We start from the raw sequence: 65,811 nt of genomic DNA on the forward strand, positions 1-65,811 counted from the left end.
GTTGACTTACCTGATCCCAGAAGTCTTTATCTGGCCTCTCCTGCCTGATCACCCTTTCACACAATGCAAATCATGAAACATGGCAAGATACAAGGGGTTCCACATGTAGTCTGTGTTAGCAGAGTGGAAAGAAGAAACCCTAACCCCCTAACCACTAACCCTGACTCACATATAAACGCACAACTGAGGGAGCATCTATCCACAGTATCAGCTGATTTGCAATTCATTTCTGGCATGTTCTCTACCTTTACCACCTTCAGATCCCACTGCACCTGCATTCCTGACCCTGCCCTTCAACAAATATACCCACTCAGTGCAGAAGACGGCAGTAGCAAGACAGGTGAGTGACTGGAAAACCAATTGATCACTAAGCTATCGGGGATCACAGGTATGTTCGGACTGCACTCTTTGTTTTCCCTCCAATGGTGACCAACATTTTTCAACATTTATTTGTCAGGAGTTGTTGATATACAATCCAGAGAAGCTGTTGGGATTGTACGGTTTTGCAAACCACGGATATGTTACATTTGCAGATTATTATGTAGTGGATACATTAAAACTTTATGTTTCAACAATGCTGACAATTGCTTTTCATTCCACTATCCCAGCGTTTGGTAGCTAAAAAGCCACTGGAAACACAGCAATGACTAAAAAACAACCAGGTTTGTTGTTTGTTGGTCTTGGACAGTGGTCTGCAGTGGGCTGCAGCTTGCCAGGTGTCTCATCTAAGTGTCATGCCATCGACCATCCCCCCTATCTCCTGATAGCAAATGTTAGCTCATATACTGCATCGCTTTAGAAACACTCATATGATATGTATGAAATGTGCAAAAGGAATGTACTCTTGGTTTGCAGAAATGTACAATGCCAACATTTTATTTCAGTGACTAGTCTGTCTCTGCAATATACCTTTTATCACAGCGACATGTTTACTGGTAAAAGCAGGAGAAGCACAGGTGGAACAAATTTTGTAATTAATGGCTCATTATCATCAAGTGTTGCAGTAAGGCAGTGAGCCAGCATGAACAGTACCAGGACCCAGGAATAGACACACCCAAACAGAATGCAGTTGTTGTTAATATTATCAGTTACACCTGTGGTTCTCCTGCTGCGACATGCCAAATGTCTGCTGTGAAAAGGTCTACAGGGCACACAGAACATTATTTATTAACCGGTGATTTGCAAAAGGAAAATTAATGATCACACCATGAAAAAAACAAAACAAACAAAAAATCCACACTGGTGCAAATGTGTGGAGCCTTAAACACTGAGGTGTCTGTCAGTACGTTTACATGCACAGCTTAATCGAGCTATGTTTAAAATTCGATTTTGGCGTCTAATCGGACTTCTGTCCTTGTCCCAGTTCACATGCAACTGAGAAAATCGAATTACTGACGGGAACGTGTCCTCCTCCTCAACACAAGGTGGCGATATGCGTCGTTTCAGTGGGTTAATACGGCCCCCTTTCCAGTTGACCTATTACGTCACTTAATAATAAACAACTGGAGTCAGGCGGCAGACCGGCATTTTCGAACAACAGCAAGATGGATAATCGTACAGCTTTGTCCATCTCGTACATAATGTATGCGTTACTGATTGTGCAGATAAGGTGCACGCTATCCCTCGTGGTCATGGTGATTTCGAGAGGCAGACAAGAACGCCGTATGCTGTTGGAGGGCTACAACAATAGCATGTCTTGTCTCTTCCAGGGTCATACGCCAGTGCGGGGGGTGTGGAGCATGCGCACATGCATTGTCTAGTTTAACTCCGATTAAGGCATATACATGCCAGAGAAAACGGAATTCCAATCGCATTATCTGGGTGTCTTAATCGGAGTTGGAGAACTCCGATATTAGTCGGAGTAACGTGTTTACATGCACTTCAGTTGTCCAGTTATAGTCGGATTAAGGCAATAATTCGTTTTTTTCAAGTGTCATGTAAACGTACTGAATGAGCCAGTAAAGTAACTGCTTATACTGCCTGCAGAGGCAGAGTGTCTGCAGAGAGCAGTCGAGGGGAGAGCTGCCTCTGATGAAGAGGAGGAGGACAGAGGAATCAGGGAGGAAGGACAGTGCTGCCTGTTGGAGGTGAAGAAGCACCGACTGCACGGCTGTGGCAAAGGGTGAGCAAACATCTATCACAGCACCACTGTGGACACGTTTTTCCATTCCAAATGTAAGACATCACTTCTCTTTTTCTTGCAGATGTCAGAACCATGTGGTCCATCACCTTGTCCCTCAGAGTCACCTGCACGATAAAAACCTCATCAACACTTTTAAGGACAGCAGGGGGAGCTGCAGCTGGCAGGGACAAAACCAAGAGCAGCCAGACAGAAGCAGAGAAAAGGTGGGAGAGAGAAACTTGGTTAAGATGACTAACAGCTCAAAGTGCAGACTATGTTGCAAACAGCTTTAAAGATCTGGAGCCTTAATGTTGGATTAGCTAATGAAAAAACCTCTGTCTGGGTAGTGGCCAAACAACCAAACAAGTAAGCTTAATACAGTATTGTAGGATAAACTGAACAGGGCTTGTCAGATTATGTATTGCCAGTAATTTGGCTGGTTCATTTAGCAGGATAACTTTGATTTAGGCTTTTAAAATGTCTTGAGAGTTCAAAGAGAAGGAAGCTACAGTCACATGTTCTTGTTTAAATAACTTGAGTCTCTTTGGCTTCAACCTTTGAGGTGTAATTCACCCATCATCATGTTTCTTCATCCAGAGCATAGACTGTATAAACAATGGATGTAGCCACATAACATCACCCATTGGTTTGTGGACTCCCATTTTAAAGCCTCAATTTTGTCATTTCTTTGTCCGTCACCATCTTGTATTTTTGGAAGACGTGACCATATTTGGATGAGAGGCTGAAGCTGACCCTAAGAGTGTGTCTGAAATCGCATACTTCAATTAGTACACTTCAATGTAGTACACTATGTACACTACGTACTTCTTGCGTGGTGCATTCATTTCAACAGTGTAGTAAACCAAACTTACGCCACAATGTCAGTGCTGTTTAAAATGTGCTGCCGTAGCTAGGAGCAAGTTAGCTAGCTAGTGAATGCTAACAATAGCCAGCAAGCTAATGTCAGCACTCACATTATTGTTTGTGGTGCTAAATAATTACAGACCCAACAAACATAACAGGCAGCTTCTATTTGACCACATTATTGGAAGTAAGTGCAACAAAACATGTATAACTTACATCTGTATGATGCGGTGGTGTTCACTGCAATTAGCTTTCATGAACTGAAAACACATTGATATAGCTTTAACTATGGCAATGCAATGCAAAAATTCACCCCCGCACAGTTTCATGATCGGGGAAATCAGCTATAGAGACCAGAACCAGATTTTGTACCAGGCTGTGAACATGTTTATTTCTGCTGTAAAGTTGGGCATTTTAACACTTTAGTTAGCACTTTGGGGATTTATTTACTCTTGCAGTCAGCCTCAAGTGGCCATTTAAGGAACTGCAGTTTCTGGCTGGCCTGAGTGTCAGACTGAAGCTCCCAGAACCTTCAGTCAGACATCGCCTCCATTGAAGGCGATTTACAAGGGGGAGGGAATTTGATTTTTCCCTAACCAATCAGTAGAGATCAACGACTCACCCAGAATCTGACGTCATTAGTATCCATGCCTCGGGGGTGCTGAAAACAAGCGAGCATTGCCCGTTTAAAATGTCTCCGTCGTCGTGCATGCCCAGCTGCATCGCCGTTAAATCCAGTTTAGCAGCTTCCTTAATTTGGTCCTCCATTAACGCGAGTAGTGGTGAAATACCTCGATAGCATCGTCAATGTGGTCTGTAGGATCTGTAGCGGTCGCCATTGTTGCTATCCTCACCAGTTACCCACCGACGCACAGCTTGACATCACTGTGGCGCTGATTGGCTAATCGCTAGACCCGCCCCCACCCCCAGCGTTCATTGGTCCTTCTGTTGTTTGGATGAGATAAATTGCAAATTCATTGCAGTATGCCAGACCAGAAATGGAGAAATGTTTGTTGAACTGCAAATTGTTACTGATTCTATCACGGATATTTTTCTTCTTTTTTCAACAGAGGACATATTGAAGTCGTACTTCCATTCCTTTGTGTTTGTTAAGTAGCTCCTTCTGTCTGAATGAAAACACTTAATCCTCAGAGCAAACATAACCAGGTCTCTCTCTCTGTGTATATGTGCTCAATGCCCCAGAATCTCCCCAAATTAAAGTCCCGAAACTTCTAAAGGACATTTTAGGAACTGGTTAATATTGACTCACCTGACGACTAATACTGTAGACATAGTTTAGGGGAATGTTTGCATTTATTTCTTTCTCCTTATGTTTGCTAGAGGCCTGAGGAAGAGGAGGACAAGACAAGGCTGGAGGAGAAAGAGAAGACTCGTCTGTCTTTGTTGGAGGAGAAACTCACAGATGGCCTTACACTGCTGCTGCAGCTACGCAACAAGGTTCACACAACACGCACCATTCAGCTCAGGCATACAACCCACACATGCCTCTTCACTGCCATCTAGTGTTTATTCCACCCTAGTACATGGAGATGATGAGCTGCTATGATAGATTCCTTCAGTATCTATATTTATATTTTATGTTTCTTTAATACTGCTTTATTTTGCAAGGGCACATTGTACAAAGAAATAACATTTTAAACTTTTTCAAAAGACTGTTTTTTATTTCAAAATGGCTTTTTTGCCCCAATGACACTTTATTTCATGTCAAGTTATATTTCATAATGTCACTTTTCATGTCACTGCCCTTTATGAAATAAAAGTGAAATAAAAGTGTTATTGGGTTTGAAATTAAAAGACTTTTAAAAAGGTAATTTTGTAGTAAAAATTTCTATTGTGAAATAAAAATGAGCTCTTATAAAACTCTAGGAAACAATTCAACCGTACCTTATATTACTTTTTGTATATATTTTACACACTTTATTCATGTTGTTATTTGGTTTTTAAATACTAAACTCTTTGGGCTCTTTAATGATATAAATACGGCATTAGACTTGACAATTTAAGGTGCTACTGTATGTGTCTATGTTGATATGAAGCTGAATATGCCTGATATGGAGTTTTGACAGGTTTTGCTGTTTGGTATGTTTTTCATATTGTTGTATGTTTGATTCTATGAATAAAATTAAAAACACAAATATAAAGTAAAGTAAGTAAGACACCTCTCACTGTGTTTGTAGAACGTGTCCCGCAGGGAGCTGGGGAAGATTGTGATGGATACTCTGGATGTGTGCAGTAGAAGTGGAAATGGTAGGTGTGTTCTACATCTCCCAGTTGAGGTATCCACAGTTAGTTGATTCATGGTGTTGCTTGTGACTTGTCGCTGAAATTGTCTTTTGTCCTTCCCTATCCAGGTCCATCTCAGGTCTTGCAGGTAGCTGACGCCCTCTGTGTCCAGCTGTCCTCCAGGGATCTCCATGGAAACGGAGAGGATGATGAAGGCGGAAAGAGCAGAGAGAAACCTCTGGTTTCATCTTCAGGGTGTCAAACCAGCAGCGTCAACCCTCTGCTCATCTCCTGTTAAATAAGCTACTGCTGTGGTACTTACCTTTCCCTCTCTTTATCTTTGGCTTGTTTGCACCCGTGTAACTTTCATATTTTGTACCCCATATTTTCTGTGTATTTAAAATTTGATTTTATTTACTCTTTGTATTGTCTTTTTTATCTATTTAATACAAATAATTAAATATTTTTATCCAAACCCTTTGTTCTCAGTGTGAGAGTTAATGTGGAGAGCTTTGGCATTGTGAAACATAATCTTGTGTTCAGCATCACTGTTGGAGGTCAAAGTTTTTCACTGCAGGTCCCAAATAGATCAAACAGTTTGGTCACTTACTGTTGGATCTGGAAGCAATCACATAGCAATTCATATAGGCTACTTCTAAGTGGATCAGGTTTTACATGATAAATAAGTCCATCCATCCATTTTCATCCGCTTATCCGGGGCCAGGTTGCGGGGGCAGCAGGACGAGAAAAGCACCCACCCTGATATCCTTGTCCCCAGCAACACTTTCTAGCTCTTCTTGAGGGACCCCAAGGTGCTTCCAGGCCAGATGAGATAGATAATCCCTCCAGTGTGTTCTGGGTCTGCCCCGGGGCCTCCTAGGGGAGGTGCCTGAAACACCTCTAACGGGAGGCGCCCAGGAGGCATCCTGATCAATTGCCCTGAACCACCTCAACTGAACCCTTTCGACGTGAAGGAGCAGCAGCGCTATGTGCTCCCTCTGGATGTCTGAGCTCCTCACCCTATCTCTAAAGCTGAGCCCAGCCACCCCACGGAGGAAACTCATTTCGGCCGCTTGTATCCGCAATCTCAATCTTTCGGTCACTACACAGAGTTCATGAGAGCTGGGACGTAGATGGACCGGTAAATCAAAAGCTGCGCCTTCCAGCTCAGCTCCCTCTTCACTGAAAAATAAGTGCCAACGTGATCTAATAATGTCTAAACTGTATTGCAACACTTAAGCACATTGTTAAACACCCAAAATTGCAAAAAATATTACCTAAATAAATAAAAATCAGTTTTTGCAGATAAACAATCCTATGTAACCTATAGAAGCCCTGGGAAACAGGGTGATTTTTTTTTTTTTTTTTTTTTTGCAGCGAGTGTTGGCCAAAAAGTTTATCTCCTATGTACGAGATATTCTCTCCTACGAATGGGGTTGTGTCTTCAAAGGAGATAACATCCTGTATCTATCTTTGTAGGAGATGAAATCTGGTACATAGTGATAAGACTTGTACTTAGGAGATAAACTTTTGGACAACATTGCCTGTAATTTTTTTTTCTTCAACTTTCCTTCAGGGTGTCTGAACCACCAAGATAGCAATGCGAATGCAGTTTATCTCTCAAGGGAAATATGTGACATGATTTGTATTTTGTGGCGGAGCTACTAAGAGATAGTAAATCAAACCAATGACCACAGAAGATCATATGGGTATAAGAACTTTCCATTCAAGGATCACTCAAGTATTAAAAGCTTTAATGGGCAGATGTGTGTGTGGACGTGTCTCTGTGGAGTGGAGTTAGCTTCACTTTGAGAGCAGTTTAAGATTTAACTTATGATGTAGACAAATAGCTGTGTTCCCATAAAATGCTTGCTTATTGTTGCCACATGTTTGATATTCTTTACTATAAATTCACAGGTACACATCAGCCTGTGGAATGTTTTGTAGGACAGCCTATAATCATTGATATTTATCTTATGGCCTGCGGGCCACAATGTGGCCCATGATAGGGTGCTGGATGGCCGCCTACGATTTTTCTTAAGAGATTCACACTGAGAATTTTCTTTTGTACTTTGAATGTAAATAAGCCGCAAGCTTATCACACCCTCCAACGGAGGTCAGGGCTGATCCCCTAAATATCCTCAAATCTTTGCAGAGATGAATGGGGACTACAATTGTCAAAAAGGTTAAAAACGGGCAATTTGTTTATAATGTATACAGATAAATATTATTGTCTGTTTATTAGCTGGCCCCTGGCCTCATGTCATTTTGCAAAAGAGGCCCTTGGGAAAAGCAAGTTGAACATCCCTCATCTGAGTTTAGCTTGAGCTTCATCCCTGCCTCTGAACATTTGTTCAGTTCACACACACATTTACAGTAAAAGCCGAAAAAGACAATAAGATGGAGGAATGGTATGAAATAATATAGTCCTTTATTTCCAGCAATTTACAAAGTCCTGTAGGGAGAGAGCGTTCCTCCAGCCTCACAGAGGGAGGGCTTTACCAGAAGAACACAGAGACTGCAAAGACCCTGGCCCCAGTAAGACAGGTGGAAGTTTAGAGTCTGAATCAAAGGCTCCATCTTGATGGTGGCAGCCTGAGGATCAGCGTGGTTCCCTGTGAGTTCAGGGGCTTGAGGGTTTGAAGCAGCGAGTTTAACAAGGCAGTAAGAGGGTGAAGGGTTTTAAAGGCTGGGTATTTCAATTAAAGGAGGAAACGTCTGGAATCATAAGAAGTGACACTGTGCATTCTGTCATGTTGCACTCAGGTTTTATGGTGTGTTTGTGGGTTAAAATCCTACTTTTCAGATGCCCTGTAGACCTACTGAGGTTTCTCAGCCTTCATCCTCATTTTTTTGCCGAGTCATGTGAACAAAAGCTTGATGCGACAAGCCCTCCTCCCCCCTGCTGCATCATATAAAGTCATCATTACATTACATCAGAATCAACTTACTGTACATCTTTTATTAATCAAAGCTAATTAAAGAGACGCTACTCTGTGGCGAACCTAGCTCCTGATTGGTTACTCTGAGTTGAGCTTGGCTCTGATAGGTTAAGGCCATTCTATGTCTTATAAGTATGCTTACCCTGTGTGTGACAGGGTGTGTGTGCATATGTGTGAGGTGTGTAAAGACTGGTATTAGGCACCGTGCTATTCATTAGCCTTACCGCCGTTCTAGTGCGGGAAGTACCAAGAAGCTCTACTGGCCTTTTGCAAAGAAAAGAAAAAACAAAAACACAGAAGAGAAGAATGACAACAACATGGTGACAAGGAAACAGAGCCAAAATGAAATGACAAAATAAACAACCTTATATATAGAATAAATATAATATGTACAATTTGCTTTGTGTGCATCTAAAAATAAATAGACAAAGCATTACTTGCCCCCTTATAGAAGTATTCACAACTTTCCATTGACACAGAGGCAGAACGCTGGCACCTGGTCGGTAAGAGAGTGGAGGATACAGACTGAGAGTGAACAGATGGAAGGATGCAACTTTTACAACAAATCAAACGCTGTAGAAAAGAAGACAAAATAAAGTCACTCCGGGTGGACACGTTGGGGTTTGAATCCAGAGGACACAGAGATGCACTGAGAAGTTGCACAGTTAAGAGAATCCCTGCGGTGCCCTCTGGTGTCCGCTTTGCAGATTACAGTACTTTGTGCCTTTGACCAGCGTGGAGAAGTTGCTTCATCTTATTACAGTGGTTGTTTGCTTGATGAAATTTACGACACAAAACAAAAATCATGAAGAGTTAAAAAGATTAGGGAAAGGAGGAAAGGAATAGAAAAACCCCACAATTTTAACATAATTGACACATAAAAAAGAAAAAAAATCAGTCGAACCCAAAACAAAAGATTTTTAACAGAAAAAATAATCAAGTTTTTTTTTTTTTGCACAATCACATTATGTGCCCTGCACATGCATTCTGCTGGCCCCTTAGAAACAGCACAGAAGTCTGACAAGCGCCGGATTATTTAAGCATCACATGCAGGTTTCTCCTAAGACACTGGGCTTTGGCCCTGGGCCATCGTCTGTAATCGGTCTGTCAAAATGGCTCACGACTTCCTTTTTCATTCTCCTCTTCACCTGTAAGCCCTCAAAGAGAGTCAGCTCGGGGCAGCTGAGTCTGGTGGTAGATAGTTTGTGTGTGTTTGTGTGTTGGGGGGGACTAAGGTTTACCCTCAGTGGATGATACACCAAGGTTAAACCAATTTTGCCCTCTGATTAAACATTGTCCAGTCAGTCATTCGCTTACAGAAGGTCAAGTTCCTTCCGGACCAAAGAAAAAAAAAAAATCCTGGAATTTTACTCTAACCCAACTCTACAGTATCTGAAAACAAAACGACAACAACCTAGGATTAAATCATCCTCGGTGCCCGGTCACACCAGAAGCTAGCAAATTAAATCAAAGAACAGTAACAAGCTAGCGTAGTCAGTCACAAGTGCTCTGAGTTTCTCTGTACCCCCCCCTCGACATTTTGTTTCCGAAGATTGTACATAATTTCATTCAACATAGAGTAACTATAAGGGGGATAATAGTTCTCTGTGGGCGTGTGTCCACATGGCGTTTTCCTATGGCAGAAAAGCAGTGGCAGGGCCCTGGGGAGTGCTTCAGCCAGCTACTTCCGGATCAGCCCTTTACTAACCTGAATGGGGATAAAATGACTTAGTTGTGCAGCTCTTGCAGACTTTTGAAATGTTCTCAGATTGAATGGATCAAATCTCAGATCAGGATCAAATTCTGATGGCAAAACAAGTAATTTCAAAGGGGCTGTGATACTCAGAACTTTACATAAGTATCTGACCCTACGCACATCTATGGGAATGGCATCACATGATGGACCTGGAAGTTGTAGCTACACGGTTTGACCACTATGTCAAGCTGGTTTCAAAGTCCAGCACACTTTTTGAAGCTCTGCTCTGTTCCCTCAAAGGTCAGGACTATCAAGACATTTTGCTATTGGTCAGTTTCACTTGAGCTGAACTCAATGCAAAAACTTTGTGAACATATTCTCCACCCTGCGAGAGAATCCACTGATTGCTGTGATTCCATTGAAGTGAATTTATGTAAATGTTTCTGTTTAAAATGCTGGTGTGACCGGGCCCTCAGGCAGCTTTAAGAACAACACTAATCCTTTGGTGAAATCTAAGGGCTATAGAATGAAAACTATATGAACAGTAAAATTGCCACAGCTTCCTGCGGCTACTGTGACCTAACCATCAACCAACCTCAAAGAACTTAATTGGTCTGTCTTTCACTGGAAAAATTCAGCGCTCCAACTTAGACCATCTAAATGCTTTGTGGAAATGAAAATAGTCAAATTAAAGTTGTATCAAATATCCACACAAAATATCAGCGATCAGAACGTTTCATCTGGTATCAGACAGCTGAACCTGAGTGAGCACATCTGGGCTAAGGCAACTTAAACTTTCACCCTCTGTTACCACGTGTGGACACAACCGTGTTCACTTGGCTGAGCTCTGCAGGTTGTTTCCAGTGCGTTGCAGCATGTTGAGCCTCTTGTCACTTACTATAAGCCTGGCTTGGGCAACACAACAACAACTAGCCTGCTCCAGTAGAGAGTTGGCAGATGGTTTCAGACAGGGGGACTGGTGCTTTCCTCACCTGGAACAGCTCACGGCAAAATAAGGCCTCTCTAACCTCTTGGCATCCATAAAGAAAAAAAAACTGTGACCTGCAACCAACAGTGAGGTGTGTGTTTTTGTGTGTCAGGTGTACCGACACATTCCTAACTGACACTTGTCTGGCATTTTTCCACATACTATTTTCCACTGTTTCTGTGTGTTTGCTCAAACAAAGAAGAATCGTACTCTGGCCATTTCATTACGTCCGTTTTTAGTAGATTTAGCCAAAAAAGGAAACAGTGTGAGCTCTGTGGACTCCAGAGGAAGTGTGAGTGAGCACACAACCCCCATTAACTTTTAAATAGACATTAATTAATTCTAACTGCTGATAAAATCAGAGGTATACCTTCTTGGAGTGGCTGATGCAAACATTTGTTGAACATTGATCTGACCTTAGATCTAATATTCCTGATTCTCAAGCCCAGAATTGAGGGGAAGTAAACGTGGGAATTACAACCTTGATTTTCTGTTCCCGTCCAACTCAAATTAAGCCATCCGCCAATGGGAGCGATGCCAAAAGGGATTTAGCTTGTTACGTTTGTGGTCCAGTCCCCTGTAGTAAAACCCCCCAATCCTGTTTCCTACAGTCACAAGGCCAGGGTACAACAGAGAGAACAGCTAGCCCTATGCACTCTACTGAATCAGAAATGAGACACGTATAATATTCATTCTGTATGTAAGACAGAGCACTTGGTGATTAAGCATTCTAGGCTTGTTTGGATATATTTTGCTATCTTTTGTTGTCTTAGTTTCAAGTGTTAAAACTTGATCTTTAAAAACGGATGGGCTAACGTCCCCATTGAAAATAATGAGGACCGGCCCTGTACATAGAACAAATATCGATTCATATCAAATGCATTATTTACCAACAATAATAATCATTGTCAATAGTATAATAATAACAAAAGTAGTAGGACTCAGTTATTAAGTAAAATATAGTTTGTGGGGCTGGATCCATCTGGTGGAGTTTTGTTCACTGGTTGAGGTGGAGATATGTGTGTTTGCATTGTTTCTAAAGTGAAACACAGATACTGTTTCAAATCTGGTCTTCTGCTGCGGTGCATCAGTGTCCTGATATCCAGATGAGATGAAACACTACTGCCCTACAAGTGCTATACCATCAATCAGAGCCCTAAAGGAGATTAGCCCTTTTATAGTAGACAATGTCCACTTGCAGATAATGTTCAGGCATACGGGTGATGTTCGTCACCGTCCGTGCGTTCAAGCATACAGTATGTGAAGTTTTTTTTGTCTTTTTCTTCTGTGCGTGTGTCTGTGCATGCATTCAGTTGCCCGCGTTAGAGTCTCTGTCCCCGATGAACCAGCGCATGTGGAAGCAGAGGGCGAGGAAGCCGGTCCCCAGCAGGTCACCCAGAGCCGTCAAGTAGGGGATGGAGAAGTTGTCGGGGTCCATGCCTCGACCCCACATCCAGTGGACCATCCAGTCTGCCAGGTAGAGGAGGATTATCACCTGGAGGGAGACAGAAGGAGGAGCAAACTCTTTTTACAGGAGCCACAGAGACTTTGCCTCTCTCAGAAAACCTCAACTGGAAGACAGTGTTTGATTGATTGTACAGACAGGTCAGTTTTGGGATTCCCGGAAATCATGATCATGTAATTGAAATTCAACCAATCCCCATAAAACCTTGTGAGATCTCCCTACCATCTTTCCTTATAAACTCATCAAACTGGACAAATGCTTGCCAATTATAAAGCTCTATAGCTTGTCAGTAGTCCTACATGGCATGGTAGGTAGTGCTGAGGTCACCCTTTAATTCAGGGTAAAGAAAATGTTTCAGCAATGCATTCAGTGTGCTGCTTAGTACAAGCTATGGGCTCCTGGCAACAGAGCACACCGCCCTGAGATCCCATTTCAATCTCACTGATTTGCAGTCTTTTAATATAATAAATACACAATACAGAAATGCATTACAAAGAAAAAAATAATTAGAGGCCTGATCTGGCAACGATAACTTCTTTATCTCTTAATTATGGGAAAACTACCTCATAATTACAAGATCAGGATCACACATAATTACATGAACACTTGTAATTATAAGATCCTCATCTCAGGATAATAATTCAGGATAATTATGAGAGATGTTTAAGGTGGTTATCAATCATCGCTGCTTAAGAAGACAGAGGCAGGATGGAACTATCTGATTTAATTTGCTTTTATTTCCCTCATGGTTTGGAGGAGGAGATATTAATGTCACTAAATGATGTGGACATTATTATAATAACTGTTTTGTTGAATAACCAATTAGATGCCCTGAGGATGAAATATCATTATGTATGTGAGGTTGATGTGTTTTCAGATTTTTTTAGTAGTATTACTATTTATTGGCATTTTCACCTTTATTTGACATTTGACAGTGTAATGGCAGACTGGCAATGGAGGGAGAGAGAGGGGTTCTGACAGCATGATATGACCTACAGGTCATATCATGCTGTCAGAAAGTTTGTACTTGACACTAAATTGCACATCTGAAACGCATCTATCAAAATATGTAAGCCTAAATAAAAGATAAAAACGTCTGCATTGGCATTATAGCCCTGTACGATAAAAGTAATAAGCTCTAAGCTCCCTTGTGGCAGTACTCTGCAGAAATGTACATCAAAACACTGAAAGAAACTAGAATTACCGCCTTGTGGTTGCATGCCTCCGTAAACCATCAAGTTACATTTTACATCCATGTCTGTCCAGACTCATATGAAGCCATGACATGTGATAATGCTTCAAATGCTGCTGTGGGTAAGCTGCATATTCTAAAACATGGATGCCTCACACACATCTTCGATCCAGCCGAACAGAGGATCTATACAATCAGCACAGTTTCCAGCACAGGTGGACACCCAAGATTAGTGTCACCGATTCAGTATCTGACCAAATGTCTCCTCTTGTGTTCCTGTGTTATGATGTTGAGTAACGGCCAGAAAAGTGTTTTTGCAGAACATTATGATGTCACAGTGAAGCTGACCTTTGACCTTTTGGATATAAAATGTCATCACTTCATCATTTTATCCTATTAGACATTTGTGTGAAATCTTGAAATCATAAATAGCGTAAGTGTTCTCCACTTATGGCCAAAAAACATGAACTTTAACCACCAAAATGTAATCTGTTCAAGTGGACGTTTGTGCCAAATTTGAAGAAACTCCCTCAAGGTGTTCCTGAGATATCGCATTCATGAGAATGGGATGTACATTCATACAGAAGGACAACCTGAAAGCATAATGCCTCTGGCCATGGCTGTCGCCGGCACTGAGGAATAAAATTAGAAAACTACCTCACAGGGACAACAAGCAAGTCTACATCGTGTTGAGATTTGGAGGTGTACATGTTGGCTCCTCTTCTCTGTAAAGGTTCACTAAGATGTTTACTTTGCAGTGTGTCTCTGCAGAGGCTTATTTCCACCTCACCTACTGCTACAGTATTTGCTGCTGCCACACTGATATTAATAATAGTAATAATAAATGATTAGGTTTTCTGTTTGATGCATGTTATAAAACTCCCAGTAACTGATAACACTGTGTCAATCCTGCATACATAAATCACTCCCAGTTTTGGTTACCTGCACATTTCACTCCCCTCAGCTGCAGGTAGAGTAAATAAAGAGTGTGTTTGTGTGTACCTGTAGTAGTGCAGCAGCCAAGTAGAACGTAATGAAGACAGGTGTCAGAGTGGTGTGTCCCCCCCTCAGGGAGTTGATGGTGTAGAGGAAGACAAGGTGACCCGGGGCAACCAGGAGGAAGAGCACACGGGCTGAACGAGAGTTCACAGCTGGAAGAGAAAGAGGAGCTCCTTTTAAACCAGTCTTACTTTAATAGCAGAATATGATAAAGTGGAACTTATTCTATTCTGCTTTGGAGGAAAATGAAGGCTGGGCTCTTTTGGGATGGATGATGGATATTTTCCAACATGGAAAGATTTGTTTTCATTAGATAAAACTAGGAGAGAAACAGTGGAACATTCCAAAGCCACCCGTCAACTTACAGGAGCCGAAGAAGGAGGTGCAGGGTGTGGGGCACTTCCTGGGGGTGGGGTTGGGATCCCCCATGGGTAAGCCGTTCATGTGCAGATAGGTGGAGATTCGACTGGCCTGAACTGCTACCAGGTTACCTCCCACACCTGACACACACATGCACATGGAGAAAACATGGAAACAGAACAAAACAACCTCATTATTGCTGTGATGAGATAAAAAAACAGATGCTGATATGTGTATGCTCTGGTGTTTTTCATTTGAATATTTACATAAATATATGAAATAAAAATTTTCAACCACTTTGTATTTGTCATGTCTAAAAACTCAGCATCAGAGCAACATGCCAAGCTCCATTTTTAAGGGACAAACATTTCTGCACATTTGACACCTCCAGCTGTTATTAAAGCAGACTGAAGTGGAAACATGAACAGATTTAAAAACACATTTCAGTGACAGAACAGATTCTTCTATATTTGTTCTCCACCTCCAGGGATGAAGCATGTATGTCAACCTCTATCTCTGTCACTGTTTGTTTGTTTGATGTTTTACTTATGAGCATATTGGCTGTTGTTATCTACACCACACACTCATCTTTTTCTTTACTTCCCCCCACTTCCCCCAAATGAATCATTAAAGTTTCATCTGTTGGCTTTTGTGACTCACCGTTGATCACCGGAGTGAAGACAGCCATGCCAGCAAAGTTTGGGTTGGTGACGGTCTTGTCGAGAATCAAACCACCGACACTAAAAGACAGACGAGACTGATTAGCTGAAACTTAGCCATTGTATTTCACTGCTATCGTCATAAAAAAACAAAATCAAAAACAAAAAAAACCACATGACAATTCATCACACAATTAAGAATCTGGGACATGACTGCAAAAGTAAACAACTTGAAAATAATTGTATCAATAGATAATATAAAAATAGTCTTCAAATTAGTTTCTTATAATTTAATTGTAATATTTTTGAAATAGGGCCAAAAAAAAAGACTTATTTGCAATACTGATGTTAAATATGCTGATAAACAGTGGAACAGACCGAAGCACAATGTTTGTCTTCAGTAATATCGGTGTAGAAAACCCCCACGTCACATATGTAAAATGAAACGGCGCTGAGCAAACACTGCCTCGATTAGTTCGTTTACAGCCACCTAAAAAGTCAATATCAGTTTAAGTGTGTGCTATATTTAGAATATTTTTACTGCTTTACCCTTCTGTCAGACAGCTCTCTCTGACAGGGGACTTAAGTTATCTCAACGCCACCAGACTCCACTGACAAAAACTAAAATTTATTTTGCAAAACACAGAAGTTGCTAGTTTACCACTGCTTCCATTGGTAAGTGTGTAAGGTAAAGATATTAAAAATATTCAAAATATAGCATACACTTAAACAGCTTCCATGGTTTATCAAAGATGCTAGCAAAGTAACACAGCACATGGAATAAACACAGTAGAAATGTCAGATAGGTTGGACCACCATGTTCAACTATGTATCTTAAAATGTTAAAGTTACAGCTGAAATAAACAAGTTTGCCGATTTCACATATCTCTACAGTTTAAATCATGGTGTGTTCCATTTGAACTGGGAAGTTGGAATTTCCAAGTTCCCAGACAATTTCAACTGGAACATCCCCTGAAGTTGGGTTTCTAACTTGGAAAATAGGGAGCATCTCAGCAAGCCTCGACCCCAAAATCTAAGATGGCTGCTCTGCGCATCAACTGTAGCGAAAGCCGTAGAAATAGATTGTTGATTAGTACTTCCTTCTTATGTGTGTCACATTAAATTAGCATGTTAGCAAATTACCATGTAAAATGTTGTTATCCTAACCTGGCTAACCTACAGTATTTTTCCAACTTGTGTAACTGGAATGCTGTTAGTTTGAGTGTGACGTCATTCTCAGCTCCAGCTTCCGATCTCGAAGTATGCAGCTTCACTTGCCAGTGGTCTGCCCAGCACTGACTGATGTTGTGAGTGCAACGTCATGATGATTCAGTCTATAGTTTGTCAGAACCTTAAACCACACCCACAGTGTGTGTATTTGTGATTTGTGTTTTCATAAAGGTGAAACAGCTGTACCTGCTGATGGCCATGGCGATGATGACTGGCTCCCAGCCGGAGTACAGGAGTTCTCTGGTGGATGGGATCCTCCTGGCTATCAGCACCCATAGGGGGCACATCGCCACAAACACAGCGCACACCAGCGGGTTGGCATAGTTATTGTGCTCTGTATGAGAGGAAGACACACACCAAGAATGTGTTGATGCTTTCACTATGCACAGATTTTACTGAGGAGTCTGTGGATCATTTATTAATAATGACAGCACTGTATGTTGTCTGTGACTCAATGATGGTCTTTTTTCAATGATATATCATCTTCTATAACAATTTTAATTTTTTTGTTTGCTTTATTTTATTAAAAAAGTGCAGTGTGTAAGAATATTACAACCTACTGTACACAATTCTTAAATGAAAATGCTTAGCACTCCTTGTTGTTTAATATCAAAAACACCATAGACTTAATGAAAATGAAATCAAAGGCAGACCAAAGTAACAATTTTTGATGAGTGCTTCAACATATACACATTCTTAATAGTAATAAAGCAAAACTGAGGTTGACATTGAACTGATAATATAACTACAGAGAGCTCATGAGGGCTGAGTAGGACTATAGGTGGACTGACAGTAAGTCCCTGGTGTTGTCTCTAGGAGGCAGTGTTAACTACTGAACTAACACTACAGGACACTACAGCCACCACAAACACAACAGTCTGAATAACCCAAATAAGCTCAACATAGTATCAGACTGTGGCATTAAAAGTGAGTAAGACTATAAAATTTCCAGAATCTCAGACTAGGGGAGCAGATATGGGATTCCTCCACACTCTAGTCAGGATGGTTTCCTTGCTCCTGTGTGCGTCAGTGTTTGTTGGTCTGTTTGTCTGTCTGTGGCGTGGAGCAACCGCTGGTTTAGTACATCTGGGTTAGTCTGCGGTAAAGATCGCAGGGCTAACAATAGAGCCAGATAGCTGTGGATTTCTGGCCTTAAAGCGCAGTGAGGTTAGGTGTGGGCGGCTTTCATCCTTATTTACCGCACACAGCCAGACGCAGAGTCACATTTCACACATTTCTGCACATGCTGCTCCCTTTTAGGATAACATCTTCAAAGGTAATAGAGGCCAGCAACTGCGGTGACTCCACAACAGAAATACTGGCTGTAGAAATTATTACTGTGTATGTTATGTAACACCTATTTGTTTTTGTTTGTTTTCCTGCCATGATGGAACAAGCTATAGTATCTGACGTCTGAATACAGCTGTAGGAGCAACAATACTTGCAGTACAATGCAGTAAAATGCAATAATTTGCTTTAAATTAATGAATAATATTTTTTACACCCTATCTCCTCCTTACAGTTCTCGCACACACTCAGCTCAGTAAAGCCTGCACCGTATGCAAATGGGAAATGAGTGAAAAGCAACAACAACAAAACGACATGCAAGTCCTTCATTCAAGTAAACAGCTGAATGATCCTTTAAGGCCAAAAATATTAAATCACAAGCAAAAAAAAAAGATGTCTGACACTTAGGAGCATCATTAACTCCTTAAAATTCTGTTGAACACATTGTGCACTTAACAGTCCGACTGCCTACAGGCACAACTGCTATGTGACATATCTTTGGAAAGCTAAGACTCCTGTGATTTGATTGATGCAAACAGTCAGTTTTGTTGTTTAATTTTAATTTTGGCCTGACACCCATTAACAGGTAACTCACGAAAAAAACGACACAAAATGACAAAACGCAAGAGGTCTTTCCTTTTGGTCCACTGCTCCACTGATTCAGTGAGCTTTAGCACTGAGTTTCAAAGCACTATCCATTTAAATGTGGTGAAATTTTAATATTTTAAGGATGTAAATGTGTTGGATTTTATTAAATTCTCTGTTGGCTTTGCTGATAGACAGCCGGCTACTCCCATTAACATGTGGAAACATATAGTGCCTACTGCAAACCCTTCATTCTCTACTGTTCAGCCAGTCTGGGTTGGAGCAAGCTAGCAGTGCCGCTAATGCTACGGAAACATGTTGGCCACCCTCCGTTCTCCCCCAAGGCAGCCTCAGTGAGTAAGTTGCTTCATTTTGACCCACAGAACCCCTTTAGCATTGTTAACTATGTTAGCACCATTAGCTGTGCTGACACTACTAACTGTGCTAACAGAGCTAACACGTGTTAACAATGCTAAACGGTGTTTGCGGCTCAAAAATGAGCCACTTACTCACCAGGGGGGAAACTGGGCACAATGTAATTGCCCAGTAAACAGAGTCACAAGCTATCGCCACCAGACCTGGGTGGTGCACAGTGCGGTAAACTGAAGAGCAGCTTAATTAACCTGTAGACCATCATGCGTAATCAGTCACAAATATTCTCAGTGGTTAACGGAGTAATGGTTGACTGTTGACATCCCTAACTATTTCAAGATACAGCCACAACAACACCAACGCCTCTGTCAGACCACCACCAAACAAACAAAATCTTAAGACTGCCGTTGCATCAGCTCAAATTAGCTGTCAGACACCATGTACTCTAAATGGTTGAAGAACAGATTTGAGTTTACTCTGGGTGTGCCCTGGGTAGGCATTTTAGGCTCATTTTACAGGGCTGGCAAGAGCATTACATTAGATACTGTATCACATTTATTCTGTGACGCACCTGTGTGTTCGTTACCTAGTTCTTTGTAGAGTCCGGTTGATATGCCTGCCAGCAGGGACAGGGTGATCAGGTCTCCCAGGCTAGCAGCAATAGGTGTGGCCACGTTGTCAGGGTTGATGCCAACTTTCCTAGACGCGATGATCACACCAATCATGATGAGCCCTGTGGGATTTAAGGGCAGAGATGTCAAAACATGGAAGGCATCTGAGGGCATCTGAGGTTAATCAATATGTGATATTCTACTTAATGTTCAGTGTATAACCATCGATCATCAGAGTTCTGGGGTCTCACTGACTGTACACATGAAACAAGTGTGAGGAGCTAAAACACAAGAATAGAAAATGTTGTCTTTAAGGGTGTAGCCAGAGGTTGTTTTTTTTTCCCAGAACAAAGGAAAGGGATTCTGTTGTTTTCCACCAGGAGAGTTGAAGCTGACAAAAATAAAACCTGAAGGTTGGGTTAAAAATATGAAGTGAGAGGACCTGAAGCAATAAAGAGCTGCTGTCCAGAGAGGCTGAGGGCTTTAAGATATATGAAAAGAACAGACCGTTTTAAAGTTTAAAATTTTATGTTCATCAGAAATTGGAAAAGTTGTGTGTCCGACAGCAACAGGAAACTTTTCACTGCAGTTTTGGTTGGCAAGGACAGTTAAGAATATGGCTTCCCTCATAGAAAGGTAGAATAAGAAAAAAGGGAAAGGAGAGCAACACAATTAATAGCACAGCCACAAAGTGTTGATAATGCAAATTACATTTTTTATAATCAGATTTTCACCTGAAATTTTGTAGGATCAATTTTTAGCCTTGCTGTCATGCCTCTAAGGATGGCAATGCTGAGCCACCACTTTGATACAGACTGAATATCTCAACAACTATCAGATGGATTGTCATTAATCTGGTACAGATAGTTATGGTCCCCAGAGGATGAATCCTAATGACTTCGATAATACCCTGACTTTCCTCTACCCACCATTACATTCACATGGTTTTGAGTGGAATATTTTAATGAATGTTGTATGGATTCCCATGACAATTGGTTTAGATGTCCACCTTGAGGGGGCAACTTTGACGATCCCTTAACTTCACAATTTTCTTGGGTCAAAGTTTTACTTTGTCTAATATCTGTAATACTTTGATGAATGGCCAAATACCTGCAAGACATCACCAACAGCCAGTTACACTTTGTGTTTTGTGCTAATGTTAAAATTCTGCCTGTTTTTACATTCAAAGCTAACACCAAACATGATGTCAGAATATCATGAACAACTGTGCTTGTGGCTGCAGGTGAATGTACAGTATGTTATCTGAAAGGGGCTCTAGTTCTTCAGACAACATTGAGATGGCTGAGCAGGTGGCTAGCAGCTAATGGCGCTAACTCCATAAATGCCACTAAACAACGGCAATAGTGCCATCAGAGCTAACCAGGGGGGAACCAGAGGCTGGGCACTAAGCTTCCATGACAAGCAGTGACCGCAGCATGAGCACAGTGCAAGGCGGCAGCGTAAGCTAGCCACTGGGATACACACATGCACTAACACGCGTGGCCGGGCTGGTTTACCACAACAAACCACAGAGAAGCTCAGACTACAACACACAGAGGAAGTGTGACTTTATTCTCTACTCAGGACGCCATTTCTCCTCTATATTTTTACATGGCAATTAGATGTGTGCTGTTGTCTGAATGCTCTGAATGTCACACACTGAACCTTTAACAGTAAGGGCCTGTGTCAGAATAGTTTTTTTTTTTTTTAATTGTTCCCAATGAGGAGAGGGGAAAAGTGCTGTGCCCTGCATCCTTTTCCAGAGCATACCACCTTTTTTGTGTGGCGGCTCTGTGTCCTTCTAGTTGAAGATCTCAGAACTTTTCAGAAAGGCACCGGTGTCGTCACTGCCGCTTTTTTAGTTATGCTACTATCACAACGAGGACAAAGAAGCCCAACTGGGGGAGCAGATTGGCCAGCGGAGTCTGAATATTGTAAGTGTTATGCTTTTATGACTGTACCTTTGTAAACTTGTTGTTAAATGTGTAATCAACCCTCCGTTACATTAGCTACCTAGCTAACGGCAATGTCAAGATATTGTTGTCATAGAAACAAAACCCATGTTAAGCGCATCATGAAGCAAGTTGATGAAGCACTCCCTCGCGCCCTGCCTCCACTTTTCTGCAGAAGAAAAACACCATGTGGACACAGGCCCTAATTTAGCTATGCTATCTGCTATGGACTTTTTTCTGGGTAACTTCGTTAGTCTAACGCCACTATAATCTAACCTAGCTGTGTAACTAAACATACTGTAAGTTCAGTCAGTTACATTAGTTAGTTTAGGTGGCATATTCGGAACAGTGACGCAGAGAGTCCGATGTAACCCAGACATGCCTGATGCTGAGTAGCTGTTAACATTGCGCTATCCCTCACATCCCTCGTGGTGACCATACCTAGCAGCAGAGAGGCAATGAAGGCAGTGGCCACACTGGAGGCACACAGCAACACCGCATGGCCCAGCCTGAAGTGTCCCTCAGGGATCCAGCCGAAGATCACAGCAGCTATGGATGCCAGGAACCCCACCACTGTGGCCTGGACCTGAACACACACATTTAAATGGTTCATGTAGCTATCCATTACAGTTAATATGTAAACTCAGATGTATATGAGATGATCTTGTTACATCTGAGTAGTTCATCTGCACACTGTAGAAGCTTATGTGCCATTTATACATACAGTTGTATTTACAGCTATCTATTTAATATCACAGGTCACAGAAAACACCTTATTCATTCAGACACACACTGTGTCAAAGTGCAACACTCCACCAAATCGATCTCCAACTATCAGAATAAGTAATAGGCAAAAAAAAATCTGAGTCTCTAATATAGCTCTCTTAATAGAGTACCAGTGTGACCCAGTGTGCAGAGTGCAACCTGATCCTACAGTATATAGGAGGTTATGTCAGCACCCGGCCAGCACCGGTTTAAAGTGTTCCAGGAACTATGGACTCACCAAACATTACATAACCACAAGCTCATTTCAAATGACAGACGGACCCTACAGAGAGGTCATATTAAGAATTCATTTTGGAAAATGAAATTCTGTTTAAATGTTTCACGGAAGATGACTGATACATATTAATAAAGGGCAGGACTGACTTCTCATCCTGGAATATTGTTTGTGTATAGTCCTATTTATGCACAGTAACTGGTCTGAGAAGTAATACAAGCAGCAGAGAGTGTAAGGACATTAATTGAGAGTAATGACAATAGTGTGTGATGAAAAAAAAACTCCTGCAGTCTCCTGCCCATGCTATTTCCTGTACCTCCTGCTTACTGCCTCAGGACAGGAGTTATTTTCAGACTGGGCTTAACTGGCATAGCTGCAACTTTCCCGACAATTTTGCTGCACCTGTTAGGGTGGGACAGCTTATACCTTTAACACTCTGAAGGTGTGGATCAGATCCGACAATAAGTGGAATCACACAGTGCTGGTGTAGCCTGGGTGTGTAGATGTTTCAAGTATGTTTCTCCAGTCAAATTGCACGTCCCTTTTTATTTCTGATCCGAGCTGGTGTTCAGAAGTTGTAACACAGCACACAAGTGTTACTGGTGTGCCCAGTAATGATCAGCCGCTGTGTTTACTGTACACACAGTGCACTTACGAAACCAGATTGTTCCCAGGTTTGGCAGTAATTTGAGTCCTGAAATGTCATGTAAAGCAGAAACTTGGTTTTCTTTATCAGGTTAAGGGGCTGAGAGAAACCTTGTTATTGGGCAATGTGAAACTGTAAGCAGGTTTTAAAGGTTTTTTAAAAATGATCCTGGGCAAGGGCTTTGTTGCTATGACAAAAGTGTGACCAGAGAAAAGGTAAAGCCTTAAAACTTGTAGCTGTGGACTGTGGTATCCAACATAATTTAAGCAAAGTAACACTTAAACTGAAATTACAATGTAGGCATGTAAACTGAGTTTCAGAGCGATCTGACATTGGAATTGGACCGCACATGAACTCATTATCTGATTTCTTGCCTTCAAGCTACAGTTGTATAAATATAACTTTTGTCATATTTGCTGAAACTGTCACCACATCCAAACAGTAATACTGTAAAAAAAATGTCCCAACTCGTCAAGGAGTGTCTCATGAACTGCGGTCAAACTGTCAAACTAGACAGCGCTGATCAAATATTAATCATGATTCTGTTACTGCATTGCCTATTTCTCACCTCAAATGTTTTCAGAAACATATTTTAGTGCACAGTTTTGCTGTAAAATGGGAACGTTTGTGACATGGCTGCCATATTGAAAACAGTCAAGCCAAGACTCAGCACCACCAACCATCTGGAGCGGAAACAGGCAATGCGGTAACAGAAGCTTGGCTCATATTTGATCAGTACTGCCTAGTTTGACAGCTTGATCGCAGTTCACGTCATGACTGACAGCTGCATTCAAGACTTCTTGACTCTGATTGGCTGTTTTGATTCACACATGGTGAATTCCTGCAAATGCCATTCGAAGCACTAAGAGAAGGAGTCGACAGATTTTTTTCACAGATTATCCTTCTTACATACTACTGTGTGGATTTGGTGACAGTTTCAGCAAATATGACAAAACGTTATTTTTATAATCATCACCAACTACAGCTTTAACCTGATTGCTCCCAGTAAGATGTGTTTCAGTCACCTGGATGAGGGCCAAGTTCCCCATGATCATCTTCCACATGTTCTTGGCTGTGTCCATCTGTCCAATATTAGCCTGAAAGACAGAAAAGAAAGCACAAAGTCAACAAATTGTCATCTGTATGTGTGTGTGTGTGTGTCTGTGTGGGTGGGTGTACAGCGTGTGTACATGCTGTTGCCTCTTGGTCCCATCAGAACAATCAGATGTCAGTTCTCTGGACAAAGACACTCTGATCTGATCCCCCACCCTGCGGCCGACTCCACTTATCTCATCTCCCCTCTTTCACACACACACACACACACACACACACACACACACACACACACACACACACATTCACATGCACACGCACACGCTGATGGTCTCAAGTGTCAAGTGGCTGTGGCCACAGTGGGCTACTGTGTGTCCAGAGCAATGATCCTGATGCTCATCCACACTGAGAGGACACAAACAGAGGATCTCCTCTTCCTTCCTCTCCTCTAACATTTACATATGCCGAGGGAAGGGAAACATCTGGACACATGAAAATACATACAAGTCTACAAGGAGAATATCCGCTTCATGCTTGGGTAATAAAGCAGTGTAAGATGTTTAAAGGAATCTATAGACATATGTACACTGTGCAGCGACAGACAAACAAAGTTAGCAATTAGCTGGTGAAGGACATCAAACATCCAGCGGCTACATACCATGGCAATATTTTTTGGAGTTGTGGAACAAAAAAGAGTCAATAAGGAGAAGTAAAGAGTAAATATTGGGCTTATATTAGCCAGACAGCTAGTCTTCACCGAAATAGTAATTTTGCTGCGTGTCTGCAATTTGCTAACACAGTACGGATTTACATCTGTAGCTTTAATGAATCTTGCCCCAAATCTTCTTCTATTCAGTGAATCTTTGAATAATGGTCAGGGTCCAGTTATGACACACATAACCATGATTTTATTAGTGTATAATCAAATGAAACTAAGAATCGTTGTTTTTTCATTACCTTACAATGAGGTGTTTATATACATGCAGAGCAGGACCCCTCTCACTGACTCTGCCATGGTGTTTCTACAGTAGCCCAGCATGGACAAATCAAACACTGGCTCTTGATAGGGCTATTCATGTTTTTTGCATTTGCCACTGTAGTTCTACACGCCAGACACACAGGAGAACTTTCAGTTGGTTGCAGTCTGCAACCTCAACGGTAGATGCCACTAAATCCTACACACTAGACCTTTAACTGACTTACAAATGCAATGTTCAAACAATATTCAAAGGATTAGAGATACTAAAGTAGGGCAAAATTAAAAGGTTAGCCATGCTATTATATTACGCAACATAAACAAAATTAAAGCTACAGTTGGTTAACTTTAATAATAAAAGGATAACAACCGGTCTGAGCTGAGGAGTCTCTAATGCAGCTGTCAGTCATGAGACTGTGTTACTGCATTGCCTATTTCTGCTCTGGCAGGTGGGTAGTGCTTGATTTTGGTTCAACTGTTTCCATTTTACAGCTAAACAGTGCACTAAAATATTTTTCTGAAATTTCTGAAAACAGAAGACCAGTGCAGTGTTAGACCAGCGCTGCCCAGTTTGATGGTTTGACCACAGTTCAAGAACAGTCACTGACATGACTGACAGCTGCGTTAGAGACTCATCAGCTCTGATTGGTTGGATTTGTTCATCTGCAGTGGATTGTTGCAAATACCATTAGAAGCACTATGAGGAGGAGCGTGTGTGTGTGTGTGTGTGTTCATGTGTGTGTCGCTTTCCTATCCATCTCAAATGTCTCAAATCCATGCCCATTTGACGACTATATCTGGCAGCATGACAGGGTACATGCACAAGCCTGACTGACATGACAGTCATGTGTTTAGGACTGTACGTCATTACGACATGTGTATCTCCCAGCATTATAACCATGCCAGCATACTCCTCACCCATTAGCTCCATGTGAACGTGTGCATGGATGCCTCCTGCTGCCACAGTCATGCTGTCATTCACACGGGGCAGACTGCCACAAATATTAGATAAGAGAGATAAGAGAAAGCCTAAGCCTGTGCAGAGCACTGGGGACATCATAGACTCACAGTGAACTCCCTAATGCAAAGAGGCGCATATTGTTGCTCTCAGACAGAACTGTTATCTGCAAAACCTTTCAGGAGTTCAGCTAAGGAGACGTTTGAAGAGTTGAAAAGCTTTTGAAACTCATAGCATAATTCCTTTTTAGAGCAACAATATGCAAACCGATTCAGTCCACAGATGAGCTCAGAAATTCGCAGAAGCGTCGCCTGGTGTTATGTGATGATGTGCGATGGAGACGCCAAGTCCTCAGCTTCGGGTGTGTTTGTGTGTGTGTGGGCGATTGGATTAGTGATGTTTGGATCATCACAGAGATGGAGCAGGGTGAATGTTGTGAAAGTGATTCATGGATGACATAAGACGGACGAAAAGCTAAAATACGATTCAAAGCACCACTATGTTTTTCAGCTGAATAATACCATTCATTCTCAACTCGTTCACTTCGGAGAAAATCTGTTGTTTACGCGGTTGGAGCCTGAACATACGTGAATATGTTGAAACATCTAAGAAATGAGGATAAAGTAGGATTTTGTAGTGGTTGTAATCTCTGATTACAGTGTGGGCAATGCTGTCATTTTTTGCAATTTGGAAACAGTTGCAACGCAGGTGCTGCCAAGTTCCACTAATCCATAAAGTATCATTACCCAAATACATATAATCAATGACATGAGAGGGGATAAGACAAGGTGAGAAAAAACTGCTTATTTTCTTTTTTCAAATAAATAATTATGAGAAATTACAAAGACAAGACTCATTTCAATGAAATATTCAAAGACAAAGAGGTTCAAAAGAAAGAAAAAAAAAATCAGAAAGGAAACACGGTCATGTGAAGTGAAAACTCAAACTACAGCCAGCCAGTCCCAGGGATTACATTATTTTTTTTCAGTAATAAGCGCATTAGGAAACTTGCAGTGGTCTTAATCTGCTCATAATTAGCGACGGCATGGAAAGAAACGTGGTCCTGCTGGGGCCAGCCAGCAGAGAGCTAACGGTAATGTCTCAGGACAGGCACCAGACTCTGGCCTACTTGGTGATGATGGATGTGAGAATCCTTTTGTACTGAACTCCAAACTATGAAACCATTTCGAACACAAGTTGCGTCAAGCTGCTCCGTGTAAAATTAACTTGTATCATAATTTGTATGTTGTATGTTAAGGTCATTTATGTCAAGACATTGTTACTTTGAAAAGAGCCACACAGGCTCCGGATTTAATATCGTAGCCAAACAACAACCACTGACAATTTGTTAAATCAGTGTTGAAGCATTTGTGAAACATTGTTGAATCTACTTCCTAATCTGGCATTGATTCACCATCACATCTGTGACACTGTGACTGAATACAGAAGTAATTATGTAAAGTTAAACATAAAACTAACTGAGAACAACTGGAACAAAAAAATCAACAGTGGTGTCTCGTCAAATATTCAACTTAAATACTGTCACTCTCAGTTCCACTTTATCTACAGCCAGAATTTGGTCTTTTATTTTGAAAAACTGAAAAAGATATATTTGAGCTACATATATGTCTATAAAGTGCAACATTAAGCAACATGACACTGACAGTGATGTGCATGCAGGTCTTAACATTAAAGTCTCAACTGAACGTTTTGCTGTAGCTACTACTAATAGATATTTTCAATTTTCAAGTGTAAATGTGGACAATGTCAACTTGCTTATCAATTATACAATAATATGACCTTAACCGAATCACATAATGTTGGTAATTACTGTTCTACTACTCAATATAGTTGATGCTTTTAGGATTTGGAAACTTTGTGACAATTGTGGATTTGTCATAGCACAACCCAATCCCCAGATAAAATATTTGCTTTGTACATTTCTGCCAAACACAAATATGTTTCATTCATACATTATTATGTAGCAGATAAAACTTTATGTTTCAACAACACTGGGGTTAACATGTGGTTGAATTTAGACACAAAAACCACTTGGTTATGGCTAAAAAAGGTCATGTTCATCTTGAAATTCCCAGTTTTGGGGGCACATTCACGCCTGGGAAAACAGGAACGGGTTGCTATAAAAACACCCGTTTTTGGAGCCTAATAAGCTGCTAAAAACACAGCAGTGACTCACTAAAAAGAAATGGTTTTGTTGTTTATGGGCAGCTTGGCAGACATCTCATCTTGGTGTTGCGCCATCCACCATCCTCTCCACCTCCCAGTGACAGAGTCAGCTCATATAATATGCCACTTTAGAAATGTGGATACGAAATGTATGAAATGTACAAATGTAACAAAACTGTGGTTTGCAGAAACGTACCATGCTGACATTTTCTTTGGCAACTGGGCAGTGTAGCATACTATAGACATTTGAGCAAGGGCATCACTTTGTGTTGAAAAGTAGTGGGGACATAGGGGCTACGATGACGAAACATTTTTAAACTGTCATCATAAGCAATTTAAGGCAACTTAATGACGTCAGGGTAGATAATTAGTGTGCTCCAAGGCATGAAAACTGTGAGTGTAATTCTAAATATCTTGTTAGGATAGATTATTTTGTGGCTGGGTTGAGCTCCCCGTGCAGGGTAGGCCACTGTTAGCAATGCTAATCAGCTTCGTCACCTGTTTCCCACAGGCCAGTGGAAAGAATGTGAGGATTGGTGCGCTTAAGAGCAATACTGGACTAATTCCCACATGCCTTCATAACTGTAGGGTGTGCTGCAAACCTCTGGTCAGCAATGTTGCCAGTCATTGACCCTTAAGACTATACAATGGCCATGTTAGCTCAGAGTGAAGCATTACAGCCAAGAGCTCAGTGGAGCTGCAGCCAGATCATAACACCATTTAACCATCTAAACTATGAATATGGATAGCCAGCAAGTCAGCTAGTTATAACAATACAAGAACCACACCATAATACAAATTCAAGAAATTGGTTTTGTTTTTAAAAAGCCAATTAAAGACAAGAAGCCTGCTCCTCTTGCTAAGAGAAGCTTACAGGCCCACTGAGACCAATCTGGCTGAATCAAACACAGTAAGCTTCTCACAAGCACAGATACTGTGACATTAATATGAGCAGAAGCCCAATCAGCATTATGTTATTTAATTATCTACTTTATATACTGTCTGTCAACTACGACACCATTTGACTAAACCAGCGTATAGGATTGAACATGCTGACTATTTTAACTGCTAGTTAAAATTAGTATATGCAAAATATATATTGGTGAAATGATTTCTTTCTATTCAGTGGATGTTTGAGGTGAACTACATATTCAGATAAAACCAACCTGTGTGCTGAGGTGAACAGGCTGCATGGCCACAGAAAATGTTAAAAAACAAAGAATGGGACAGGAATGTTGCTATCAGTTTGTCCGAAACCAAGGTCACATTTGTCAATATGACCTCCGACCCCAGGAGCAATCTGCTTTCATGGGTCTGACAGGGGTTGCCAGGCAATATGAGATAGTTAACTTCACACTTTACTCAACCACAATCAATTAAAACAAATCTCCAAGGTTAGGATTTGAGAAATTTGCTGTTATACACTGGCTACTTCACAGATAAGATGATTTATTTTTTATATAGAATAATATGATAGAATACAACCAGAGTCATCCTGATACTCTGGGATGACTAGAAAATATCTGAGATGAAGGTAAAAACTCACCAACACCCAGACACACACTCTCACACACACACATTTCTTACCGCTGTGGAAAGTCTGGAGGCCAGCGTCATCTCCAGGTTGCCTTTGAGCCCCAGCAGCGCTGGAACCAGGATGAACACCTCTGACACATTCGTAAACACCGTCCAGTGCTGTAACGACCACCATGTAATGTCAGTAACACAACATGGACATAATGAACATAGTGCCACATTAAAACAGGACATATTAGATTGACAGAGGTACAGTGCACACACAGTGTCACATACATACATAGAATCTATCCTTAGTTGGGAGCAGATAGCCTGTGCGACCTTGTTCTTTAATATTGATTCAGTGGTGAAACCAGACCTGTATGATGGACCAGATAGTGTGTCTCTACAGACCTTTTACACTATGTATCATTTCAGCTCTCTGCTCTCCTCTAACAAGATCAAGGTCACTGGGACTTCATGCTGAAATGATTTATCATCCTCCTCTTCTGGCTCCCATTCTCCCCTTCCCCTTGAGATCCCCCTCTTTCACCTTTACCCACCAATCTTCATTTAACACAAGGAGAGTGGGCTGCCTCATCCCATTAAAATGGTCTGTTACAAATGACTAGTTATGATAATAATGTTATTACTTAAAGCAAAAATGTAATACATTCAGAGCACATCTTTGAGTCAGAGTCTGAGCTGGGATTGCCTGCACACAGCTCTCAACATGGCGGTGGCTGAGCCAGTGGCTAGCAGCTAAAGATGCTAACAGCAGCAACATTGCCGACAGAGCTAATAGTAAATGGAAACTGGGGGGTGGACGATGGTCTGAATGTCATGTATAGAACCTTTGATATTCGTGTCAAAAAACATGGGTGGTTTACACTAATGTGGAATCCTCTATCTTCATAATTACTCTATAATCCTTCTCTGCAGGAGTGACCTTTTATGTAAGTACAAAGTTCTAAGTCATGTTCTCGTAAGATATTTTAGAGTTTCTAGCCTTGTTCCAGACCTCTTAATTGCTGTCCACACATTTGATTTGTTCAGTGATTTAAAGGTCTGACGTTGTAGCTTTCAGCTAATGGCTGCTTTCCCTACTAGTCAGAGTCAGCCTAACAAAGCTTTAGGCATAGGAACATCATCTTGCAAAGGAGCTTGCTAGCTACCTTGCTACACCCATGAAAAGCAGCAGAAGAAAAATGGCACAATGCATGGATGACATGGACGGAAATGTAGACTACATTTTGTTCTAAGTCAACTTCAGGAAATAACATCTCATGTTTCTATGATTGCTGTAAAAATGCTAAGTAAGGTGCTCAAAGCAATCACTACCCCAGGTCCTGCATTGACTGAAAATGACGTACAGTGGACACCCCCTCACCAAAACTGAATTTGGCTAAAATGAACATAATGTCAGGCGTAAACAGGTGCAAGTGAAATAAAATGGCACAATAGCACCATGATGATAGAGAACCCATATTATATCATGCACCAAGGTGGAAATACTAACAACAAATCCAGTTAAGTATGGCAAATCACTAAAGCTTTTTCAGCATTAGGACAATCGCCACCCTGTGTGGCCTTGCTGCTTAGCCAACCTCAGCATAAAACAATATATTTTGCTTAATGTATTAACCCCAGAACCAAAGTCAGCCAAGAGCTAAGCCAGCTAAATCTAAAGGGCAACCTGGGCAGGTGGTGGGCTTGCTTGAGAGACTCACAAATCCTGTTTAGCACATGCAAGAGAACGTGTCTGCTCAGCTATGCATCCAGATCCAAGTATATGGCCTTCAATGAAATTTATAGTTGGTGTTATTAGACCTGACCCTTGACAACCTCCTCCCTGGCTGCTGGCCAGCCCTTGAGAGGTAGGTTCCCTGTGAGTCTCTGGGCTTGTCACCGTCATGAAGTGCTTTACTCTGCTGTGCCTCCATTAGAGTTCATGCAGTGATGGCAGGTTTGTGGTTTACTGGCCAGAGACAATGCTATTGCTGAGGCTGTGGCCATCGACCTATCTCCAGTAAAAGTGCTTATCTTTGGGGCCAGTCCCACAGGCCCTCAGCACTTACAGTCCAGCCTGCCCAGAGCTGAATCAATATTCACCAAGGCTGACACAGAAAAGAAAAGCGTAGGAGAAAATAGACGAGGGGAGGAAAATAGAGGAGTAGCTGACGCTGAAGCTACATACAAACACTGCTGGCCTGCATTTCTCACACCAGCAAGCTTGTGTTTCTGTTTCGCTATGTTGCTCCCACTGTGCATCCAGATGTACAGCACTGAGAAGGGGTGTCGTCTGCAGTTCACTGTGTGTTGTATTAGTAGGCGTGGCACCAAAACTCCAGTGCGGGTTAAACTCCCTCTGTCTATCCCCTTGCTGTCATCAGGCCAAGCAGAGCTCCTTTCCAACAGCCAGCCCCTCAGCTTGGCTCACTGCCTTCTGCCAACCCAGCAGCCTTGTGAGCACCTCTGTGAGCACTCCTCTCTTATTTCACAGCCGCATGTTTTCAAGCTTTCTCCCCCTCTTCTCTCTTCTACTTCTGTCTCACTCCCCTATCTCCCTCTTTGCCTCCCCTGTGGTGATATATGTTGTTGTCTCCATGGAACACTGGCTCCAAGCCAAGCAAGCCCTCCCTCCTCACGGCCACCTCCTCGGTTCCAGGAACTCTACTGGACAACCCCAGTACCTCTGTGTACAGACCTATAGGAGCTCTGGTATGCAAGCCCCACAAGGGCCGGGTTGCCCGGTTGAGTAACATGGCCCAATTATATTTGTGATCACTGTACTTGCTGTACTAAGTGGGAAGTTATAACTGATGGCATACAACGTCAACGCAACTCCAGCAGCGTCACAGAAACTACTTCAGGTGGTGTCTGTTTCAATGGATGGGACAGCTCGGGTCCAACCTCGTGTGCAAACACATGCCATGAAGGGTAAAACTATCATAGCTGGGGTCAAAAGTACTGGACGTGCTGGAGCTGAACCTGAAAGATGAACATCAGCTATGCAGCAAGACCTTATTGGCATTCAATTGCCTAAATTGTCAACTCATTACACTCCATTTCCATCTGCAGTAGAGATGTTCCGATACCATCTCTTCCCTTCCCAATATCAATTCCCAACCTGAACTTGTGTATCGGCCCATACCCAGAACTGATCTGATACTACTGTGTTAAAAAAAATTACTAACCCTGTATGAATGACAAATGATTGCTATCATTGATGTATGGCATGGCTCAGGTTAAACTGTTTGTGAACCACAATCAAATGAATGCAGGGAATGAATGCCATAGAGCTTCCATCCAGTGTAAAATATTGCCAACTTGTTGACATATTGCCACAGCTAACGTTAAACAATTTACCAGAACTTCTTTGCTGCTCTGAAACAGTATTGCCAGTGGCTGCACAGCACAACTTTCTGTCTAGGCTACTGTTTTACAGCTGCAAAGTAAAATTGATTAATGAGAAAACTTCTGTTTTATCCAGGTGTAAAACTACACTGTACTTAATCAATGATTTGCGTGGTATCGGATTGGTGCATGGACCTGCGTAGCTACTGATGCCCAATCCAGCATTCAGACAGTATTGGAGGCATTTCCAATTCTGGAATTGTATTGGAACGACTCTAATCAGTTTGACATTGCTTCCACAGTAAGTTATTTCCATGGTGGGATTTGATTTTCCTTAACCAATCACTAAAGAGGAATGTATTTGTCTGAATCTAACATCATTTTAAGTCCACACTGATGTGTAGCCATGCTAACATACAAGCTAAGTATGTCAGTATGTTCTTAGAGTTTTAAGAATGGAAAGGAGCAAAGTAAAAACTAACTACAATGTTGGCTGATACTGAGGAGACATGTTAATCTACAACAGCCTTTATGGCAGCATCTTCCTTGTTTATAGCCATTGTGGTCATCATTGTTGTTATTTACTCCCCATTGGTTCCGGCACACAGCTTAAGAATGCTTGGTAACAGCTTGACAATAGCGTTAGTCCTGTCTGTGGTACTGATTGGCTCATTGTTAGTCCCCCTACGGCGCTCAATGGTTGTTTTTTATTTTAACTGAATTGATTGACGAATTAGTCAACTTGAACTCTGTGGAGTTGACGGATTCCAAGATCTGGATGAAGAATAAAGTTACTAGTGACAGACACGCTAATGAGCATTCAGGTGAAAAGTTGTCATTGGAAGCACTGGATCTCCCAGACATGTACACAAAAAGTATGATCAACCCTTAAGCTAAGACCTAAAGAGGCCAGCGATGTGGACTGCTGGTGTCCAGAGACCAGATGAGGGAGGTTAAGGGTAAAGCTTGAACTATCTGACCAGGGGAGTGCAAATAAGTGACACAGGACCCTCCATGGATTCCTGAGGATTCTGGACAAAGTGAAAGATTAGCCAGGGTTTGGGACAACACAAAAGCATTATAACCTGTTAATCCTTTCTATCTTTATCACTCATCCTAACCAAGTAGCTGTCTGGGATAGCATGAGGTGTTAATAGTTGTGAGCTGATATGTTGTTAATGATTGTCAGGACATAATACCTTTGGCTGAAAGAAATGACCAATATGAATAGAAGGGCTAAAACAAATTGTTGGACACCAATGAAAGTTTAAAAATACTTGCACTTGTTCCTTATACGTTTCATAGTTTGGTGGCATTGTTTAGGAAAATCCTGGGATGAATGGAATACTTATGATGCATACAATTTGAGCATCAGTTTTGTCCAGTGAACAACTCCGGGGTTGGAAACCAGTAGTAGCTGGAATGATGATTCAGTCTGAGGGAAGAAGCCCACGCTCTGGTTTCACAGTGGAAAACCAGGCAAGTGGATGTGGTTGGACCAAAATGGTGTCTGGTGGGCAGCGAGGGCTTGGCTGGTGTTAAACCATTGTGTCGACTACGATTTCCTGTTTACTAGTGCCTGTATTTTTAGACTGTTTGTTTTTTAGGCTGAAGCTGTGTCCCACTTCTTGGTTTTGGCGCTGGACAGATGGCTAGATACTGAGGCAGACATACACGTGATTCATTTTATTTGAGAAAAAAATATTACAAACAAGTTTTTTTGCATTCTTGGTTTGTTGCGCAGAGGAAGAAACCGTAAGTTTTAGAATCTAAAATTGTCTTGTGACTGATAACAAATCAGCAATTTGGCTTTGACACTGGCATTTCCAGGAAAACTAGCACCCCATGACCTTTATGAACCACACCTAACCTTTACTGCGTAACCAAAGTGAGCCGATCACCCTCAGAGCCCTAAGTTTCTAGCCCTGGCTGGGGGAGACTGACGGACAGTTTTAGGTCATTCTGCTGCCAAGTCACTAAGCAGAACTATGCAGACGTCTCACTTCTCTATACCAGCCTGGACTGTCTTTTCTAGGCCAACCCTGAGTGGGAATGAGGCCATGAGCTCTGTGTGTGTGCTGTCCATAGTCAAAGTTACCAAAGAGGTCACATTTCAAAGAAGCCTTATAGAGAGTGATGCAAAAAGCCAAGTCATGCACCGGTCCAAGCCGCAACTTCAAAACTGCAGACCAGACAGACACATGAAATGAAGGCTCTAGCGTGTTATAGTTTGCAAGCTTACATTTAGCAGAGAACTGGTTCAGTCTGACCAAACCAGGGAGAGAGGCTGAGAGGCTGAGAGAGAGTTAGACAATTACCTTCCTGCAAGGACAGGGGGGGATTAGCTGAGTTAGCGTTTCACAGTGTCATCGAAGGGGAATTAGGCAGCGAGACAACCCTGCTAGATGCTCAGCTGAACTGGTTTCAGGATGACCTCCCCTTGCATCTCACTGCAAGCATTTCCTCAAGGTTTACCCACAGGAACAAGCATGGCTGACTAGAAGGGAAAGACAAGGCCCTGCACCTTCTATGTCTCCTCTTTCCCAGCCTCACCTCTAAAGGAATGGTGTGCTGAGTGTTTTGGAAATTGGAGAGACCGCAGCAGCATGGTGCCTAAGTTGAGGCAGCATGAAAACTTTGACCTCAAACCTCTGCATTCCTGGTTTAGTGACGATACCTAACCACACGGTAATAGAGGCTTTGACATTGCATTTTGTTTTCACTCTGACTCTAGCTCGACAGCTGCCGTTTCAGGTGCTCAGAGAAAGTACACTCATTCCCCTGCCTCTTTTGCTTCCTCAATGTGCTGAGCTCCTGGGGTCCGCCATGCTGGCATCAGTATGCGTGTACACAATGTGCTGGGACTGGTCTCCTGGCAGCCTGACACCTCCAGCTTTATCTGCATCACAAGCTGACTTTAAAGAAATATATGACCTGTTAGCATGACTTTAGCCTGCATTTCGACACTGCACATTGACGACGACTGCTACAGTGTGCCAGCAGGAAAAGAAGGAAAAAGAGTAGTCATATCTTTTCCTGGAGGCCGAGTTGTTACTCTGGCTACACACTGCACTACAATTAGCACCTTCTATTCTTGTTTCTATTAAAGCAAGTTAGATTTCAAACAGAAGGGTGTGTGACATATATTAAAACACACGGTACCGGCATGTGCCAGCCCTGAGGACAGGCAGGCCTTAGAGGTGAGAAAGGTTATGTAAATAGCCCCACGGTGTGTGACGGCTGCCCCACCCATCCCCAAACGCATGCCGTCAGATAAGGTCAGCAGCACAGTGACAGACGCATGCTTAGGTGAGCGGGGCTTGTTAAACCAGTTCATTCAAACGCTCCCGGGGCCCATCCCACAGTGCGACTCCGCACACACGCCTGGAGCACCGGCTCTGATCAGAGGCACAACTGTGACACGTCAGATTAACTTTACCGGGGGGGTTCAAATAAGACGTAGCTCCCGTTGTTTATCAGAGGTAATGGGACTGTGAGAAAAGGGAATAAAGTGGAGACAGCTCACTGGATTGAAGTTGAATGAGTGTTTCTAGACATCTGAATCTAGGTATCCTGTGATATCAAAGTGTCATTTATAACATCTTCCTTTACCAAACCCAACTATGGTAACATTACTTGCCTAAACCAAACTTCTGTACTACACTTTAATCACTTAACTTTGCATTAAGGACCTAACGTTATTTGTGGAACACTAATTCACAGGATTTCATACGAACCATTGTGTGAGGTTATGTTGAAAATGACCATTTACTAATTAGAATCAGAGCCAAGGACATTCATAAATATATGTTGTGCGCTCACTCTATAGAATATATTGGGATCACTCACCTGGACAATGTCTAGCACCATTCCAGCTGCCACTGTCCCGAACCCGGCCAGCAGGAAGGGGAACACCACCTGCAGGCCAATGGAGAAGGAGGTCTCCTTGAGGGGTGCCGGTGGTTCTGGGCTGTGGTCGATGCTGGTGTCATCACTCTCGTTGCTCTGGCTTGCGTTCTCCAGCAGAGCGTCCTCCTCCCGCTGACCTTTGGCGTTGGCCCGGCAGTCCAACGCCACCACGATCTCCGCCCTCTCCTCATCCTCCCCAGTCTCACCAGCCCTCTCGGTGAATGTTGTGACCTCTGTGAGTTCGAACTCACCCCCGGACCCTGGGCTCACCTCCTCGGGGCCCTTTGTAAGGATCACCGGGTGGATGGAGCAGTTGGAGTTGAGGAGGGCCGGGGTCTGGAGGCCTCCCTCCTTTTTCACCTCAATGTCCCCGGAGGACATGTCGATGTCAGGGAGTTTGTCTTGTTCTTTCGACCAAAGTACCATGCGGAAGCCTTGGGAAGACAATGTGCTTGACAAGAAAAGGTCAGGTTACCTTGGCCTAACAGTTTTGGGGAAGTCAGAATGGAACGGTCCACCTGATCTGGTTTTGAACCTGATCAGTCCAATTGATTTATCCCATTAAAGAGGCTTACTGGTAGTGGGGGTCGCTACTAAAGACCAGGAGAAAACACTGTAGGAAAAAACCTGCAGCAAGGCACATGCAGCCGTGTGTCTGCAGAGCCCGTGTTCCTGTCGGTGCTTCGGGAGCAGAACCAGTAGGTTCTCCATTCACTGCAAGGTGCTCAGGGTAGGCCAGCGAAAAAAAGAAGAAAGCATACTGGTTCAAAACAGAAAAGAGAGGAAAACAACAGGCTTGGGGACTCACCACAGAAATCCCCTCCAGTCACTTGTCAACAGTTCAGCATAAGCTAAAGAAAAAATAAAATCAGAGGTCTGAAGTACCCAGATTGCAGCACAGACTGGTTATGCTTTCTGCCCACTGGTCATGTCAGACTGGTGAGTGTACCGGGCTGGGAAGGTCTCACCTTACACCACGTGGCTGTTGGGAGGTTTTCCTGGGAGATATTTAAAGGTCTGCAGTATGAAGATTGAATTACAGCTTTCGGAAAGTACCTCTCCAACCAGAGTGGACAGTCACCTGGGAAGAGAACAGATTCATTCATTATGCAGTTTTACATTTAAACATCTTTCCCTTCCATTCCAGGTTAATTTCACAATATCAGTAGGTAGCAGATCAAGACTGTTTCCTGACAATGTAATGTGGATGCCATTATCCATACAGAAATACAATTAAATCATAATAAAACAACTAACTACAGCACAACTGAGCTTGGATTGCCTAGAAGACAACATGTAAGAGCTGAAAACTGCTGTTCAAGCTTCCTTTCCCTGGAAAAAAATGACATTTTAGCAGTTTGCATTTCCCTTATCACAGAACAGCAATCCTAGATGGATGTAGGCTAATGTGCAAATTGTATAACAACCAACAATATCTTGATGTTTCAGGAATATTTTAAAAATATATAACACACAAAAAGCATAAACTCACTACATTAATATAATGCAACTGCTACACTCTTGAAAAATATTTAGACTTATTAGTAGATGATCAAAAACTCCCATAAAGTTCATTCTGACTATCTCAAATGCTCTCAGTCCTTTCAATAGACTATATAGCATCTAAGCCAAACAGAAACTCACTTCACTCCTCACTGACACTGTGTCAGCAGTGAGAAGAGACCAACAGTGAGTTTTAAACAGTTTCATTCAGCGCCTAATTTCCTCCCGGCAGCTAAAAATATGCTACCATGAGCAGAGGTGCTGAGTACATCCTCTGTAACACAGTGTCACACTAATGTCAATTACCCACAATGCAAAGACAGTAATTCCTGTCACATCTTTCAAAGTAAATACCCTGGCCCTATTACGAGCACAGCCTTTGTTATCCTCAGGCAAATTCAAAGTGACAAAAGTAAATGTACAGCAGAAGTAAATTTGAGTGTTGAGTGTTTACCCCTATAGAAGTAGGAAAAAAGCTGATTTTGAAACCTCATTTGAAAGACCCATTTTATTCATGAAGTGGAATTAAAGGGGAATGCCACCTAATTTAAGAATTCCACTATGCAAGGCAGTCATTTTAATATATATTGTGATAGTTTTTATAAAGTGTTATGGAAAATAATAACTTTATAAATGACTCTCTTCTCAGTGTTATGGATACAGCCTTGCCAGCATGCTATCCCCATGGTCTAAGAAAGTTAAATCGATATATGTAAACATGAGCTACTTTCTGTCAAAGCCAGAAACGAGAGAAGTTAGTCTCAAACTTGTGGTGTCATCAAGTACAAAGTGTGGAGCTGCTTCATAGAAAATGCATGGGACCCTGATTTTGTGGATCCACAGAATGATTGTTTGGTTTTTATACCCAAGTGATCACAACAGAAATTTGAGCTATAGCACTCCAGTTTTTGGATTTGGGATGAAGCTGTTAATGTTAATTAATATTTTCAGACCGTCTCAGACAATAGGGATAATGTGCAATTCCTTTTTAGGCAACAGAAGTGTCAAATGAAGGAACATTTTTTTAACACTGTCATGGAAACAGATGTGGGAAGATCTATGTCTCTACCAGTCATACAGAGAGTGCTGGTACATCTAGCACCCTTTCCCATTCTCTAACCACAGCATGTCACCATAAAATATCCTGAATCTTACATCAGCAAGGACTGATCAAGGAGGATGTCTAGTGTGTGTGATCAAAGCTACAACATCAAATCTGGTAGAGTATGTTAAGCCCCCTATGTCATGAAGCAAACTGTGCATCAGCCCTGACTCAACAAAATAAATACAAACTTTTATTTTGAAGGCCAATCTACTTGCTTCTGCTCTGATTGCTGCTGACCTGACGCAGCTCTCATCCGCCTGCATGTTGCGACATCCGCACATAGACTTTGGCTTTCCCCGCTGAAACAATCCTCTGTTTAGTAGTCAGGACCAATACCACCCGAACCCAACATGGCAAAGGCGTAAATTAGTGCTCCCCTGGTCAGGGCTGAATAGACGAGCCCTCCTTTTCTATTCTACTGCTCATTTAAACAAGGGCAGAGGGCTTTCTGTTCCAACACCGGGCTCGGGCTCATGTCACTGCCACTATCACCACGAGTATTTAACTCTTGAAAATAAAAACGCAAACGCACCAGAATCTTCCATCCTCTATCATCACCATATACGGTACACACACCTAGGGTACAAGCTGTGCTGAGCAGTTTGAGTCGCCAAGTGACACATTCCGTTAGATTACGTGACTGTCACAGCCGGTCTCTCTCTGTTCTATGAACAAGCAGCTAAATGTCCAGCAGTTTGTCAGATAAAAAGCTCCTCGGTTACCTTTCAGTGTCAGCAGTCCCGGAGAGGAGAAGCGGACAGACCGGAGTGATAAACAGCACAAGCACTTCGCGTGGCCGGCTGCTGGATGTATCCTCCACCTCCTGGTAACGCGCTCAGGCTGAGGCGTGGACGCCGGTGCGCACGCCTTATGTACGGTACCGGCTCTGCACAGCTGCCTTAATGGTTAATGCTGGTTAATGGTTAAACCCTCCCTCCCGCGCGGTTAAGGCTGTGTCCCAGTCTCTCCCGACCCCCGTCACATTGCACCCGTCCAGTGGCCCCCGCCGCCCGGCTGCTTGGATGCGCATCTATAATACACCCGTCCGGTGCAGGGGGCCAGGAAGCCACAAGGCGGGCCCTCCCTCCACACTCTGAGCTGAAGATACAGACCTCCCCCCTCCCCTCGATGACCGCCGCCACCACCACCACCACCCTCCTCCCACCACTGGTCTCCATTGCGCACGTCCCCTCCCTGCACCCTCGTGTGTGTGGAAATTTGTGCCCGTGCGGTGCCAGTCTCCCCCCACAAGCCTGCTAATTTACTACCAGGGGGCTGATGTACAAGTTTTAATTTAACAATAGATTCCTGACTGAATGGGCACACGCGCGCATCAGTACAGTGTAACTGAGCAGGGGTGGACTTTAGTCAATGATCCATCAACACAGAGGATAAATAAATGCAAGCCTTACATAAGTTACGTTTGGAAATTACACCAAAGTGACCTCGAATCATGAGCGGATTATGAGACAGTGGGCCCCTGGCACAGATATGCAAAAGGCCACACCACCTCTCCTACATAGGAGCAAGACACACAGACTGTTTATTTTATATCTCTAATAATTTTGTGTGTTGTATGTCGTGTCACTTTGTGTTGATTTGGCATCTCTGCATAATAGTTTTGTGTCTTTTTTCATTATTTTGTGACTCTTTGTGGTCATTGTGTGTGTCTTTGTCGTTTTGCATTTCCTTTGCATCACTTTAAGGTCTTTTTGTCTCCCCTTTAGTAGAAAAACATAGATTTTGTGGTGGTTTTGCCTGGTTTTGGTCATTTGTGTCTCTTTTTGGCTGTAGTTTTTGTAGTTATTTTGTCTCTTGCAGTTTCTTTACATCTCTTCAGGGTCTTTTTGTGTCTCTTTGTGGTCATTTTAAGTATCTTCCTGGTCGATAAATGTTAATTTGAGAGACATTTTGCAGAAGCCTGAGCCCAGTAGGCCCATTCAGTAACTGTCCATGCCATGCAGATGTAAATGTTTTCACATGGCATAATATTCACATACAAATAAAGAAAGAAACCTATTGAAAATCACCGTTTTCGTCACAAAAAATACTTAATATTTTTCTCATAATGTGTCTCAGCCATAGACCCATAGCAAGAGACTGGTGGAGGAAGTATTGAGATCTTTTACTCAGGTGAAAGTAGTCATACCACAATATAAAATACTTTGTTACAAGTAAAAGCCCTGCATTCAAAATGTTATCCAAGTAAAAGTAAAGATGTCTTATCAACAAAATGTAGGGGAGAGCGGGGACAGTTGGGACAGTGAAAGCAACTATGCCTATATGTCATTCACAGTGCTCACACTCAGTCACATCCACTTCACTTTTAACCTCAAAATGGAGACTGGTCACTGTTTTTAAAACCTATGTGTAAGTATATTTTTAGCTGTTTATTTATTTTTATTCTATCACAGTGTTTGTAGTCATGCCACTACAAAAAAATCATATAATTGGAAAGCTAATCAGTTCACGCTAGCGTTATCTGTCTGAGTTTTGTTAGTAGCTATCACAGGAGTCCAAAGTGTGTCGGCTCTTCCAGGAACTATTGGGACAGCTACATGGGAAACAGTTGGGACAGTAGTCGGACAGTCATTACAAAGGAAAAAAGTAGACAAAAGCTTTTCCTAATAGAATAAGACCCACCGTGAAGTCACTGAGTGAATGTAATCCGAATTAACTTCACATAGGCCGGCATTTTAACATAGTTTGAATGTGCAAAATTAAACTATCAACTATCACCACACACTATTAAACTTTCAAGTTGTTGTTACTTACTTATTTTTGCAAGATGCAGCAAACTCAATAGCCTATAAATCTATAGGCTACATGTAGCCTATAGATTTATAGGCTACATGTAGCCTAGGGTAACGACATTGAGCTAATACTGAAATTAAGTCTCATAGCTAAATTCCATATCTCAGAAATGTATGAAAATATTATAATTTTAGAAATGTTTTCTTTTTCTCTAAGAAATGCATGAACAAGTGACACTGTTAATATAAGGTAATTGTGCCTTTCACATTTGAATTTGACTCTAAATAACCTGATAAAATGTTAGCAGACACCTGTATCTGCTGAATTATTTCATCACTGTTCAAGTAGTCTGTGAGTAATGGAAGGTAATTTCATGTCGATACACGTCCCAACCGATCCCGCTCTCCCCTACTTAAAGTATCGAAACTAAAAGTACTCCTGAGGCAAAATGACCCTATAGTACTGAAATATTATTATTGATACATTTATGTAGGCAGTATTTTAACTCTGTTCAGGTAGGCCTAATTTTAAGCACTTAATAAACTGTTATGTAATTCGATTTATAAGAATGCATAACATTTTTTCAAACTGATCATATATTTCACAAGTCAAATCTCTAAAAGTAATTACAACTGTCAGATAAATGTAGTGCAGTAAAAAGAACAATGTTTCTGTAATGTCGTGGAGTAGAAGTATAAAGTAGCAGTAAATGGTAAAACTCAAGTAAAGTACAAGTACATTAAATTTGTACGTAGGTACAGCACATGAGTAGATGAATTTAGTTACATTCCACCACTGGTGATTGACTTATTACAACCATGTATTGATCTTGAATGGTATTCTTTCTCTATTTTTCTATTCTCTTTTAATGGCTTTATTACTTTTTTTTCATCTCCATTAATAGTATAAAAATATTCTTATAACAATGTGATTCTTGATTAGCTGTAATGTTTACATAATATAATGTACTATAGGAATACTGAAGCTCTTTTATCATCTAGGGATTGCAGTGTGTGTATGTGTGTGTGTGTGTGTTATCTCAGAGATAAAGTGCATGCTGCCTCAGCCTCCTAATGCTGTTCCTAGGAGAGCAGCCGCTCTAACAATGTCCCCAGAGGACCTGCAGCTTTGTTGTGCTGTTTGCCTGTTGCTATACAGCCGCTCGGCTCAGCATCAGCAGCCCCAGCAGCATCGCCCAGAGAGCAGAGGCTGTAATCCATCCACACCCACCCGTGCAGGCAGAGTGGTGAGCTGAACCGGTTTACCCAAAGCGTAAACAGCCAGTAATGACAGAGGAATGAGAGGCAGTCACACTGTGGTATCTAGGGTGGATGTGTTTGGTGCTTTTTGCTTAGACTAGTAGGTGAACAGGAAGTTGTGACTTACTTGGAATCTGTGGTTGCATTACTCAACCAATTATGCGTTTTTCGTTTTGCATATTCCTCTGACTCAAATGTGATGCACAGGGGGAGTGAGAGTAAAAGGTCTGGAAGAAGATGTGTTGCTGGAGCAGGTTGGAGTGCAGTGTTTTACTCAAGGACATTAAGACATTGATGGATGTATCCTGTTGCTAATGCAGAGAGTGAGCATAGTAACCATGCTGTGTAACTAACAGGAGATTAAATGGTTTATTTGAAAACGTAAAGGAATAGTTTGACAATATGGGAAATAATCTCACTCACTGTTTTGCACTTTGTTGGCTGCTAGTTGTACATATGAGTTGTACAACTAGCAGCCAACAAACTTAGCTTAGCATAAAGACTGGAAACAGTGGGAAACAGTTAGCCTGACTCTTTCCATAGATAACAAAATACCTGCACCTCTCAAGTTCACAAATGAACATGTTAACATATATTTAACCTGTGGAGTGTTTTCAGTCTTTGTGCTAAGCTAAATTAGCCAATTGCTGGCTGTAGCTCCATACCCACTGCAAACTACAAACATCAAAGTGGTATCAATGATCTCTATTTCTTGGAAAGTTAGCAAATAAGTGTGTTTGTTTAAGTGTATTTCCAAAAATGTTGAACTTTAGCACATATTTAAAAAAAAAAAAAACAACTGAAAATCATCAAACTGTAACTCTCAAATTTTGGATTAAAACATGGGATATGTGTGACATTATGCCCTGTGATGAATCATCACCCTTTCACAGACACGTAGCTGGCCTTAAGCTTGTTATTCATTCATTTTTTTATTCTCTGCAAGTGAATGTTTGCTATTGTTCTGATTTTCACACGTATGACAGAAAAGCTGTTTGGGAACTTAGAGGAGCTTGTGTACATGCATCCTTTTCTTTTTCAGTTCAGTTATATGGAAATTTTCTGAGTGTAACCTGAAACAGCTCTTTCAGCATAATATCCTGTGAGATCTGAAGGGAGTTTCTTACAAAGATTTACAGATTACTGTTTGCTGGAACAGATCACTGTTTATAGGTTAGAGCAACAGGGAAGTAACAACATTGCAAATTCACTCTGTCATCATCACTCGAGTATTATGGGTCATAGAGGGTAGATAATGTACACCATAAAGGACAATTTCTGCCACTTTTTTTTGTTGGTGTGGCCGCAACATCAAATTGGTGTAGGTGGTGTAATGAAACACATGACAAGAACAAAGTGAGTTTGGTGAAACAGGTGAACTACACCACATTTATTCAGTATGCCCTAATGATACTGGATCAGTGGACGGGAGTGACTGATTGAAACGAGGAGACAGTGATCCGAATCATAACACATATGTGGGCCATGGGGCATAGAGTACTTCCTACCCTTACACTTCTGCCTCCCTTGCTCAGACCACACTTGTATTGAAACTCAACCTTCAGTGTGATCTCAGCTACACACCCTGCAAAGTTTTGCGACTGCAGCTTGTACGGTTGTGACACAATCGCATTAATAAAGTCTGTCAGCAGACAGAGAGTAGCAGGTAGTTCCCCCCAGAGTGAGTGGCCTCAGAACCACATTTGCCATTTTGATGATACACACACACACACACACACACACACACACACACACACACACACAGAGCTAGACTCACAGACTCACAGCTGCTGACTGTTAATCAAATGAGTGTAATATGTCAGGTCTATTCATTTCCACTCACTTAAAAATAAAGGACAGCCATCTGTCACATCTATCACTGTAAAGGAGAATTTATAAAACTGTACAGCAAAATAACTGTTTTGCCATTTTGTTTCTTTGTAATGTAATTTGATTACTGTTAAATCCATCTTCTCTGTATACATACATCTGTTGCAACATCTGTTGCAGGGAGGAAGGTTTCCTTCTTTTTTCCCTGTTAAAGACTACATTACACAAGATTTACAAGAAAGACAAGACATGATCTTAATGGGTTTTTTTTCCTATTCTCTGACTGCTTTATATGATATTTTTTTCACACAATAGGTAAATATCCCATGGCTATAGACAAATACTGCAGATAGACCTGTCTCTGTGATCTCCTCTGAGTCAACACTCACTCACCTCAGCACACAAACCAGTACGAGGTGTCAACTGTACGAGGTCAACTGTCTGTACATTCAAGAGAAAGTTACATTTTACACAGCCATGGTTTTAAATTACCACCCTTCTCTGTAATATTTGAACAGCATTTATTTCCAAATGCACACATGGCAAAACATAAAATGTGTATTGATTTAAGTTTAAAATAACAAAGTGATTTCTCCCCCCATTTTTAACAATGTAAAGCAAGGTTAAAAATACAATAACACAACATACAGGGAAAGATCAGATTGTTATTCCATTACAAAGACTCTGGGAAACACAAAGATGCCTCTCAAGGTTTTCTAATTCATCTGCCAATTTTGTTAATAATGATCAATAAAGCTGAAGTAATCCTCTACTCATTAAATCTGCTTTTAGTTTCAAACAGTAAATGAACTCTCTGTCTCATGCACGCACACACACACACACACACACACACACACACACACACACACACACACACTCACACAATCGTTGAACAAATACAAATGAAAAGTCACAGTCACATCGGAGCTGCACAGCTCTGTCACTTATTGATTGGACAGGATATGTTTTTGGCAGAGTATCAGCTAACATGTATTATTTAACCCCAAGTGTTACAACATACATTCACTGGCTGTGATTCAAAGTCTAACTGCAGTTTCATGTCTTCTTTATTTCCTCTCACACAGCAGAAGCATCATGCTGAATGAACAAAAAAGAAACACAGATGTGATTTGTTTAACTGAAAGGAAACATCTTACATATCTTTTTTCTATAATATGTGCAGGATGTTAGGGGAAGAACTGCAAAATAAAAGCTGCACTAATCAATATTTCATATTGCTGTAACCGTGGACTATGTGAATTGTCATCCAACTCTGCAGCTCTCCTCAGTTCTACCCAGAGCTTTTTAGTGTCTGTTGGCTTATTGTCTTGACAGAGACTAGCTGGTGAGCATAGCAGCTCATTTAGCAGTGAAAGAGCTGACTATCCTCAGGAGTTTGTGGAGACCAAAACAGAGCCCCACTAGTATTCCTGCTTCACAGCGTTATGCCTCTGAACCAGTCAAATTGCAGTTACAGTTTACATTCATGTCTGTCCAGACTCATATGTAGCCATGACAGTTGACAACACTTCAGATATGGATGTTGCTGCTTACAAGCTACATATACTTAAACGAGCCTGGTCTCACTCCGAAGTCGTCGAAATCTGGCACAAGGGCAGTGACTTGCAGTGTCAAAAACCAACAAAAAAAGGTGTCCTTGACCGTCGGCATGATGCGTGGCCGGTTGCCGTTATAGTTTAAAGGTGTGCAGCGGCGTCAGGGGAAAACGCAGTGGGACATGGACGAAAGTTAAGGTGGCAAAAGTCCGAGCGGGACGAGAGGGAGGGGTGGTGGATGGGTCCAACAAAAATTGACTTTCACCTGAGAGAACGGTGTTCGCGATTCTAAAGATTCTAAAGATTCTAAAGATTCTAAAGCCAAACCCCGTTCTTTTTTCTTAAACCTAACCACGAGCTTTTGTTGCCTAAATCCAACCATGTGTGTTTGTTTCTTGTGAAAATGGAAGTGTATCTTGAAAGAAGGCAATGCATGTAACAGGCAGAACTTGACACAGTGTCCTAGAACGTCAACAACCAACTCATCCAGGGTACCTTGCACATCGTATGTGGATGTGGAAAGTCCATGACCAAACGTCAATATGTGATGAGGTCGGAGTGAGAATGTGTTGTCTAAAACATAGATGCTTAACACACATCTACAACCTGGCAGAATAGAAGAGCTATACAATCAGCACAGTGTCAAGGTGGACACCCAAGGTTAGTGTCACCAATTCAGTATCTGACCAAATGTCTCCCCTTCTGTTCCTGAGGTATGGTGTTAAGTATTTGGCCAGAAAAGTGTTTTTGCAGACCATTATGATGTCACAGTGAAGTTACCTTTGACCTTTAGGATATAAAATGTTATCACTTCATCATTTTATCCTGTTAGACATTTGTTTGAAATTTTGTCACAAGCATATGAATTCTTGAGTTATGGGCAAAAACATGTTCATGTCACAGTGACCTTGACCTTTGACCACCAAAATCTAATGAGTCCTACTTGAGTCAAAGTGGTTGTTTGTGTGAAATTCGTGGAAATTCCCTCAAAGCCTTCTTAAATATGTGGACACACAGACTTATCCCCATTGACTGGCTGGTGCATTGGGCAGCTGGTGCCCACTTCCTTCTGTCTTTGTTCAATTTCTCTATAGTCCCCAATGTTGAAAGTGTTTTCTCTATTGTCCTGCACTACTTTCTTTTAGGCCTCCCTTCCCTTCTTTGCCCTCTGGGGTCCATTATAAAGTTACTCTTAGGGTTGCTTTGATGTCCATTCTGAGCACATTGCCAATCCAGCTCCACCTGCGTCTCTTGAGCATGGAGTGGATGTCATCTTGCTGGGTGATTTAGAGATGATTATTATTGCAGATGGTCTTTGGCCAGAACAGATCCAAGATCCTATGTAGGAATGATGTTCGGTGGGTGGATAGTTTGTGAGTGTCCTGCTCTTTTGTTTTCCAGCATTTAGTGTTGATAGTCAACATATCCTCATACAACGGTTCATATGATCAAATTAGTGACCTGAGAATGACATTACATACTTAAAGTTGGTAAGTTTGGCTTAGGCAACTAAAGTTACTTTGTTTAGGAAAAGAAACATGGTCAAGCATCTTTAGGTTTAGGCAAGCGGCATAGGTTAACATCAGGAAAAGATATGTGGTGACTTAAAATAAGTCAAAGTTCACTTAGTTTCACACAACTCCTGGGGTAAAGTCCTACATTCTGTGACCCAACCACCCCAACCTGCTTCATTGCATGGACTTTTTCCTTCTTTATTCCTGTTAGTGCACTGGTCAAGTGATTGAAGCCTTCCCAAATATGTGGGTCATACATGAGTTACTAGCTCATGATTATGTGATCAGCCTGTGATAGCCTGTGTTTGGTTTTGGGGCTAAATTGGTTGAATTTGTAGATTTGTTAAGTTTTATGAAGGTTGTATATATTTGTGTACAAAGGATAATAGTGTACAAAGGATAATAAACACATTATTTATTGTGCTACCCAATATTGTGCTTATCACTTCAGTGTCTGCGCAAACAGCAGATTTTCCACTGGTACTTCGATGAGATGAATGTCATGTTATTCCATTACACATGGCCTTTGGGATTAGCACTGTAAGCATGCATGCCCAGCCAGCAAAATAGCCTCTGTTTCGTCGACAGACTCAACCTAATGCATCATGGGATACATAATCCTGTATCTTCAGCCAATGGCTAAACAATAACAACTCCTTTTAACATGGATAAATGGATAAATAATCACAGGAAACATTAATTGTTGGAGTTATTAGTTTCATAAAGTCTGTAGAAACACTGCTGTTCTATGTTGGATTACAAAGCTTCTGGAAGGAATACAGTCGCACGGAGCCCTTGTTGGAGAACCACAATGGTATCTAAGTGGGGGAAATTTAAAGTAAATTCCCGGATCACTGCATTCCTCAGACATTCTAAAAAAAGAAGTTAGAGCACTGTGATGTTATATACTACATTGCCGACCAGATATTAAACTCAAATGCCTTCTCCAGTTGGGTTTGTATGGTATTGGACATTTTTGCAAATTGCATATCTAGGTGATGCCTCGTTAAATGGTTTTGAAGATTTGTGTTGCTTTCACAATATTTCACCTCAATTTTACACATCTTACATGAGGTTTTGCTTTCGTTAAACTCTTCTCTGTAGTTTTTAAATCCGAAATGCAACCACACGTCTTTGGCTTGGCGGTGCCTTTAGTGGAGCAGCTCCCGGCATGATGTGACCCAGCTGAGATTCACTAGTCTCTCACGTGGCCAGATTTCGTCGTGTGAAGAACCAAAGGCTGGCCTCACAAGACTCATGGGATTGCAGGTCACGCATCCACTGGAAAAAAACATATGTTAAATATCAATCTCAAAAGAGCAAGATACAAGCTAACTGTACAGACTGTGCTCAACACACTCATTAGTCAGTTCAATTCAGTCATTTTGAAGGAGACAAAAATGCAGTTGACACAGATTTCTTCATGTGCTCTGTCGACGACCCTAAATACTGCTCTTCATTAAGGTGAGGTGATGTTCAAACTCAGAGCCACAATACAATACACTCTGTTTTATGACTGTCAAATTCAATTTATTAGCCCCAACAATAAACTCCACCTGTTGCTGTGGACATCCAAGTCTGGCTGGAAAATCTACTCAGACAATATGTTGCCTTTGCTCCTGAAACACGGACAGGAAGATATCAAATGTTTGCTCCTGCTGTCACATGCAAGTATGCCCTGAGCATAGCATGAGCCAAATCATGTGCTATATCTGCCTATAGCATGAGGAGTTCATAGTTCTATGTAAACTCCATTCATGTTATACTTTGCATAAACTGAAAAATCTAAATGTGACATATTTGTTCTACCTTTATTTTGACAGGGGTTCATACTGATACCAAGGTCTCTGTCTACTTTTGTATTTGAGGACAAAGAAGTTTAAATGACTGTGGTTTTGTTTCAGTTATTTTACATTGAGGTCAAAATGACTGCAGTTGGTTTCACCATATAAATATAACACAAATCATGTTTACATGATTGTATTGAAAGGATACCAGAATCAAAGGACTGGGAAAGAAGCTTTTCATTACTACTGGAATTGGTTTTTGGATAAACGACGCAATTTGTATGAAAGAAAAGTGTGTATATTTTTCTAAATGAAGATGGACCCCAGTTGGTAGTCTTTGTATGTTAAATATGGTGGTAGGAAGAGGGTAAAACTCACAGGGAGTGAGCATCTGATCAAAGGAAAGAGTCCATTGATTTTTAAAGTGCATCACAACACCTCAGAATGTATAACAGTCCTTTTCACTTCAGACATTGTGACTTATCATTGTAGGAAAAGCGCCTACTAATGACATTAATGAAGGCTCAGTTCTTTTCATGTGTTCTGGTAAACCCTGTCAGTGCAAAAGTGAGCCAGCATGCATAACACCAGGACCCTGAAACTGAAGCAGCTACATGGAAATCAGACATCATTTATTTTATCATGTACAAACACATCTTTTTTTTTCTTAAAGAATTGATTTATTTTCCAGTGTATTTTTATGTGATTTCTTCGGTTGATGTGTTTTCAGATGCTATAATGACCCAGTGCTGCACAATGACTGTGCTCCTGCAGGAATGCAGACAGGGAGAGTGGAAACTCACGGGTTGTCCTTAAGAGGATTCAGGAGCTAAGAGGATTCATTCTTGGATTCAGTACACATGATACAGTATTTCATAGATGAGATGTCTTTAAACTAGTCTTATTATATTCATCACAAGCATCTCAACAAGATATTCTTTGTATGAGTATCAACTGATTGGATACTGTAAGTATAAAAGATGTCTCCTAATATATGGTTCACTTTAAATGTATAAAGTGTTTTCAGTCTTGTACCAAGACACAAGTCTTGGGCTTGGGTGTTCACATGGATTCATGCCTTGCACATTTGGTTGTGAGTCTGTCTTGGTAAATTGAAGTCGTTTTCCAAGCAGCTAAAGAATACTCGGACAATGGTCCTTTCCAGTGCAAAGCACGAATACTGGGCAGTTATGTGTTTTTCAGAGATTTCCCAGGACACCACCAAGACAACTGCCTACAAACCTGGGAAAAATAAAAGTGTTGACAGGTTGCTAAAGAGCACATCTATTGATTGAATTTGGTGCTCAGTCTGAGTTTAGATTTTAATGTATCAGAGATGTTAAGAGATCTTGAAATACTGTAAAATAACCTGCATGAGAGAAAAAAATCTGAGACATTTTGTTTTCAAGATTTTCCAGGATTTGGCAGATCTTCACATTTTTTCATTTGTTTCCGTTCTGCTTTTGTCTCAGGTTGCTAAATGCAAGTCAAAAGTCATGGTCCTGATTGGTTCACACAGCCTACTCTGCATTTCATGGCCAAACAACACCACATCCACCACAGATATCAAAAAGATAGTTTTTTTGTGTTATTAATAATATTATTTTGAATTAGCAGTTTATTACACCTTTATTGTGAAGAAAATAGGACTGTGTGCAAGTTTACAGTGTAACTAAGCAGGTTAGTCTCTTATGTGACTTTGTGTTTTGGACAGAAAAGAAGAGAGACATTGTATTAACACGCTTAGAACATCCTTCATGCAACTTCTGTTATGGCATCATGTTGTTATAAATACCTAATAAAACACATACACCAACACATTCTGATGAGTCATGCCCGCTATAGGGAATGTGAAGTTGACATCACAGTGTATTAAATCTTTTAGATGGAGGTGCCTTCTGTTACCTGTTCCTGCTATGGTGGTCAAGCAGAGCTATTTGGACAAACTAATCACAATAAACAAGATAAAGCATGACTTGGCAGCCCAAGGCTGGATTACAGAGCTATGCATTATCTCCACTCCAATACATTCTCACTCTGACCTCATCACAAATTGACATTTTGTCATGGACTTTCCATGTCCACATACGTCGTGCAAGGTCTGCCTGTTACATGCATTGTCTTCTTTGAAACAACGCTTCTGTTTTCACAGGAAATTTAACATTTACATACAGTCTCTTTCAAAATAAATGCACTACATTGGTACAACACCTCAAATTGAAGTTTTTTTCCTTCAACAGCAAACACACATGGTTGGGTTTGGAGAAAAAGAACAGGGTTTGGCTTAGAATCTTACGGGACATGAACACCGCTCTCTTGGCTGAAAGTCGGTGTTTGTTCTCTTTATCAGTAACATGACCAGCTGATAACTGATCTAATTAGTGCTGCCATGTAAATAGTGGTCAGTGTTTGTCAGACTACTGCAAAGGAAAGCTTCTCATTGTATTCCAGCTCTGTGCGCCTCTCAAACTGCGCATTTGCAGCAGATATCAACCCAGTCAACCCAGGAGGTGCCCGGGGCTTTGAAGCCAATTTCCATAGAAGCCAGACAGTGTAATGACATCCATTACCTGATATATTTTTTGGAGCATCAAAACCTCCTCAGAATGATTTGTTGCAGAATTTGAATTTGATCCATTTGGTCCAACAACATTTGGAAAGTCTAGAAGAGCTGCATGATTATATGCATGATATCCCCTCTCAAGTTAGCAGAGAGCTAAATTGGAAGTAGCCAACTCTAGTCACTAGTGCGTCTGCACTATGGGCCACACAATGCAGAAGCTGTGCTGGCTATCCAGGTAGTTTTTTATGCTACAGTTGAACTTTTTTGGCTTTATGTGCCACAGAGCAACTTTCATTGGAGTGAAAGGAGTCCTGCCTCCTATGCTGTATCCCATTCTCTTCAGACATCCATGGAACAATCCAACAAATTCCCAATTTCTGTGTGTAAAGGAAGTATGGAGTCACAGCATTTCCTTTTTGTCCATATGGCTGATCAGACAGCAATTATCCAGTGAGAGGGTATGATGTAACATCTTAAATCCCAAAGTTATAGAGTAAGCTGCAGAGTCAGAGACAGTACATAAGACAGTGGGACTCTACTCATTTGGCAACAGGTCAGTGTAACTCTGAAGATGAATAATCTTTCCTTTAGGTTAAGAAATCTACCTGACGACAGCAGTGGACGGATGTTTGCTTAAAGTGGAAAAAAGAAAATGTGCCACTGACTGCCAGTGAGAGCAGGAATAGCTAACTGAATGAAGACCTGTGAACCTGTCCTGAGGTCTGGTTACGTCTGGACATACAGTGTAGTATGGGGGCCTTCTGGTGGTTAATGATCCTCCAGCCCCCTTTTCCAAACCAGGAAGTGAGGTGAGAACGGAAGACAAAACAGCGCAGGGCCCCAGCAACGCCTCGCCAGAGTGGCTGTCCCTGGCAACGCCGAGGCGGTCTGTGCCAGTTTTGGGCCACTTCTGTCCCGGGGCTTCTTTGAGCCCAGAAGAATGTCAGGGGGAGATTTGGAAACCTTCCCTCAGCTCAGGATGAATGGCTGTCCACCGAACACACTCCCCCGCTCTCCCTCCAGCCTTCCTCCCCTACACACAGAGGAGAAGCAGAAAACAGCGACAAGCCTGAGTTTGAGTGTTCACTTCTATCCTTATTCTCCAGAGAGTCGTTACATCCCACAGTGAGAGGGCTGTCATTATCTGATCACATGTGGAGACAAAGTGAAATCACAAAAAGGAAGTCAGACAGAGCAAGAAACACAAACATTCACACAATCAAACAAACCCCCAAAAGTTAGCTAAACTAATTTGGAAGAAAACAATTAAAGCAAGCTGTAAAAATATCATCTATAAATCACAGGACATTCTCAGAGGGACCGTTATGATCTGCTAGCTAAGAGTAATGTGCCTGAGGGGTGTAGCAAAGCTAGCATTAGCAGGCCAATCTGCTAATTTCAGTGTTGTCTGGGTACATTTTAGTATTAATTATTCTTTTTAGCATTGTGTCTGAGCTGTGCCCCTTCTGTTTCTGAAAATTTATGAAAACAGAACTGTAATATGGAAAGTGGAAAGTATTTAATTAATGGTTTTCAAAATCTGATTAACCAGAAGTTGTATAGGCTACATGAATACTCATAACTAGTCCATACCCATTGGTAGCTTTGTCATCTTCTACCTATGCCAGTCCTCAATGCCTATGTGCAGCTTCACATAGATTGACCACGTCAGTGAGTAGAAAAACGTGGGACAGACAGAATGACTGACTGACAGAATGACACACTGACAGTTTCCGTGATTATGTACAGCATACCATACCATGACTTAGTCATACCAAAAATTAGACCCCCCCCCAAACATTCATCCTCAGGGGGAGCCACAGCGATCGGTCGCCTTTTAGCCAATTTTAAGCATTTTTCTGTTGTTATAGCGCCACCCACTTGCCAAATTTCTCCAGTCACCTCGATATGCCGGTTAGGCCTAGATAAGAAATTAGCTCTCTAGCGTCCCCATTTTGTTTGATGGGGTCAATAATGGAAGGGTCCCCTCAGATTATGTATGGTCATATGGCTACAAAGTTGCGTGGTGATCGGTGAAACCCTTGAGATGTTATACACCTTTATGTGATGAGCCAAGCCCTCCGCAATATTCATTGCCTTGTAGAAGCTCAGTTTTAGTACGTTTTCCAACTTTTGCCAAGAGGGAACTTTAGATATTGGTCCCTAGATTATGTTCACCGAGTTTCATCAGATCGATCAAACTTCCTAGGAAGAGATCAATTTTAAGTGTTTTTCCAAAAATTCAAAATGGCGGAAAATCTATATAACCAGAAGTTATGGGTTCTTGAGGCAAATTTGTTCCTCATGAGGAGAGGCATCTCTGTGCAAAGTTTCATGTATCTACAACATATCGGGCATGAGATATGCCCATTCAAAGTTTGCAATTTCAATCGGTTGCTATAGCGCCCCCCTTTGGCCAATTGATGTAATATTGCTTCATTCGCATCCTCCCATGATCCTCTACCACTGTGCCAAATTTCACATGGATTGACCAAGTCAGTGAGGAGAAAAACATGGGACAGACACACAGACAGAGTTTTCGTCATTATATAGTAAGATATAGTAAGATGGATGTAATATAATACAGTTTGGAGAGACACTGGCTCACTACAAGTCCTTATTTGGTTTATTTTTGTAATTATAATTTATATGTTATAGCAATAAAATATTGCTTCAACAGTGCTGTATGTAAGCTAACTCTGCAGAAAGATAGTTAATTGATGAGTCTCATTTTCAGGACATCACAAGACCTTGGGTCTGTAACCAAACCATCAACCCAAAGTGTTGGTATTTGATGACCTGGGAATGAGACTCAACTATCAGTTATCTTCCAGAGTTGCATACAGCACTTTGAACTAAACACTACTTTTTGATAAACAAACATTTTAATCTTTACAAGTGAACAACACTCTGCACTCTCAGTATGGAATGCAATCGTCAGAAGTAAAAGGCTAACGTTAGGCTATAAACCAACTACACTACAGCTGCATGGACCTAATGTCACAACCACAACGAGGCTATTTGGTATAATGACGTTCTGTGGTCTCATTTAGCCACTTGTTAGCAACAGCCTTTTTAAAGATACGTAACAGCTTCAAAATTTCAGAGAGGGGTATTTTCTGACATAACATAAAGTTTCTAAAGCTTGTGTTAACCACAGACCTTATTTCAGGCATCTAACCAAAAACCTACTGACTTTGAGACAAGGGAACCTGAAGTGCTTAAATGCTAACTCATTTCCTGGTATAAGGACTCATTCCTGCAGCACTCTCTAGAGATAAAAAAAGACCAGCAATAAGGAAAAAGTTCATTTTTCACATTCATTCATTCATTTTCTGTAACCGTTTATTCTGTTAGGGGTCGCGGGGGGACTGGAGCCTATTCCAGGTGTCATTGGGCAAGAGGTGGAGTACACCCTGGCCAGGTTTCCATACTATCACAGGGCTGACACATAGAGACAGACAACCATTCACACTCACATTCACACCTACGGACAATTTAAGGCCCGTTTCCACTGAAGAAGTTCCTGGTACTATTTGGGGGGCAGGAACTACTACAGGAACGTCCTCTCGCTCGGCCCTCTCAACCGCCGTGTCTCCACTGAGAGAGCGGAGTACGAGGAAGGTTCCTGTAAAGTTACGGGCTGCCTTTGGGTGTGATGTAATCATTGCGCGACCATTTTGGCCGGAGCGACGTAGGGACGCCGTTAGCCAATAGCGGTGTCTGTAATAACTCACTAAATGGCCCATGAAGAAAATATTTTTTTCAGCGGATGTCTTAGTTACAACATGATTGAGCTAACTGGAGTAGTTTCATGTCGTATCCGACAACGGGAGGCTTTTAACAGATGACGTCCTGATGTAGAAAACTGCTTTGCTAGCTCAATCATGTTGTAACTAAGATATCCGCTGGATAGCTATTGTTTTCACGGGCCATTTAGTGAGGTTTTTTTTAGATGGCGGCGGAAGCTATGTGAACGAGCTAACCCTCATCTGCTGAGTTTTGAAAATGCCGGCTATTTTGATGCTTTCTGTTGTCGTCACATCCCTCCTTGAGTATATCCAATCAGCACCAAGTAATCCCCAAGCCTCAGCCAGGAGTCTTTCAGGGCCGTTCTGAGTACCTACCCCGAGGCAGGGACTTGTTTAGCCCCTGTAAAAGTTCCGGAACTCTGTCCTTCGGGGGTGGTTCCTGCGGTGGAGACACGTACCAACGGCCCCGGCCCCGTAAAATTACCCCGAAGTTCCTGCGGTGGAAACGGGCCTTTAGAGTCACCAATGAACCTGCATGTCTTTGGACTGTGGGAGGAAGCAAGAGTACCCGGAGAAAACCCACGCTGACACAGGAAGAACATGCAAACATGCAAAGTCATTTTTACAATCAGAGCTTTTTACCTTTCCCATAGAGCTTTAGGCCTATTGTTTTCCTTACTGTAGCCTAGTTGTCCTGTGAGGGTGCTGAAAGGTATAGTGTACGTCTCTGGCATGTGGCCCTCACCATGCAGATCATGGGAGACTCCAATCAGACTGCGATGAGAGGGATATTTCATAGCTATGCTAACTTGTGTTCTTAGAGTACTTGCCTACTGGAGCAGAACATGAGCAGTAAAGAAGCTCTTAATACAGAATGTCAAATGTAAAAACAAAACATTTTAAGGGAAATAAATTACTTTGAGTGAGCCAACCTGCCACCAAATTATGACATTGTATATATCATGGGTATTCATGCAACATAACTTCTAGTTAATTAGATTTTAAATACCCCATTTAAGGATCCCTTCAATATGATTCCACTTTCTGTATTCTTTATTTGTGCATTACATTTTGGAATCACAGAGTGCAGATGAAAAGTGACCCTGGCCCTTGTAATGAATGTGACCTTCCAAGGTATGTTGTACTTGCTGCCAGCAAATACAGCATACAGTCAATGTTTCAGGCTTCAAATAGAGAACAAGCAGTGTGATGATTAAAGAAGTTACTTACTCAGACAGAAACTCTGCAACGTCCAGACCCTGCGAGGCGTTAGAAAATAACAAACAGTCTTATTGATTAACTGCCCTGTCCTTGTATGTGCACTAGTAGGAGTGTTTGTGTGCGTTTGTGTATATGTGCGTATGTGTTATGTGTGTGTGTGTGTGTGTGTGTGTGTGTGAGTTTGGGTGGGTGAAGAGTAACCTCCTACAGGCAGCACATGGCTCACCCATTAAACAAAACGGACATCATCCTAACATAATGGAGAGATGGAAAATTGGAAAATGGAGTAAAAATAGTTTGTTGCAGAGAGGGAGGCCTTATATTAAAGGACCATTACAGGGTTTTTTCAAGTTTTAGTCTATCGCTACAAATGTTGCATACTTTTCACTGTTGTTGCCCTTCTGCCAAAGTCTGCTGCAGTGTTTAGATTTTTATTTTGTACCTTTGAGGATACAACTGGTTTTCATGTATAAGATTACGGTAACAAAATCTATGTGCAAGGACTTCATTGAATGTAGCTTGGTTTGTGAAGTTTGTCATGTTGATTTCTGTAGAATATTAAAAATGGTTGCCTGTAATGGAGGAGAGACAAAAAACAACTTGAGACAAAATGGCTGCTGGTAATGTAAATAATATGCAAAAGCATTATGATGTTCCTTTATTAACATCAGTAACTGGAGGCTGAAGAATGGGTGGAGGAAAACGTAAACTGCTGCTGGGAATGGGCGTGTACATCCAAGTGATGACTCTTTATTTATTTTGGTATACGTGTGTGTGTTTTCCTTTAAACTCATCCTTTCTTTTTAAGCAAGACACTGTTTGGAGTCAGACTGGTCAGTATGAGAAATCCATTTCATTACTCAACTCTTCATACCCTAAGGGTGGGTATTAACTAAGTATATTTACTCAACTTTATCATACTCATACTTGATTTAAGTATTTTATGCTAGCCTACATCCGTGACGTAAAACAAATGTAGGCAAGGGGTGAAAGTGGGAAGGCCAATGGCTCCTTCCCTTCTTCCCCACCCCCCTACTTCTGCCCCTCTTAGAAAATTGACCAAAAAGTATCCCCCTTGTCAATCTAGAATCTGTGTGTGCAGGCATGGATGTAATGCTGTCATGTTGTGATCAGAATCAATTGCTGGGCAGTGCTGCTGTGTGTTAACTATGTTCAGCAAACCAACCAGCAAGAAGCAAAAAACCTTGCAAAGTTTCTTGCAAACAAACCGTGTAAGTGGAGTAATGCTGTTGCATGTAGATAATGTTAGCTAAATGATGACTAATTAATAGATGCCAATATAGCAAGTTAAGCTAGTTAACAAGAACACTAATGATATTGTTACCTATGTTAAATACCTTGCTAGCTAGTTTCATGCTAGGAATAAACCCACTCCTCCTTAATTTCTGTGCAGAACTTGTGCTCACTATTGCTTTGCACATATTTTTTTAGTCTTTATTGCCACAATATAAAAAGCAGGGTCAGGGAGGAGACAGTGGACCAGAGGCCAGCAAGGATGATCATGCAGGGTCTTCACAGGTGAGGAGAGATTATAACTGGCTGAGAGAAAATATCTATAGCATAAAAGTGACTTTGAGGTTAATTTCCACAGCTATGTCACCACTACCATTCCTAATTCTATTTATGAATTTTGCTTTGCACATTTATTATCTATATTATTGCAATAGATAGAAGAGGGACAGAGAGAAACCAGGCAGGTATCAGGACAGGGACCTGGCAGCAGCACCAATTATCAGCTCAAGGCTTCACAGGTAAGGAGAAATTATAACTGGCTAAGGAAATGTCTATAGGATAAGAGTGACGCTAAGATTAATTTTCACAGCTATTTCAGAACTATACTATATACTATTTATACTCTAAAATGTTTTTTGTCTGTATTGCAATAGCAATACTACTGCATTATTTGTGTTTTTAAAGGCAGCAGGTATAGGTCATGCCATTTTTCTTTATCTTGATTAATTTTGCACATCTGTGCTGTCATATTTGATGATGTGTGCATGCAAAAAAAAATTAAAGCTACATGGCATCCCTCTTGTTAAAAATTAACATACTAACAGTTACTATATATTATTAACATACCAATACTAAATGTTTTGTAAAAGTAATTCATAAAAATTTTCCTAAAGCAAAAAATATGTAAACCCCGTGCTCAGTTCATCCAGAGATACAACTGTATTTGTCCACACACACACACACACACACACACACACACACACACACACAAAGGCTCATGAGGTCATGACATTGTTGCAGTAATAATGAACAGTTTTTTGTATAGAACCTCTCAGTTTACTCAAACAAGCTTTTCAAAATCAAGACTGGAACCAGGGTTAAGCAGCTATCCTAACTATGTCAGCCAGCTCCCCCAAAACTCTTTAAGTGGGCCCAAACATGTTACATCTTATTTGTTCATCAAAATCTGGGGTTTCATGTGGGGGTTATGTGCCAGACTGTATACTATCTTTCTTAGCAGGGCGAGGTCACTTTCAAGAGTCTTCACTGGTTGACCAGCAACCTTATAGTGACAATAAGACCCAAGGAATTGGAACTGTGAGAAGTCTATGGACTAAATCACAATGCCTATTTACAATAACTTCCATGTTGAAAATCCCCATGTCACGTAAAGGGAAATGGCACTGAGCAAACACTGCTTCAGTTAGTTAGATTTTAGCCACCTAAAAAAAGACCCCCGTAAAAACATTAATATCCCTTTAAGTGTAGGCTATATTTGGAATATTGTCACCGCTTTGCCTTATACACAAACTGATCAAGGCAGCGGTAGACCAGCATCTCCCATGTTGAATATTTATTCTTTTAGGTGGCTAAAAACAAATCAGCTGAGTCAGCATTTGGTCAGCACCGTTTAACTGTATGTACATCACATCAGGGTTTTCCGTGAATTATTATAAACAAACACTGTGCTTCAGTCTATTAAGGTTACTATTCTGCAGTCATTGACATGTATACATCATTAAAAAGATATGACATGATAATCTGTGATTGTTAGAGGTGTTGTCCTCTGCGGGTGGAGCCAGGCTCTCTGTTTCCATCTGTTTCTATTCTTATTACCAAGCTAAGCTAACTGGCTGCTGGCTGTAGCTTCATACTTAGCACACAGACAGAGTGGTATCAACTATCTCATCTAACTCTTAGCAAGAGTATATTTCCCAAAATGTCAGTCTGCTGCTTTAATATGTCAGTATTTATAATGTCATACACTCATGTGGGTGGGCCATATCTATGCATAAGACTTTCACTTTTGATGCTTCTTAAAACACTTTGCAGATAAAACTTCTTTTACTTTGGTAAGATTTTAAATGCAAGCCTTTTATTTGAAATGAAGTATTTTATTGCTGCTTTTACTTGAGTTAATTTATGATCACCCTCACCAATATCATATGCACATATGGGACTTGTTTGCTTATGCTGTGCAGTTGTTCCATGTGGGCAAGATGTCCTCTACCTGTATGTGTGACAATTGAGACAGAATCACTGACGTTATGGGCCATACACATTCAGACCTGTGTAGTTTTAAAGGTGTGCAACATAAAGGTTAGATACCAGCATTCACCATGTACTTTGACCAGACTATACTATGTGTTCTATACTATACTTGCTCTTATAGCCACCACCATGAACCCATCCACTCCCCCCCCCCCCCCCCCCCCCCCCACACACACACACACACACATGCACAGTGGACTTTCTTGTGGACTTTTTTTTTTGAATGTGCAAATACACTTGTCCCCACATTATGTAACACGTTTGGAAACCTTGTGTTCAGATCAAATATCCCACAACCATGGGATGACACCTGTGTGCTCTGTCAAACTCTCAGTAATGCAGACAGGTGTGTAAAAGATACTCAGAGCTGATAGACTGAGGTATGTGGAGGTGGAAGTGTCCAAGAAAACACAAACCTGTAACATAACAAAAAGCCAGTATTGTCTTCAGGATAATTGACACAAAGGAAACAACTTATTTGAAAGTGAACAGTGAAAGTCACCTTCTTGACTGATATATTGAATAGATAACCTGATTACCTCAATTTCCTCATTGTCCTTTAGTGTGTGTCAGGTGCAATGAAGACAGCACTGTGACAAATAGGGACAATATGATTACAAGCCTTGTTATTGAAATGATATGTTGCCTCTCTTTTCAGATTACAGTTCATCCTTGATACAAAGACACATAAAAGATGAATTTGTTTTCTTTGTGTACATGTGAATGTCACGCACTGTACAGCTTATTTCCTCTTACCTGAATGGTTAAGTGGGAGTTACCAGTTCAGGCTAATAGCCGACCCCCTCTGTGTGTCTCTGCTGCTTTGCCAGGGCAATTAGTTTGACCGCGTTAATGTGGAAAAAACACAGTGAGGAATACAGCGGCCATAGAGAGCGGTCACAAACACGCAGCCAGCCCCACTTGAATGCAATCAACCCGTTTTAGACTGGATGATGTTTAAAATGGCTGTGTGTGTGTGTGTGTGTGTGTGTGTGAGTGAGTGTTTTGCCGTGAGTCATTTGTGGAGCAAAGTTTGATCCTTAGTGGGCAGCAATAAAAGCATCACAGAGGAAATCGGTGTGGATGTAGAGTAGGCAGTGAATAAGCATTACATCAGGAGCTTACGTACCATCACTAAACCCTGCTGTAACACTGTGAGCGCAGTGGTTATTGCTGTATAACATTATTGTGTATCAATCATTGCTGATTGCCAAGGACCCTCTCCCAATGACTTGCAGCTTTTAAGCATCCCCAGATACTATACATATATATATGTATATATATATATTTATATATATATATATATGTAGAGAGAGAGAGAGAGAGAGAGATAGATAGATAGATAGATATCACTGAAATAGGCATGACACAGCAAAATTCAAAATAAAGTCAAGTCAAGGACAAAGTCTTTATCCTAAATGGATTTCCGATTTACAGTTCAGGTTGTGAGCCCAGCAGGCGGTGAAAACACACCTCACTACAATGTTGTGATAGAGTAAAAATATTTTCAGTAAATGGTAGAGGTGGAAATTACAAATCACTTTGCCAGTTCAAATCATTTTAATCGGTTTGCATCACCATGCAAATCAACATGGCATCTGTCCTGTGCTGTCTCTGTCTCAAGTTCAGTAGTTAGTTCAGTGTATTGCAATCTAAGTTCACATCTGTACAAGACAAGACCTTGAAAAGGTCAATAGCTAATGACATCATGGTTGTATCTATGGTATTTGTGGTCTAGTTTCACACTGTGTGTCACGTCTGAGCTGACAGATTCATGTAAACTACTTGACATTTGCAGTAAATAAAGCAACTTGCTGGAAACAAGTAAAATTACTGTTAAGAGAGGATTTTGTGCAAAGATACCCAACATTTTTTATTGTGAGACTCACACTGATAGACATCTTTCAGCTCTAGATAGTTAGCTGCCTAGCTTGCTCACATGCCTTATGAAATTCCAGTAGGTAATGGCAGCTACATTAAGGGCACAGACAAAGAAACAAGTAGCATTACCATGAAATAAATATGCCAACATATTTAGAGTTCATGCTGTTTGCTGACAGGTGCCCCCTCATTCTGGATACTTTAATGTCAAGAAAAAGCTGCATTTTCACTGCATGGTCCCAACACAGCTCAACTGGACTCACCTGGCTTAGAACTGTTCTCATTTGGTTTCCCATTGGCAAAAGTTGTGGCTAGTGCCTCCCATACAGAAATGTAACATATGCACATATACTGAATTATATACAGCTAGAGATAGAGAGAGAGTGAGCATGCATACAAGGAGTGAATGGCAGGTTGGGGAAGCAAAATTACAGCCTAAGCTTGAAAAGTATTGCCTTCATAACTGTACTTTTGCTAAAGCTTCTTATGAGTCACATTTGACATTTATGTCTAGCCCATAGAAACATGTATGTTTATGTATGTATATTACATTTATTGCCCCATATGCGACGTACATAATCATCTATACATATAACATATATGTATTTACATAAAAGTGTTATATGTAAACTGCACATAAATATACATACATGTACATAGCATGGTGTGCATATATAGATTAAATATATGTTACTTATTTAGCCTATGTACATCTTACTTATTCTTCATCTCAACCAGGATTTGACCCTGTCATTGTCAGAAAAACTGATGTTCTTACTTCCTAAGCTATCCAGCTGCTGTGTATATGATTGGCAAACAAAAAAATGTGTTTTATCTATATTTAACAGGAATAAACATCTGTGTTACAGATATGATTCTTTACTGTAATACAGGTTACAATGCAATATATCTTGCAAGTACACATGGCATGCTTTAAGCCTGAAATGTTCCTCTGAGAGTGCTGAACCATAAATGAAATCCCCAACGTGTACTTTTTTATGTATTCCCCTATCATAGACCTAAAAATTCTTCTCTGTAAATTATTTGTTTGCATACATAATAAATGCTTATATTGAAACCACCATACACCATACCATACATAAGCGGACAGGATTTTTGAATATATATTTTTGTTTTAAACTTGTATTCACAAATAAATATACAGTATATTGTCAACATATCTGGTCACAACACATACTACTTTATAAAAACTGATCATATAGATATTTTTAATACATTTACATATATGATCTATGCTTATATTGTAGACATATATGTTATGAACATAAATATCCATCCCAAAGCATATATGCTAATATCATATAGTCTATGTAAATGTAAAAGATAGACATATTTTAAAAATCAGTAAGAAAAACATATAGAACACAGAATTTTTGTATATATATGTTGTTTTCATAAACTTGCAAATATAAATTAAATATATATTGTTTATATATATAGAAGCAACATATAATAATGTGTATAATTTCATCATAAAGATAAATGTAAATTAAATGTATGTTTATATACAAATTTTACTATAGGTATTTAATATATGTTATAAACGTATGTCTTCATATATCTAGAGGATGTATGTATGTAATATTAATATAGAGGTAATAAATATGACAACATCAGTCTTGATATGGCAGCATATATGTAATATATTGCATTTCCATATGAAGTTTAAGTATTGGAGATGGCTGACTGGTCAAGATAACTGTCACTCACTCAATAGAGGACATCCTGCACAAACCTGCCACATTTAAATAGCCAACCTACCGTCAATAGCAACTACATTTTTTAAAATTCACTCAACACTGATTTCGTAAAAACAGTACGCCAAACCACTCAACTGACAAAGTGCAGACGTTTCTCTGTTTGCTTGTTGATGAAAGGATCCAGCGTCATGATGCCATGGCAGTTTCAGTCAGCTAAGAGTCCCACCTACATTTACCTGGTACTACCTGCATTGGAAAACCACATAGAGAAAATTACTGGTACTAAAAGTGAGTCGAGTAACATCGAGTTGAGACAAACCATGGAGTGGAAGAAGAAACTGTGGCAGTACATGATTTTATATGAATTATTTATCAGTGGCAGGCTCATTAAAAAAGAGACCACACATCTGTGATTTGTTTTTCTCTGAAATACAAGTGATGCATTTTGCATCCAAAGCTATCAGTCTGCTCCTCAGTCAGCTGTCACCAAGTCACACACTGAAACACATGACAAACCCCTCACCAAAGTATTGAACAAAGAGCCTGTAACAAGGCTGTTTGTGACGCTGCACGAAGGCTGTAACCCTGCTCTATCTCAACATCTACCAGCATTGCCTGTGTTTTTAGTATTTCACCATTAGTTATGTGATTAAAAGCTTTTTAACTGCTAG

General features: G+C 41.1%; 2 protein-coding genes across 3 annotated transcripts in view; one reads left to right on the forward strand and one right to left on the reverse strand.

Moving 5' to 3' along the window:
* Positions 1–6,125, forward strand: part of LOC117256704 (EF-hand and coiled-coil domain-containing protein 1) — an 11,271-nt gene extending 5,146 nt beyond the window's left edge. The window contains exons 4-9 of the mRNA XM_033626269.2: positions 261–340; positions 1,987–2,122; positions 2,205–2,346; positions 4,328–4,444; positions 5,185–5,254; positions 5,359–6,125. Of these exons, the coding sequence (XP_033482160.2) occupies positions 261–340; positions 1,987–2,122; positions 2,205–2,346; positions 4,328–4,444; positions 5,185–5,254; positions 5,359–5,528 (715 nt within the window). The 3' untranslated portion in view covers positions 5,529–6,125. The remainder of the gene's footprint in view (positions 1–260; positions 341–1,986; positions 2,123–2,204; positions 2,347–4,327; positions 4,445–5,184; positions 5,255–5,358) is intronic.
* A 6,027-nt stretch (positions 6,126–12,152) lies between these two features.
* slc41a1 (solute carrier family 41 member 1) lies at positions 12,153–40,965 on the reverse strand. Of its 2 annotated transcripts, none has more exons than XM_078176112.1 (11): positions 40,500–40,965; positions 37,110–38,250; positions 29,976–30,083; positions 24,240–24,311; positions 22,010–22,154; positions 19,577–19,738; positions 16,948–17,095; positions 15,533–15,612; positions 14,878–15,012; positions 14,516–14,664; positions 12,153–12,351 (listed from the first exon to the last, which is right to left on the reverse strand). In XM_078176112.1, exons 2-11 carry the CDS (start codon positions 37,593–37,595, stop codon positions 12,166–12,168), a joined length of 1,671 nt encoding a protein of 556 aa, XP_078032238.1. In that variant the 5' UTR covers positions 37,596–38,250; positions 40,500–40,965; the 3' UTR covers positions 12,153–12,165. The 2 variants fall into 2 exon arrangements, with proteins under 2 accessions (XP_078032238.1, XP_033482750.1); XM_033626859.2 differs by having other exon boundaries at positions 19,592–19,738; positions 40,500–40,941.
* Positions 40,966–65,811: the final 24,846 nt, after the last annotated feature.

Source organism: Epinephelus lanceolatus, chromosome 1, assembly GCF_041903045.1.
Source record: "Epinephelus lanceolatus isolate andai-2023 chromosome 1, ASM4190304v1, whole genome shotgun sequence".
NCBI classification, from domain to species: domain Eukaryota; kingdom Metazoa; phylum Chordata; class Actinopteri; order Perciformes; family Serranidae; genus Epinephelus; species Epinephelus lanceolatus.

Coding starts and splice junctions, on each gene's coding strand:
- slc41a1 (XM_078176112.1), bottom strand. CDS start 37,595: ATGGTACTTTGGTCGAAAGAACAAGACAAACTCCCTGACATCGACATG. Junction 17,096..19,576: donor ACTAGGTAACGAACACACAG/GTGCGTCACAGA, acceptor CCTCTCATACAG/AGCACAATAACTATGCCAAC. Junction 14,665..14,877: donor CACCTCCTTCTTCGGCTCCT/GTAAGTTGACGG, acceptor TTTCTCTTCCAG/CTGTGAACTCTCGTTCAGCC.